We start from the raw sequence: 72,089 nt of genomic DNA on the forward strand, positions 1-72,089 counted from the left end.
CATCTGATGAAGACGATGAGAGAACTGTGAGACTGTGGTTGTGGAAACAGTGTTGACTTCTTCCATGACAACTTCAGAAAACTTGTTCATTGTTGGCAGAAATGTATCCAATTGGCTGGTGATTATGTGGAAAAGTGAATACTGGTAATTAAAGATCACAGTCAAAGGATTATTTCTGTGTTTGATTTATTAAAATATTTCCATCCAGACTCAATTAATGAAAGTGGAGGCATTACTTTTCATTCAACCCTCGTAAGTTGAAAAAGGTACTATACTTTTGAGAAGCATGAGTGACAGAATGAGCCAATATTCTCTTAGAACTAGGTGTAGAAGAAAGTTAGGAAGCCTGCACATAATAGGTATGCTGGTAACTGATTGGAATAATAACAATAAAATAAAAGTAGCCCACATTTGTATGTAACTTCACTCACTCTTAAATATTTCAGTTTAATATTGACATGGACTGAACTACAAATTAGCTAACAGAACTGTGTAATTAGAATTCCTCTGTGAAGAAGCAGCTCTTTTCTGTATAAAATCCTTTATGTCAGAAACTTATTAGTTACTGTACAGTATAATTTATAAGATTAAAATGTGAAAATATACTAAGTAAACCTACTTATATGGAAGCTTGCAGATAACTTAAAATAGATTACTTTTTGCACATAGTTAGATGTAATTCACTTGCAAATGAGAATATATAAAAGTAAAAAATAAATCACTTTAATATGCTGTTTTATACAGTGTACATGCTACAAATTTTGGAAAGAAGTTTGTATGTAGAAGGTAACATGCTGCAAAGAAGAAAAATTTGTTTTGTTTGCTAGTACTGCATGTGGGTTTTCCATCATTATGTTGCAGAATAGTTTTTCTTTCTTTGCTCAATGATAAGTAACAGAGATTACATTTCATCTCAAACTCATGAAGAAATGCTTTCAAAAATGTGATGGCTTATTTACAACAAAATTTCATCAGAGTATATGTTTGTTAATAGTTTAAGTTTCCTACAGCTAATATTCATGGTGATGTAAAACTGATTGCCAATAGAACTGTGTCATATCCCATTTTGTTGATATTTCCCTCAGGTATGTGATTCAGGAACTACTCACACATGAGAAAAATATAAGCTCACCAGACAAAACATTTATAATCTTCTTAACTCATTGACTGCTAGGAGACTGCTGGTAGAAACAGCAGAGCCTCAGACACACCATCAGGCTTGGTCAATACAGGCGAAATCAGGCTAGGACAGTTAGTTTTAACAAAAAAATTGGAAATGATACAAAATAAAGTTATTTTACTTTATACTTATTTTTGTCTCTTATATGCCAAAATACTGAAAGAAAACTAGGGTGCCTGCAGATACATTATGTTTTAGTGCAACATGTGGACTCAGTGTGCTGTGTAGATGTTGACTGCTGCAGGTTGTCTCACAGTGAGAGTTGGAAACAAAAACTAGTTGTAAACAACAGGTACACTATAAACAAGTGATACTAGAAGCCACCATCCTCTCGGCCTTCCATAAGAAAATGAATGTCACAGGAACTTAGTGGAAACTGAGTGTGGGCCTGAAGCACTATGTAGGCAGACCAAGGAGAAGTGACGAAGATATGGAGAGAATTCAACAGTTTTTCTAGCAGTGACCATAGCAGTCTGTCTGTACGGCATCAGAAGAACTGTGAATCCCTCGTACCACAGTGTGATGGGTACTCCGAAAGCATTTTCATCTCTTTCTGTACAGACTGCAATTGTTACCGATTTTCGATTTGAAAGCAAGAACAGCAGCAGCTATTTAGACAGCTAACGTTCACATGTTGGAACGGGTTTGGACCAAGCTGGAATATTGACTGGATACTGTATGTGTCGCAAGGGGAGTGCACGTAGAAATTTATTAAAGAACCATAAAAACTTCTTGAGTTGGTGCATCAGACAAACTTAACTTTTTTCTGTAAGTTAATTACAGGTTGAGTTATGACACTGAAGTCACAGTAACTTTTAGGACATCCTGTTTCACTATACAGTGGTCGATACAAGTATCCCGTTTTCACTAATTCACTTACTGTGGTGTTTACAGTTTCTGCAAAGATGGTACTCTATTTGTTGCCGAAGATCATAAGCATTTTCTGACACATCAAATTCCAGCAATGAGTCTTCCCACAGTTCATAATAAATTCTGTGAAAATGGTAGGTTGTCTCGAATGCACGTTTCATCTGACATAAGAGTTCAACAAAATGTGCAGTATGTAATGGTACTTGAATTACGTAACCATTACGGCACCTCACCTGAACCTCCCGATACCAGTAATGTTCTACTGTGTTTCTGTACAAGTAGTTAACATATTTCTGAGACAACATTCAGATTTGATTTCATTTGTGATACATCGATATGTTTATATTGCAATGATATTATTCTTATGTGTACTCTTTCTTTTGTCACTATGATCTTTGACGTACTTTTAACTCTGAATTTTGGGCGCGTAAGCGATTATTAGTTAGTTGTTAGTGTGTCGGACCTTGAGAAAGTCAAGTCTTGGACGTCATGTTGGAAAGACGCATAACGTAGTCAGCTTATAAAATGTGAACTATAACAGTGAGGAAAATGTTTTCAAGTATGTTTTGTATTATGAAGTGATGTTTTGTGTGTTACGTGCTATCGCAACAAAAGCAATAAAAAAGAAGTGTAACTTAAATTCGGAGTGCTGATTATTTATTTACATCACCATTGTGCTAACTTTGAAAGGTTTAATCTTCAAGAATGGTTTGTGAAGCACATCTACAAAACTTTTGAATATAGCAGAATAAAACCTAGGCCTCTTTGCATCCCAGCTTGGAATCACCACCACCTAGATTTTCGATGATTGAGCCATGATTTTACAACGAAACCAGCGTGGGAAACAAAAAGATGAGTACCTAGCTTATTCATTATTACGTGAAGTGACTTTATTAACTGTGCTCTAATGACACCTGCCACATGATAACTTCATCGCTGTCCGAAAATGCAGTATTTAGCAGTGTGAGCAATACCACAATCATTATTTAATTTTGACCTTTGTTGTGGTAGGGTTGTTAGAAGTAGGAGCAACGTAATATCATTGTTAAAATTATCGTGTGTGTGTGTGTGTGTGTGTGTGTGTGTGTGTGTGTGTGTGTGTGTGTGTTCATGAATAAATATCTACAGCTACATACCAAACTCATGTTGTACAGAGCAGTTGTCATTTCCAAGCTCCTGTGTGGCTGCGGAACTATGATACTACCACCGTGATATCAAAAAACTTGGGTGCTTCCACCAACAAAAAAAAAAATGAGATACATCTTGAATGTTAAGTGGGAGGACCATGTGACCAACACCGCAGTTCTTGAGAAAGTACATCTAAACAACACAGACAAGCATGACCACTCATCCATCGAGGTGATTACACAATGTTCATCACATGAGTGATTCCAGGCTTCCCCACCAAATCCTTTATGGTGAACTCTGTTCTGACAATAGACCACATGGAGTCACTCTGAAGCACTTTAAGGACCAACTAAAATGCGTAATGAAGACAACTTGTTTGAACAAACATGGGAAGATTGTGCTATGGACTATTCCTGTGGAGGAACACTATCCATCGCGGTCAACCTGTTTGAAGTAGACTGTGACAGACAAGAAGAAGCCAAGTGGCAACCAAGAAAGCTCCATCAGTTGCAACTCCACCTGCCTCTAACCATTCAGGGGGATTTGTGTGTACACATTTTATGCCCGGGTTGGTCTCTTTTTGGAAACACATCCAGAAGTAGAGTTGAAATGCTCAATCTATGCAGGAAGGAGTTACGCATACAGAGAACCAAGTTGCAGTCAGTGAATGATGTACTGGTCCTGGTATGTGGGTGGTTTGAAAAGAAACAATGTTGCTACGGCACTAGTGTGTGTGAGGGGACTTCAAATAATTATATATGGCCAAATAACTTTTATTGAAAGCTGCACTACACTTCAAAGTGAAATACATGACACCATTTTTTTGTCAGTCACAAAGTCTTGAAACAATAGAAGATTCAATTAATCATTCAATGTCTCAACTATAGAAATCTGCTTCTTGGTTATGGACATGTTCACTGTGCGAATGTTATCACTGGAAAATCTTCCCCCTCAGATGCTCCTTCAGATTGCTGAAAAGGTGGAAAAGTCAAGGGGGCAAGAATTTGATATCCCAATCAGAGTCACTAACGACTGTGCAGAACTGGTCAAATAGTTGGCACCGTTTCACTATGGCTGGACATTACGTTGCATTGGTCCATATACTGCCAGAATTTCAGTGTGAATCTGCATCCAATTTAGATGTTTTACTCAGAAGAATCTTACTGTCCTGGGTATTTCAACTTTGGAGTACATTTTCAGTTACCATGCAATTTCACTTACACACAGAGGCACCTATTATCCATCCTGCAACGTAACTGTCTCCGCAGCAGACCTGAGACGTGCTCTCTTCTGACAATGTGCCAGAAGTTGTGCAAAGGTCTTAATGTGGGACAATGTGTGTAACATTCTGAAATCCCTATCTATTACTTTCCAGTGTAGTTACTATGGTTGTCTAAGCATTTGTTCCATTGATAAACCAATCTGTCAAAACTAGTATGAGAGAAATCATGGTATAGGTCTTGCAGCCACGTAATGGCCTCCTCAACTTTGGAATCAGTTCTGACGTGGTGGGCAGCCAGGCGCTTCTTTAATGGCCGAAACAGATGAAAATAACTTTGTGTAATATCCTGGCTGTGCAGATGGTGTTCCTTTACAGTCCAGTGGAAACACCAGGCCAAATAATGTGTAACCAAGGCTAGATATGGTGTTGGAATGAACACACACTGTCTGATACCCCATTTAGTGATGGAGAGAGGAATCCATTTGCTTGGCTTTATTCTTAGCTAAGAGTTGCCGCAATACCCAATGACAACGTACCTTCCAGTACTCAAGTATATTCTCTTGCTCCACTACATTGCTGTGCAAAATGTCTTCATGGATGGGACAACCTGCTTCACTCAAGTCTCCTACATGAGCCATGCTATTATCTGAGGTAAACATACTTGGTCACCCTGACCTTTGCTAGTCTCACACCTGTTCTGTCCTTATCAAATTTCTGGGATCAATTTCGCACCCGTTTTCGTGACACTTGCTGTATAAATTTCACTAACTAATTTTTTTCTGTTAATGAAAAAAACCTTACTACACTCAGCAATTCAATCACTGAACACAAATCTGTCATCATTTAAAAGTGTATCTCAAACTGTGACAACAGTTACTTCCATATACCTGCAACATTTGAAATATTTGATCATCTATTTTACTGAAGAATGAAATTTAATTTGAACATCATATTTAACACCCACAACAGCTTGTTGCCATACTTCCTGAACCACTCTCATAATAGCAATGTCTGGCTGCTAGAATCTCCAGACTTAGGCTGTTAAGATTTTTGTTCATGGATAAAGTGAAAAATGAAACAGAGGGGCGGGAAACAGGTGGATATTGGATGAGATACATAGATAGAGAAAGATAGAGAAAGAGAGAGAGAACTTCTCCCCCACTTGCTTCACTAGGTCATCCTCAGTCCAGTCCAACGTGCTAGCTCCCTGGCCATTGGCCTTCACCTCTCTCATAGATCCATCCATACTTCTTTCCGTACCAAGTGCACTAACAATCAACAGCACCTGCATTTTGACAGCTGTCATACCTTTCCTGCCAAAATAATCACTCCCAAACGAGCTTAGGCACCAACTGATTGCTTATTTGCAGTGACGAGAAGTCCCTTCTAAGTAAGCTGACTGTGTAGCAAAGACCTTCACTGAGAGGCATTATCCCTCACAAGGAGATTTCACATGCCATAACCTCACACCCAACCCGCCAGGAACTAGCAGCATATCCCTGCAGGAGACCTGCCAGATTCACCCACCCAGCATATCAAACTCCAGTCCTGTCACAAGCTTACTCCATTACAGGCTGGGTCACCTGTGGAAGCAGCCGTGTCATATACCAGTTCTGCAGAGCATTTTATGAGGGCATGACCATCAACCAGCTGTCTACAAGAATGAACAGCCACCGCCATCCAATTGGCCAAGAGCAGAACTGACCACTCAGCAGCAGAACATGCTTATTGGCATGTCATGCAAGATTTCTTTGGTTAGTCACAACCTCTGCCATTTGAATTCTTCCCCCAGCAGCAAAATTACAACTCCCCTATTCTGCTACACATTAATTACTTAGGTTACATTACCCCATAAAAGAAGGTAGTGAGAGAGAACACAGACCCAGTAACAAAACCTCTGGAACTGGACAAGTACTCCATTGTTGCACTGGTGGGTGACAATCCACTGAAAATGATATAAGGAAGGAGACCGACTGGTAGGTAATAACATTTGTGTATTGTTAACAGTTATTTTTACACAGGATACTGGATAATACCATTTGAAAGCTACAATGGCATACACTGTGTATGTTACAAAAATATTCAACATACTAACACAGTAAAGATATATCTAAAAATGCATCTTTGTTGTAACAGTTTTTAATAAACTGTCATGGGAAGAATGCCTAAAAGGATTGTTGACTGCAAATGCGAAATTCATACTCTGACCTAACTTATCTGCCACCTTGTTAAATTTTGAATATTCCTACAGGGCACTGATATGTTTGCTTTGTTAAAGCTGCTCACAAATGAGGACCAGGAGCAGCAGTAAAGTAACTATCTTATAATTGTGTAATGTATGGAATATTTAACGCATTGACTGTCCCAAGGCTGCCACAGCTGTGCAGCTCACCTGATGGTGTGCATCAGTCAACACGTTACTTAATGGTGTATACAGACAAAAGGAAGGTAATTAAATGGAGGGAAATGTGAAACATTTTCACAACATACAGAAAACACAAAAAATGGATGTTTTGTTAATCCCCAAAAATCACTAATGAATGATAATCTATAAATTTCGAAAGCCCAGTTAAGCAATAGCACCGGCACAAAGCAGAAATGCAGGTGTGTATTCTGTGTTCTAAAGGCTTCGTCCAAAAGCTGTGTTATCTTTATATGCCTATTGATGACAGAACTACACAGTGAGCAGAGTACTTACCTTTACTCCCTATGTTATTTATACTTCAACAAGGTCTTTCCATTATCATATTTAATTCTTATTTTACTGAACAAAGTTTGTGCTGTCACTACCTTATATGTTTGCACATGTACTACACACAGCACATTTCGACACATGAATATCCTATCCCACCCACCGTGTGTCTTGTTGAAGCAACACTGCATGAAATAACCGCAAAAATCAATGTGGGATGTAAAGTGAACCTATCCATTAGGACAGTGCACTGAAATCTTGTGTTAATGAGCAGTAGATGACCAACATAAGTGTGTCTGCTATCAGTATGGTATTGCATCTCCTAGACTCGTGACCATATCTGCTGGAAAACTGTTGCCTGGTCAGATGAGACCCAATTTCAGTTGTAAGAGTTGATGATGGCTCCATAGTGATGTGGGCTGTGTTTACATGGGATGGACTAGGTCCTCTGGTCCAACTGAACCCAATAATTGACTGGAAATGGTTGTTTGGCTACTTGGAGACCATTTGCAGCCATTTTTTATGGATGGCAATGCACCATGATTGCAAGCCGCTATTGTTCTCAATTGATTTGAAGAACATTTTGGACAACTCGAGTATATGATTTGGCCATCCATATTGCCCAACATGAATCCCATTGAATGTTTACAGGACATACCTAAGGGGTCAATTTGTGCACAAAATCCTGCACAAGCAACATTTTAGCAATTATGGAGGGCTACAGACGCAGCATGGCTCAATATTTCCGCAGGGGACTCCAAACAACTTTTCGAGTCCATTCCATGTCCAGTTGCTGCACTATCCCTGGTAATACGAGATCTGACATATTACGAGGTATCCCATGACTTGTCACTCAGGGTACTCTCTCTTTTAATATATTAGAAAATGAAAGCTGACAAGATATGGTAATTAATTAATTAGTGTGTCTCAAATCAGGAAATTAAAGTTCATGAATTTTGTTGTATGTGTGGGTCCAGAAAGTAGTTTTTCCCACTGAAATTTTCATCACACTTTGACAGGAACAAGTACCTTTACTGTTTACCCACCTGACTGCAGAAATCTGCGAGAATTTTTGTCATTCCAGAAAAATGCAGTTTCAGAACTCTATTCGCTTAAACCAACTGCACCCAAACAATTCCTCTCTAGCAAAGAATGATTGTGCAATTCAAACTATACTGTTGGCCAATTCAAGCTTCAGTAAGCACATGTAGCACACTCCATCTGTTTATGACCACACGAAATGACAGTTTGTCTAAATTTATTTAAAAATTACAGCAATCACACATTCGAGAAAACAAACACACTTATCAAAATCAAAGGTCTTTCATATTGATCATATGTGGTACATGTATAATTAGTGACAGAATACCAACTGAAATGCATACTTCAACCACTTCCAAAACTTTGACACTACTCTCTGTTCTCCCAAGTATTATTTAAGCCTGTAAGAAACAAGAGTTCATTATTCCTTGAATTTGTGGTCTGCCTTATAGAGTGGATTGCCATGAACTATGTGTACAATTGTCAAATCTCAGGTTCAATTCCGGAAAGGAAATGGGGGGAGGGGGGGAGGTTAGTTCCTTTGAAAAGTGGACAGAAATGGATATTGGACATGAAAATGGCACTGTGCTGACACAGTATCGCTTGCCTTTACAGCAATGTGTGCTAGGTTTCGTCACATGTACAATATTTGCTAAAAATTCCTCTCAGTGGCACGTAAATACAGTGCCCATACATCATTTCTTATGAATATTTTCACCTCGGAATTGGCTCAGCATGCACAATACTTTTCACATGTCTCCGTAGATAGAAAAAAAAGTTTCAAGACTCACCTGTGTCATATCATAGAACTGCTCGAAGTATGTGAGCACCCATGCCTGTTCAAAAGTTACAGTTAAATTTTGCCAATGAGATTGACCATCCATTGCATGGGATTTTCTGTAGCTCATGCATGATATTTCTCAAAAAAATTTGTCTGCACATGGAGAAAACCTACCATAATGTGATGCATGATTTGGTGCAAGGGCTCACTCTTGTACTTGGAATCTGACCATTCCATCTAAAGTTGTGTTAGTTTTGACTGAATGCTGATTTGTGACAATGCCAAAATGGTTTGCTCGCATAAGCTGCCGCCAGCACACTAGTCGGCAAAGCTGTAGCAAGTGCGCCTATCAGGAGAGGCCAAAGACGGACTCGCAAGAAACACACCGCCAATGCCCTCTCAACCGCAAGTGTTTAGATCATTGCCGCTCACCAGAGGGCCACTGTCTCAGTCACTAGCTCAGCCGCTGGCACACAACTCGCACTCCAAGTTGGCATCTTCAGTACATTGAGACCAGATAAGTGTGCATAGTGGGACTTTACCCACAATGATACTGAAGTTTGTAACAACTAGAATACTGATCTTGTCTGCAAGAGGGCTATTACAAAAGAGCTTGTACCACAACATGTGGACACTCTTAAAGATAAGTAGCTTCCTGTTCATGTAAATAAAGAACCCTGTTAATACATGTGTGCAGTTGTGTTGTAGAAAGAGGATACCGGTCACCAAACATCATCTCCCTTGATTCCTAGGGTACAAGACTCAACATCTGGTAACAGATATAGCCAGAAAACAAGTACAATTAAGAACATCTTTTTTATGATCTAGTTGCACATTATGGATGAGGGAAGTAACTGTACATACAAGGTACCTCCAACCATGTAAAGAGTACCAACTCTAACAATATAGCCACGCAGGAGCAAAACTGTGCAGCTCTTTGCAGCACCTTTGTATGCTGAACAAATCTGGTTCAAATAGACATTTTTTGTTTTAACAACAGATAACGCTGCCAGCAAAATATGAAGTAACACAAATTCATAAGACCACATATTGCCAGATTCTTTTATATCCAGGAAACATCTGATTTTCACAATCTGACTAATCAAGTAAGAAATGTTACAAAATGTGCAACATGAAAACAAGAGATACTTTTAGAATTATCTGATTGTGTGTCAGATCTTTAATGACTTCTCAGCTATTTACATTCACCCGTGAGTGAATGTCTAGAGATTTTGAAATTTGTGGGAAATTTTGTTCACATTGGTCATGAACAACAATGATTTTTAAAAATACTTTATTAACTAAGTCACATATAAAACAAGTATATAACAAATACCATACTATACTTAAACCAACTCATAGTTAGACACTTATGGTAATATACTATAATCTACATATTTAATAATTACTACAGAGCAGTGTTGATATAAATACGCACTGTAAGGGCATTAAAGTATAACTTAATTCGGCACTAGAGCAAAATTCATGCCACTACATACAATACACAATACAAAATTATGTTGCATAAAATCATAACTGCTTATAAAGAAATAGAACATGCATTCTTCAAAAGAGAAGTATTAGCATACAAATGATTTTATTTGTAGGACATTCAAAAAGCCTTTACATAGACTTTTAAAAAAAAAACTCAGTGTAGAAAGGAATGCTAGTTTATAACAATGTTCACCCACAGATATGGAACTGTGGAATCAATAACAAATAAAAGACTTCTTTCACATGTAAAGAGATCAGGACTTAGTATACAACAAAAATGACAAATACCATACTAGATACTTTTTAGGTAACAGTTAGCACTTCTGCTGTGTGTAAAACTAAACCATAAATGAACATGTAATGAGTTTTACAATAAGCACTATTGGAACCTCAGCCTGTCTACCTCTATCAGCTCTGACAGTAATCCAACCTTTACGGAGTTCGTTATTTGAACCGCTGCCAGTTCACCTGAAACAGCCAAAAATCTGCATTTTACTGATATTCAGCAACTATTTTCTTATCATTATCTGATTTTTACAATTGTTTTATTTAGTTTCTGTTTACCAATATTTATCAGGTCACTTAGTAACTAACTGTTTATTGTGTGTTATTGATTTCTGTATATGAAGTGTTCTTGAATATGGAGCAAGCATCTGTCTTTCCTGATTCTTATTATGACTAATTTTTTTTATTGTGTTTGGACTAGGGAATTCCTGCCAACCACCTATCCTCAAAGCACGTTATGTATGCTGCATGTGGTCACTGTCTTATCTTGGCAAATCCTACATCATTGTGAGATGAATCTTGAATGAATAAGGTCTAACACAGTATCTTCTGACTTCTTGCTCAAGAATTTTGTGCAAATTTATCTGGATTTTTTTTTTCAAATCCTTAAAGTTTTATACTGCCTACAGATAAGTTCAACATCAGAGTGTTTATGTCATTGTCCTGATCTGGTCTAGCAGAAAATAAAGTCCTTACAAGAGTGTACTATCATATTAAAAATCTGAAGTATCATCACAAAAGGAAACACTGGGGAAAGAGGTATAAAAATACTGACACTTAACACCTGTAATATAACTGTGGTTAGTATACTATAGAGTCCAAGAAAGTCATCCCTTCAATGACTTACCAATAATCAAAATGTTCCAGATAAAGCAGGGCCGCAATTTTGAAAGCATCAAAAAAGGAAACAAAAATTGCACCAAATATGAATCATAGCACCTTCCTGCTGTAAGCTGTTCCTTGTATACATTAATGTTAAAATTTTCTCTACCCAAAATGAGGACCCACCAGCCGACAGACAATACCTCCTTTCACGCAGAAAACAATTTTTTCCTTAAGTTTTTTACATTAACGGTTTACAAGAGTTTGCCAAAGATTTTACTATCATCTCAAAAAAAATACAGCTGGGTAAGTAATTTTTTGTTATTTGCAGGTATATGCCTGCAGTTCTGGTAAACACCAAAATCTCAAATCTTATTATCACAGCACCAGAGTACGTGAGCGGAAACAAAATAGCTCAGCTCATTGGTAAAAATCTATTACTGTGCTGTATTTCATTTTCGGCAGCCACTGTGTTAGATTCCTGACAGAAAATGAATTATTGCACAAATTTTATCAACAGGCTGTGCCATTTTATTTCAGTTCCCTTAGTGATGAGCTACAGTATCATGGCACAGGAATTTCAATGTTTACCAGGACTATAGACTTGTACCTGTAAATAAACAAAAAATTAATTATGTAAATATTTTTATTGAAACTTTATAACTGTAACATATAAATACTGCTTGAAGCTGTTTCTTGCTTCAGTGGACTTCATAAAATACAATTAGTACAGCTAATTTCTATTTCTTTGCTGCTTAACTGCAAGTATTTTTCAAATTAGATTTATCTTCACATGAAAAAGAGCCAGAGGGAGGCCTAATGTACTTAGGATTATACTATCGTCTATGTGGACTAACAAATTCCACCTTTTGAAAAGCTTTCTCAGAAGGAAAAAAAAGTATCATGGCATAGGTTAATGTTATGTTTATATGTTTGTTACAAAATTTACTTTTAGAACAAAAGAAGAATTATGTAATCAGTCACTAAAATTTACATTTATTAGAGTTATAATTTGGGTTTCATTGTCCATAGTTGCTTTGTAATTATTGAAGGTCTTTTAATTCTGTCTTTACAACTACACAACTGTGTTTCATTTGATTGACATAAAAGATCAGTGGTCTTTAATGAGAGATATCTACAAATTGGCTGTCTTCCTAGATCGAGTAACAGTTTGTCGCTTTTACTTATGGTATTTCTGACAGCAGGAAGCACCGCCTGCTTGGCTGTTTTTAAGTTATTCTTTCTTTTGGCACTGTAGATTACTGCTTTGCAGAAGTATGCTCTCTCAATGTGGAACACAACCACAATGTATTACCACTCCTATCTCTCTTTCTGGCTACATACACCTCTTTGTGTTTTGCATAGCATTACCCACTTTACTGCTAGTTTTTTATATATATATATATATATATATATATATATATATATATATATATATATATATATGTACTCTTCCTACTATTCATCACATGTTTGCTATGATATTGAATTATGTTATGTAATTATTTAATGTGTAAGAGAAATGAAGACATAGTGATGGAGTTAATGGTTTAAATGGTGAGTAGGTGGAAGTCTGTTTAATGTGTAAATGACTGCTACTTGTTTGTTGTTCTGTGGGTTCTCTTACTCTACCAGTTCCCTTCTTTTGCTCCTCACCCATTTTCCTCCAACACACACTCCATTCCATGACTTTGCACTCACCATTCGATCCTCGCCTCTGGTGACTGAGCTATCTCTGGCAGTATTTTGTTGATAGATATGAAATTTGGCCAGCCCGTAAAACTGTATGTATTTTCTTCATAGACATTTTGGAGGTCTGGCCTCACATCTCTTACATTATTACAGTCACAGCTGCTCTATATTGTACTTCTGGTTCTTGGACCGTTCACTGTTTCTTTTTTGCTCTTTTTTTATTTCTCAGTCCAGTACACCTTCTTCCTGGTTCCATGCTTGATCTGTGTTCAGTTTTTGATGTGGTGTCCACTGGACCTTCTTACCACTAAATCTGATGGCAGTGCAATGGGGAGTTTACCTCGTTGGCAAAAATCAGGTCGAAAATACCTCATTTCCGACCTTTTTACAAAATCTTCCACTTTTGACTTAATTTATTCAGCATTGGAAAGTGGCACATAAATGAATCTTTATATTTGGGAACCTTATGTTGTTAGGTTACTACATTTTCATACTGCATCTTCATTAGTTTTATGAAATATTTTTTAAATCACCGAAAGTAGCCTACGGTTTATGTCCCTACATTAACAACAATCAGATTTTACCAGTACCGATTTCACTCTAAAGGACAATTTCTTTGTTATTCGTCACACAGTTACCATTCTGCATCAAGTAAAACAATGTAGAAAAACTTGACACGTTTGCCGAGGTAAAAATGCATTGCATAACCTTGGCATGTGGTTGATTTTAGCTTGCACATTACTGTGTATGAAATGTAGATAAGATACTGATATTGTATTTAAAATTGCAAGCAGAACAATATAATTTCATTCTCGAGTTATTAGTTTTTATATCTATTGGACCATTGTGAGAGTCGCACTCAATTCCATCCCTGTGCTTTTGGAATAATGCTCATAACAATCGCCATATTTCATGAACACTTCAAGATATCGAAATGAGATTTTTTTGCAAATGATAACACGTAAGAGGCACATGTTTTGTGATAAAAACTCAAAAGTTTTTTTATCATTCACTGGTATATGGAAACAACTAGTTTGCGGCAGTGAGAGGGTCAGCAGAATGCGACACTGTAGCGCGTCAATAGTGTACAAAGAAAATGTAGAGGCTGCATTTAAACGCTTTCTCAGCACCTGGGAGCAGTAGAGCATAACTAACTCGCCCACAGCAGTAAAATGTTCATGGAATATTTTCTAATTTTATCAGTTATTATAAAAAGCTCATGAGTCTAATTTTTCACAAATTCAGATTTCAGTATTTTTGCATTCTCCATCTGTAGATGCAGGTATTTGTGTTGAGAATGTCAGAAGTTTCTGCCTTTAAAGCCAAGAAAATCATTGCCAAAATATTTATTTGGTAATAAATGTCGTGAGTCCAGGACTCATGACATTTTCATACTGCATCTTCATTAGTTTTATGAAATATTTTTTAAATCACCGAAAGTAGCCTACGGTTTATGTCCCTACATTAACAACAATCAGATTTTACCAGTACCGATTTCATGATCTATTGATGGCACTACATTGTAAGACAAATCTTGTGTGATTGTTGTCTGATCTTTCATTACTAGTATCAATTTAACCATAAAAGAGCATGGACTCTAAGAAGGTAGCAGCCATAAAAAGTGGAAAGGCATACGGCATTATGATAAATACAAACCCATCATAATAAAGAAGGCTAGATTACGAGGAGAAACGTACATTAACTACAAGGGACAAAACATTCCTGCAACTGCAACGGGGAAAAATTCCAAGTAAGTATGAATTTAAAAACTAAATGTTGAATACTTGTTTTTTTTTATATGTATAGTAAAACATAAAACCTACGTTTCCCTTGTTTATTCTATACACTGCTTTCTTCTATTGCAGTTGTAAGCTTCGCTGTTTTGATGCCATTGATGAGATAAACAGAGCCCAGATCCTGGAAATATTCAGGGAATTCGGGAGCAAGGATGCACAAGATTGATATCTACAAGGTCTTATGGAAGATACGGAAATTACTCGCAGACGCCCAAGAAAGGATAATCCAAAAAGTAGGAAGAAGAACTTCAAATATAATGTTCAAGTTCACGGAAAGAGAATTCTGGTATGTAAAACTGCATTTATTCATATTCATGGCCTGAAGAGTGACGGGATGATTCGAAGATTAGGAGACCCGCTGGTTTTAGGAAAATCTCCTGTAGATAACAGGGTAAGAGCATGGGAAGCAGAGTCAGAGCTATAAAAGGTGATGTTATTGATAAAATAAAGTAACACACTGAATCGTTTGAGGTAAAAGTTACTCACTATGCAAACAGAGATATTAAGTATTTGAAGGCCGGTTTGAATGTAAAGATTATGCATTCACTATTTCTAGAAACATTCCCTGATTTGGATGTAAAATATGGATTTTATTTTAAGTTTTCCCACAAAAATTATAATTACAGGTTTGGTAGACCTCACAAAGATGCTTGTAGTTGCTGCAAGGAACTGTAAACTAAAAAACACTTACCTTTATGATTCATCTAAAAGAGTGATTGTTGCTGAGCAAATGGTTCATATCCGAAGGACCAAAAAGTTTTTATAAAAAGATAAAAGCTGTATGGGAAAAGTGCATTCAAAACGATGTCAAAGGAATATGTACGGATTTTATGCAGAACATACCATTTCCCTGCACTGCAGTACAGGAAGTGTTTTACCTACGTCAGCTCTGGGTCTTTACTTTCAATATTTACAACTTTAAGGGGATACAGAAACTGATTTTGGGTTAAAAAATCAGATTTTCGTTTTATTGACGTATTATATTCCATCAACTTTCCTCTTTAAAATGACATATCATACATAGCTCTACTAGAATTATAAATATTTTATTTTTATAGATTTGTGAGATCAGGTATTGCGCTTTATTTATACACGTCTCTCATGGCTGACCATAAACTTTTTCGCAGTACATTTCTGTGACATAAATTCAAATATCCCAGTTTCCAGCCACACTTTATACATTATTTGTCTGAAAATGTTTCCCTCTGGTTTCCTCAAGTTACTCTAACTTTGTGATACGATTGTTTGTAAACAGGGTGCTATATGAAAGTAGTAATTGTCGAGTTATTCCGTATTTGGTGCTTCATTTTTCACAGTGAAAATACCTCGAGCTAGAGCAAAAGTGTGAGAATTGGCAAAGGAATAGAAATAGTGATTCATTAGCAAAGCAAAGCAGTTCTTCATCATCAGTGTTGGAAAACCTGTGTCCACTTACTACTAATTTGCTGAACGAACTTACTCCAAATGAAAACAATGCTTCTCATAAAAAACTAAGTGATTTGGAAGAGAAATATAATTTACTTGATAAAGGGAAAGAAGTTAATGAACTCATTGATACGAGTATATTGTGCGAAGCTCTTGAAAACAGAGTGTGCTGCAAAAAAGTCAAGGAAACGTTTCTCTGAAAGTAGAATCCCATGTTGGCCTGGCAGCCCATTTTAATTTAATATGCAGTGTTTATAAGTACAGCTGTAAGTTCCCAAGTTGTTTCAGCAACTGTAAATAATGGATACAAGAAAACTGAACTTTACAGTGTAAATATTAGGTTAGTTTATGGATTGTGAGCAATTGGTAAGGGGAAAGCAGCTGGTGATATGCTATGTGGTGTTCTAAATCTTCCAAGTGTACCTTCAAAGTTTGGTGCTTACAACTATGTACTAGTATCTGCAGTTGAAGATGTAGCACAAAGTCAATGCAGGTAGCTGCGGAAGAAGCAGTGAAAGAAAATGATGGCAGTTGTGGCCTCACAGTAGCTTTTGACAGCAGTGGCAAAAAAGGGGTCACACCTGCAACAATAGTATTATAACAGCAACTAGTGTTGACACTGGCAAGGTTATTGGTGTTTCAATACTGTAGATGCAAAGACAGGCTGAAAAATGAACACAGTTATGATTGTGTTGCTAATTATTACGGTAGTAGTGGTGGCATGGAGGTTGCGGAGATGAAAAAATTTTTGATCGCTCTTCAGAGTGGTACAATGTTCGCTACGTCAAGTATCTGGGAGATGGTGACTAAAGCATTCGCAGAAGTTTTGGAAAACAAACCATATTGGAACAGTGTAAAATGAGCAAACTTGGATGCATAGGACATGTTCAGAAGAGAATGGGTGCCAGGCTGAGAAGGTTAAGATCAATTATGAAAAGGAAAAAACTAGATTATGGGAAAACCTTGCATGGCAAAGGAAGATAGACTGATTCCATAATAGACCACATTCAGAATTGCTATGGCCTTGCAATCAGGCAAAATACAGGCAATCTTGAAGAAATGAGGAAAGCTATATGGGCTTTGTATTTCCACACCACATCCACAGATGAGCATTCAGAACATGGTTTGTGCCCCAAAGGTGAAAAGAGCTGGTGTAAATACAATAGGGGACTAACAACTGGAGAGATTTACATTCACCACCACAGTCTACCATTAGCCATCATGGAAGAAATAAAGCCCATTTTCAGAGATCTGGCTGACAGAAGTCTTCTGATGAAATGTCTTCATGGTAAACTGCAGAACCCCAACAAGTGATTGAATAGTGTGATATGGTATCATCTCCCAAAAACAGGGTTTGTTAGAATTAATACACTATATTTTGGTGTGTATGATGCTGTGGCAACTTTCGATCTTGGGATTATAAATAAATGCCAGGTCCTTTAAAAGTTGGGTTTGCGTGTTGGTTCCCACACAGTACGTGCTATGTTGACTTTAGATCAGCACAGAATAAGGCATGCTGACAATATCAAGACATTAGTGAAAAAACCAAGATAGGTGCAGAGGGGTGCCAAAAGAAGACTTGATAAGTATGAAGACTGTGAATGGGGTATTAACTATGGATCAGGAACGTTTTAATCTTCTTTGTCCGTTTCCCATAAGTTTGCTTTTTTACTTCTTCTAGGAATGTTATCTCGGGTACTGGTAAACCTAGAAGAGCTATGATGTTCATTGTCCTTAGGTTACCTTCTGAAGAAGACAAATTTATGTTTGTTGAAACCTAGGTAAAGAATTTCTTTATCCATTGCAACTGGTCGGCTGTTTATAATTCTAAAACCTAGAAGGCTGACATTTTTATGACTTATTCACATGGGTTTTTTTCACAAACTGAAACAACGATTTTTTAATTACCTGACTTACTACAAAAGACTTAGGGGTGATAACCTAGTAAAAAGTGATGGAAAAAATTTACTTAAAAATAAATGTAAAATATCTCTGTTAAAAAATACTTTGACAATAAACTGTTGTTTTAGTATTGTTGTAACATATCAATTCACGTACAGTAAAAATTACACTAAAAATTTTGTCTCTCTGTCTCCAGTAGTTTGCGAGAAAATGTTTCCTATAGTAGGCATATTTTAACATTGGGGGGATAGGTGATTCCGTATCCCCCTTAAGACTGGCAAACCTCATTTCTTTGTATTCCATGAAGGAATAGCCAAAACGGGAGGTAATGAGATTTGTAGTTTCTTGCTTGCTTTCTTCGGAGAACATTACTTTGATAAAAATATTAAGGATATGCACAATTTCTCTGATGGTGGCCCAGGACAAAACCGTAACAATACAGTAGTCCGATTCCTAATGGTATGTTTGAAGAAAATTTTCAATACTTTCCTATCTGGGGTTACTCTTTCCTACCTTGTGATAGGGTGTTTGGGGGCATAAGAAGAAAGTTATGACAAACTGTGAAAGAATATATTGAACTTATTCTTCATCCTGCCAATAAAATGAACTCATTCATTGTCAACTACCTTGCGGATAACAGCATTGTTAAGAACTATAAGGACTGGTGGCCAGATCTTTCTAAATGCAATTCCCAGAGTTTAGAAACAATGGGAAAAAGACAGTTCAATGAAAGTCAACTTCAGTGTTTCACAGTTCAATGAAAGTCAACTTCAGTGTTTCACAGTACAATATGATTGAGTATGACAGCCACAACCCAGGGATATTAGGAACCCAATCATTCATTGATGGACTGACTTTTTCAGACTTTTAAAACACCTAGCAAACATCACACTCACAACAACCTTAGCACATGGAGAGAAATATCCTATAAACAAAGTTAAGATCAATGATATAAAAAAAAACTGGAACAGGACATCCCAGAGGAGCTCAAAAACTTTTATACTGATTTATTCACTTGGCCTACAACAGCTGAAGATGAAAGTGCATGAAACCTACAGAAAATGTTGCAACACTGCTTATCTGTAATGATGACTATGTTAAAATACTATTTGTGATTTGTGTTTATTAATAAATTCTCAAAATTCTACAGCTGTTCTGTTATTTTAATCTGGTCCAAAAAGGTAACGAGTCCACGAATTAAAAAAAAAAAAAAAAAAAAAAATAATAATAATTTGAAGAATATGAAAATAAAAATTGATGTTTCCAGGTACACCAGAGTATAAAAATCCAAGTACTTCACAACTTCTACCATTGAAGCATAAAACAGTTTTCTTTGAATATCTCAAAATCATGTTTTATGGACTTATGACCTTTTTATAATCACAGATTCGATTGTAGCTGCAGTCTTGAAAAGTGTTGAAACTCCAGTGTCAATAAAAGGGTTGTACACTGTGTGTGTGTGTGTGTGTGTGTGTGTGTGTGTGTGTGTGTGGAGGGGGGGGGGGGGGGCATGTTACAGGCAGCTTCCACTCCCCCCTCCAAAGTGTACCCACCCAAACACAAAGCAGAAGAAATTGTGCTTTAATTATCGTAAGTAGAAACTTGAACTTAAATTACTAATAAATAACTCCTCTTTTAGAGTTAGAAGCATGTCACCATATGTACCTTATTATCATCTGCCTTTGTCCCACATCAACACAAGTCAACATGGTTATTAATAGATTTGGCATTGTTAATTATAAGGAGTGGCCTGATGTCCTCCTTGTCACAGTCACATTTCATTACAACCTGGGATGAAATGTGAGTACCTCAACTGTTTGCGTTTAGTGAAATTCACATGAAACTGAGCTATCATTTTCTAAATGTTTGGGAATTGTTTAACTGAAACAGGACTTTGGTACCAGGCCGATATTCACCTATAGGGCAGGCCGATATTCACCTATAGGGAAGTAGGAAACCACCCAAAAACCACATCCAGGCTGGGTGGTACTCCAACCCTCATCAACCTGCCAGGCAAATCTGATCCAAGACCACTGCATTTCCCCGCCCCAGAACCGGTACTTTTAATACGCACAGCTATCCAAGCAGGCAGGGTTAATCTCGCTCCACTTTGTGATATCTGCGAAATAGTAACAGCAATCTTCATGACCACTCAGATGAAAAACTCTGAATGACACTTGTCTTGTTGAGACTGTCACAGAAATAACCAAGTTTTACAAGCAGCAGACTTTTTATCACCACTTAGTAGACTGCTAGTAAATACAGTACCCATTTCTTAAGCTATACATACTAATTTAAAACTACTAAGTTCTTCAAAAAGTGTTTAAGAACACAGCTATGGAGTACAAATGCACTGATAAAGATGCAATTTAATTGATAGTGATGGATATATCATTGCCTGCTCAGCTATTTCACAAAGTATGAATGTATAGCAGTGACAGCCACGCTGCAGAATACAATACATCTGTAAATATTACTCGAAATCTGAGATTTCCACACTCCACTGTTTGATGGACAAATTCCAAACCAAAATTATTTGGAAGAAGGATATTTGACCGATTACTCATGAAAGAGAGAAAGAAGTCTAGAAAATAATTTCTGAATTACAAAAAACACAACAAAATTCAAGAAACTTTCAGTACTGATGTTTGGTGGGTTGGTTGGATGATTAAAGTGTCCAAACTACGAAGTTCATCAGTCCCTCCTACCTCAAACAGAAGAGTCAATGAAACAATACACCAAAAAGGGCCTAGTGCATGAAACCCAAGGACAGAAAACCCCAAGGTCTACCAAGGGTCAACAAAGCCTAGAGAAAGAAACAAGAAAGAAAAGAGGAGGGGGTGGGGGATTACAAAAGGCAGGCAAGGTGTCCCGCACAGGGAGCAGCTGGAGATCCCCAAAGACAGAATGTGCATTGGGGAACATACCCCCCCCCCCCCACCACCACCAGTGGCACCCCACCGTACAATACCCAGAAAGACTAGCGACATGCAGTGTGACAGAAGCACAGGAAGACAGAGGAAGAACACCAAGTCAAACAGAATGTGTGTTAAGGCCGAAGAAGAGCAAAAGAGTGGGTAGGGCAAGGGCTATGGTGGATCACCAAGCCGAAACAACCACTGCCTATTTCAGGCCGACAAAGCTTAGGCACCCTCCCACAGAAAGAATGGTGACTCCCCTCTCACAAAGAAACAGTAAAACCAGATCAGTTGCTGAGGCATCATCCGCTAAGACCCAAGGTAGTGAGTTAGGGAGAGGAAAAGTGCGCCACAAGGTGGCTATGTTAGGACAATCGAGCAAAATGTGGACCACTGTCAAACGGGCGCTACTACAATGGGGCAAATCCTCGTGACAGAAGAGATGACCATTGGTCAGCCAAGTATGGCCGATGGGGAGTAGGCAAACAACAAAGTGAGTCTTTCCGAGGGGGCCTGCATGGAGGACCTCCACAAATTCGTGGTCTCCTTTATCATCTGTAGTTTGTTCGGAAAAGTCAGAGAATACCATTCTGCATTCCATATCATTAGAACTTGATGACTTAATACTGCTCAACGGTAGCCAATCTGGTCAGCAAGTTCATTCACCAGGGTTTCAACGTGACCTGGTGTTCAAACACTGAGTGTCCACATTGAGGGCAAAAAGGGAATCCTAGATGATCAAATCCAAAGAATTGCAAGGGTAACACTGGTCAAGAGCTTTTAAACTGCTCGAAGAGTCACTACAGATGAGGAAGAACTCACCAGTGCAAGAACGGATATGCTCAAGAGCACAAGAGAGAGCTACCAACTCATCAGTGGAAACACTCCACCCCGAAAGGAGTGGAGTTCACTGAATCTCGCATGAAAGTAAGCAAAGGCATTGTGACCGGCAGACATCAAGCTATCAGTATAAACTACCTCTGAACCCTCACACGTAATGAGAACATGGAAGAAATGGTTGCTGTAAGCCGATTATTTCGGACCTTGTGAAGGTCAAGACAGAATTGTGGACGAAGGCTGCACCATCATGGAGGTATATGTGAGTGGCATGGACAAGACATGGTAGAGGGGAACGCTGGAGTTCAGAGAGAGAGAGAGAGAGAGAGAGAGAGAGAGAGAGAGAGAGAGAGAGAGACCAGATGTGGATGGCAATCTTAACCCCACACCTGGGATACCACTACGGGACGTGCATTTCTGTATCTGGAAAAAGGAGACACATTCAGGTGCTCCAGGGAGCAGTGGATATGTAATGCATCAGTGATCAAATGGTGCAGAAGCCACAATGGTGGAACTCCTGCCTCTGCTAGGAGGCCGATCACAGGGCTAGTTTGAAAAACACCAGTTGCCAGTCACCCCACAATGGTGTATTGGGTCCAGCATCTGTAACGTCAAATGTGCCATCGAGCCACATGCGAGACTGCCATAATTGAGACAAGACTGCTGTGTAGAGCTGCATCAGAGTAGAGTGATCTGCAGCCCTGTTGGTGTAGCTGAGGATCGAAGAGCACTGAGGTGTGACCAACATATCTGTCTTAGATCACAAAGATAGGGGAGCCATGTCAACCGGGTATCAAAGACCAGGTCTTAGATCACAAAGATAGGGGAGCCATGTCAACCGGGTATCAAAGACCAGTCCTAAAAAACAATGGAGAGTCCACCACAACAAGGAACTGGCCATCAAGGTCAGATGGGAATGGGAATGGACTGTATGACAACAGAAACACGTAACACAGGTCTTGGCAACTGAAAAGTGGAAGCCAGGAGGGAGAGGTCCCATGCCTGCACTCTGTATATTGCATCCTGCAGTCTGTGTTCAGCAACAATGCCCATCACGGCCAAATAAAAATAAATGCAAAAATCATCAGTGGTGGGGGACACACACTAGGCTCTGCAGCCACCACCAGACCATTGACAGCCATTAAAAGAGAGGGACACTCAAAACAGAACCCTGTAGAACACCATTCTCCTGCAGATAGAAGGTGCTACGGGAGATGCCAACTTGCACATGAAAAATGCAACATGAAAGAAAATTCTAGATAAAAATTGGGAGCACACCACAGAGGCTCCACTCATGTATATGGTGGTGCCATGTGGTACCATAAACTTTATGCAAATCAAATAAGACAGCAACAAGGTGTTGATGCTGTGCAAAAGCCATTTAGATGGACTAAATTATCTGCAGTAGAGCAGCAGTGGCAGAAAGCACCTTGGATTGAAGCCAAGGATTCAAGGACACAATACAGCCTTCGACACCCCCATACATTTAAGTAAGTTGCCATACATTTAAGTAAGTTACAGAGGACCACTGGTTAAACTGACTGGATGATACCTGTCTATCTGAAGAAGCTGTTTACCTGACTTCCAAACTGGAATAATTGCACTCTCTCACCATGTGGAAGGAATTCCCCTTGCTCCAGACATGGTTAAAAAGGCCACGTATAAGCCACCATTAAGTCTTGAAGCATTCGGTTGTGTACCTGGTATGTTCCAGGAGACGTGTCAAAGCAGAGAGCAAGGGCACTGACTAACTCCCATTCACTTAATGGAGCGTTTTAAGATTCCACATGGTGAGGAATGAGAGATAAAGGGAGTCATTCCAGATTGTGTTTGAGGAGACAACACGGGCAGGTGGTTGACCAACACTGAGGGTTGGACAAAATGCTTAGCGACAGAGTCCAGGCTTGTGATGATAACAGCATTCAGAGAAATTTCTGAGACACTTGTTGGAAGACAGCAGTTAAAAATGCCCCAGATCTTTGACCATACCCACAAAGGAGGAGTATGCAGCCCTACAACGACAACTACATATCGTTCCCAACAATTCCATCTGGCATTTAACACAATAACAGGCTTGGGCGTGAAGCCGTCTGAAGGCCAGGAGGTGGTCAAGAGAGAGTCCTCTGTCAGGAAGAACCTGAGGAAGAAGGAATCACCGAAGCAGCTGCCAAAAGGATGGCATTGGTCGAACTCCATATGGATTCATCACTGCTGTTGTGTCGTGGAGCAGTTGGATTGGCAGTCGAGGAAAAGGCATACCAATCCGTATTAGTGAAGGCTCACCTGGGAGAAAAGATAAGATGATCAGAAAATTATTTCTGTTGCACAAATCATTGTGAACTTCCCACTGAATTGATAGGATGAATCCAGGGCTACAGATGGACAGATCAACGTCTGAGAAAGTGTGTGTGCCACACTGAAATGTGTAGGGTTCCAGTGTTGAGGAGGCAGAGATCAAAACCTCCCAGCAGCTCTTCAACAATCCTGCCCTGGTCAATGGTCGCAGTACCATCCTACAGAGGATTATGGGCATTAAAATCCCCAATAGGGAGGGAGGGAAAGAAGAGCAGGAAGTTTAGGTGGCTGGTCTGGGAGGGGGGGCGGGGGGGGCGGGGGAGAAAGACTGCATATTGTTAGCGGAGAGTCTAAATGGATCCGAATGGCCACCACTTCAAGCACAGTATGAAGAGGAACGAAATGCCCATGTGGATCAACAGAAAAACACTACTGAAAGCTCACAAAGGGCTGACCCAGTTCCAGCAGAAGCCTTGGAAACCACAAAGAGCTGACATGAGTATCCACAAAATGAGATTGCTACAATGCAAGTTATGGAGTAGAGAGAAAGAAGAGACTGCCAGTCCAGAAAGTGACAATAATAACTATTAGAGTTCCACTGGATGATAGTATATGAAGCTGCTGGACATTGAATGGGGCAGACTGTGTCACTGTGCCAAGTCAGTGTGTCACCGGTAAGGATGACATCCATGAATGTAATATTGGGCCCTAATTGAAAGGGAGGGGCTACAGTCCCTTGGGATGTTGGAAGAAGGGAGACTTGTGCTGCTCCTCCTCCTACTCCTCATTCTTCAGATGGCAAGAGGTAGTGTGGTCAGAAAGAGACTAAGTCGTAGCAGTATCAGGATTTGAAAGAACGAATGGCCTTGAGGTCCACAGAGCACGAGTCCCGCAGCTGACTAACAAGCTTCTTGTCCTGGAGACACCAAGGAAGGGGGCTGCTAGAGGGAGCCCCCATCAGTTTCTTCTCCAGTAAAAGGATAGTCGGTAGGAGAATTCCTGGATTTTCCTTTCCTTTTGATAGATCAGACAATAGGGTGACCAAGGCGAATGTAGATTGGAACAGCTCACGAACTTGGGAAATGGTCTTCAAGGACTCCCCACATGGAGGAGGCACCCATAGTCACCGCAAACAGGATCCTCCTCACATTGTGAAGACAAGTGACCAAACCGGTGGCACCAGAAATAGGGCATGGGAGGTGGGATATAGGGTTTTAAGTTGCAACATTAAACCACAACTGTGACTAAAATGGTAATCCCCCCTCCCAAAAGCCAGGATGAAAGCACCAGTATCAATTCAATTGTCCTTAAGACCTCTGTGGACTCTATGGACGAAATTAAAGTCATGCTATGACAGATTAGTCCGGATTTTCTCATCAGACTGAAATAGGAGTCCCTGTGGAATGGACCTAAGTCATATTTAAGGACTTGTGAGGAGTGATGCTTACTGGGTTGTCTCTTAAGCATGAAGGGAAACCAAATGACTGGCAGAAGAGATTTTCATCAGTAGGGAACCAGATCACATCTTACTTAGTCAACTTCACCGAACTATTCTTCGATGTGTTTTACAGGAAAGAGCAATGTGTATTAGTCAAAGTCTCCTAAGTTGGAACAAACTAAAGAATCATCAGGGAATGGGTTTCACCCCAAGCTGGGGTGCCTGACCCTCCTCCCAGGGAGGGGAAGGCCAAGGAAGCAAATGTAGGAGCAGAGAGAGAACCGTTACAGACTTAAGAGTAGCCGGAAGTACTGAGCCTAACACTTCATTTGCAGAGCATCCACCTTAGTAAAACCCATTCCCATTAGGGACTCACCCCCATAGGCACCACCCAGCCGTGGCAAGGGCAGCCTAGCATGGCAGTCATTGCCAGGAGTTTTGATGCCCCAAAAGGACGAGCAACAACTCTTAGGCAAGATGTGCTGACAGCTCAGGTTCCAGACGTTTTAGCCAGATGGGTATATAACAGCCCTGACACATGAACTGGCTACACATGCTGGTGACCTAGATGGGGGGGGGGATGGATTTGGGGGGGGGGGAGGAGGGAGAGACACACACTGGAGACACTAGGGAGGTAGAATTTCCCCAATTGGCTCACACCACGGAAATAATTTATAAAGGGAGGTGTGGAGAGAACACAAGAGCGGGGAGAAACGGGTGGAGCGGAGAGGGGGGGGGGGTGGAGTGGGGAGGGCACAGGAGCTAGGATGGGAAGGAGTGGATATCAGGAAGAGAAGGCAGCCTGGGAGAGAAGGAAGTCTGCAATAGTTCAAGGGTTCATGCACGCCACACACGTACCAATGGAGGGAGGTATAGGCCACATGGTGGGAGTAATTATGTTTGGACACACTATATTAACTTCATTTACAATCATTAGTAACACAATTAAATGACTAACCGATTTTAGAAAAGCTGTTCTATTTTGCCAACTTAATAGTCACACTGTAGTTATGCAAGCATTTAAGAAGGGGAAGGAGAAAGATGCAACCCTAATTACTGTGTAATTAAACTTCCTCATAAATTTAGTAGTGCGGTCTATATTCAAGATTTACTTTTTACTGTGATCGCTTGTCAAAAGTTTATTTAGGTGCACCCTACTTCTACATGTAGCCTATACAGGTGCAAAAAAGTTATTTTCTGAGGCTGAGTGGAATGTAAAAAGTACAGACATTGCACTAAGTGCAGCAACACAGTTAAAAAGCTGCTTTTACATATTTGTCCATATTATTCCATATTTTTCTCCAAACATCAACTACCTGTAAATTGATTAACTTACTGTTAAAAGTGCGTTTTGTAATTCTTGTTCCCAAATGCAAAATTAGTTACAAAAATGTGTGTATTCACAAAGTTAACATATTTTCTGTGCAGCCGTGTAGATTAGTAAATAAAACCTCATGCCAACTTACTAGCTGTATCTCCAACCACACCAATGACTGAATATGGAGTGTGCTAATTCAATCACAAAGACAGCTTTGAAGTTACTTTTCTACCTCCAGACATCTTAGGCAATGTAACAACAAAGCAGTATAGACTTGGTTGTAAGAGCTAACATTTAAATAAAATACTGGTTAGTTAAAATATACTAAATTATATCTACACCTTTGTATATTATTTTCCTACATAACACAGAGTTAAGTATAATTTCTCAACTAATTGACAAATTCCCATCAAATAAAATTATGTTTTTGAGATTGCAGGATGTGACATTACCTAAGAAATTTTTGGAGTTTAAGTGTTGGGACATAAACCATTTTACTTGAATGAATTTTAAATTTATTGAGTATCAAACCCAAGAACTTTGGTATTGGTATGAGCATAAATTTTTGAACCTTAACTCTTCTCAAAGTGATTTCCATCTTTTCATGAACATGAAAATATGGTTTAGTTCTCATTGTGTTGATTACGATAATGGCTCAGGACATCAGAAACTCATAATGCATGGCGACAGTTGCATAAATAAAGTAACATGAAGGTGTAATTTTAGGACTTTCTAGTAATTTTTCTTTAAGCACTGTTGTATATTTCTAACCCACCAGAGGTAATTTTCTGAATACTGCCTTGCCACAACTATACATATTCTATCAGTGACTAACCTCCTGTCCCTGGAAAGTGATCGCGATCGCCTAGGTGAACGACTTCGAGATCTTGACCGACTGTAAGAACGCCTTCGAGGAGACCTAGACCTGCAAGACAAAACAAGATTAACACTCAAAATATTTTAACAACATCAATCATTCTATTCCATAAAACACTAATTACAATAAGGGTATAATTACTGAAGCATGAAAATTTGCAGTCTGACTGGCAAACTAATCGCAATTACCATACTGTTTTATCTTCACAAACAGATCAAATAAAAAAGTCTCCTAGGTGAAAAACTAATTATTAGACTCAGTCATGTTAATTTTTTAATCATTATTTGTACTGTAAAAATTTTAACTGCTTATTCATGCAGAAAACCTAACTTTTTAGATCACAGCTAACATAGTTCAAACATACAAATTTAAATTTCAAAAATCTATATGAAGTTTATCAAGTGAAAGTAATCATCTACTAGCATTATAATTTAATAACATATGAAGTTTAATTTATGATTATATACCAGACTGCATTTAACTGGGCAAGCAAGTAAGCTTACATGACAACAGAAGATAAGTTGGGCAGATGAGAAGCTGCAATTGTTGTGCCGGTGACAATTGATGACAGAATGTTGTGTTGAAGGTTGGACAAAACCCAGCCAGCGTTGGTTGGGCAGGTTTTCCATGGAATGGTGGTAGTGGAAGGCTGTCGGTTTTGATTATCGGTGTTAACTGCCACACATAATTTTATGCCTAACCGGTTGAGAAGGGTAGCACACGTGCACGTTGCGTCGTGACGAGCTGAGCGAAGCATTCATATGGGGAAGTTGTTTGGTTGACCCGTCATGTTGGTAGCAAAAACATGAAGATCAGGGTGTCTGGAGCACGAGGTGGTAGATCAGAAGGAGAAGAGTGAGCCCTGGAAATTGTGCCACATCATCATAAATATGTCACCACCTCTTGTCCAGAACATCCCGCATCAGTTCACTTCTGTTAAAACTTACCCAAAATTTGCTAACTTTCTATGGTACAAAATTTAACATTTAAAAACCAATGAGAAGATAATGTAACAAATGAAAATATGCACACAATGTAATCAAACATTTCAATCATGTAATATTTGTATTTTTAATAGGTACGTCTCAAATAAAAAAATTAGTGGCAACAGGCTTTACCTTGACCGACCCCTCCAACTACCGCCTCGTCGACTACGTCCAGTCGACATCTCAACTCTCACGCGTGTTCCACACAGCCTCCTGCAACAGCAATATTACTTAAATATTTGATTCAATTTTAGTAACTAGTTAATAAATGCAATATTAACTTACATGCCATCGAGGCCTCTCACTGCATCTTCAGCATCTCTTGGATCTTCAAATTCAACAAATGCAAAGCCAGGTGGATTCCTAGCAACCCAGACATCTCTCAGAGGACCATATTTGCTGAAGGCAGCCTCAATTTCATATTTTGAAGCACTGCTGCCTAAATTACCTACATAAACTTTGCAAGAAAGGTCCCATTCGCGGTATCTTGACATGGTCGACCTGAAAATTGCAATTTAAGATATGTACATTAAGTGAGCTAAAATTACTGTAACAAAACTGTTTGCATAAAATCAAATATTACTGAGGTTTTCAACAGTGACATTATATCAGTATTTCAGATATTCAATTTCTCCTGCTTGCAAGTAGCTGTCAAGAATTATGTAAGCTAACATCTGAAGTTAACTCCTAGTGCACGCCTGGAAAATGTTTCCATCTGAACTTAAGGGGACACAGTCGCGAGGGAACTCCCATAAGGAAACAATGCTAAAACGAGCAAACGTCAGGTACACTTTCTGAAGTAACTAATGGAGATAAAGACCTGAATCTTTTACAGTGTACAGCTGAAACATCATTCTCAAATCACATAAAAAATGGTTAATGTATTTTTCTATATTTCATGAGTAATCATTTTTTGTTATATAAGACAAAAAATTAAAACTTTTCTAAACACCTTGGAGCTTGTAAAGCTGTTTTTTTTATCACTACTGGTCTATTTTTTTTATGTAATTAATCATCGTTGTATTAACAAGAGATACTGTAGTCTGATGTCTGTAGCAGTCATAGTTTTTGAGAAAAGTGTACCAGAAGGTCAAAAAATGTAGTTTTGTGAAAAATGGTATTAAAGTTTTACATGCAAGAAAGTAATGTACAATGTCATACAGACACACTTTTAAAACATTCCAGGGCTATACTGTGGCTCAGCTTCTTGATCTTTATCTTCTGGCTATCCTGGCCTCCTTGGTAGCATTTCCTGCAGAAATATCAGCATAACGGATACGGTCCATGTCAATCTTTTTCAGTCCCCATTCAGTATTGATACCATCCTTTGTTCCCGAGAGTCTTAATACATCAGTCTTCTTTGAGACACCGGCATTGAAGCACATCACTGCATCATGAACACAAAATTTTAGTGTTTCTTTTCTAACGAAAACAGTTTTTGGTAACCTTGTCCAAATGACAGAATTCAAACTTTCATTTGGGGTTTGAATTTTTCCATGGAGACACTTTTTCAAGAGCTCTTGTTGGCTAAGATCTCTGAAAATGGGTTTCACAGCTAGCAAGATTTTTTCTGGAATTGAATGTTTGTGCTTATAGCTGGAAGATGTAGCTGGGTTGTTGAATTTGCACCAGCTGTCAGGCCCCCATGGGCAAAGGTTATGTTGTGGTTCCTCATCTGTTGGAATTTTATGAAAGAATATAGCCCAAATGGCTCTCCTCATTGCTTCTACATTGTTGCAGTTATTTCTAATGGCCATACCATAATAAGTCTGGATCCTGTCTAGTTCAGCCTTTGTCAGGCCCCCTTTACCACCTAACTTTTTTTCTTTACATGTCTTTAGAAGTCGTGATCCCATTCTTTTCTGTACATGTCCCATACATTCCACTTTATTAATTTTCACTCTAGGCCCAGAAGGTTTATCTTCTACCACTTTCTGATAAGCCTTACTGTCCCCGTCCCCAAGATAGTCTGTACAGAGGATACCTCTTGACTGCACAGACCTTTTGAAAATGTTAGCAACACCAGCCACTTCCATGCCTCCACTAGAACCATCATAGTCCTTTTTGCACACATGTTGTATAGTGGGATTTTTTTTCTGCAGATGTCACAGAACTTAGTAATAATTTCAATATCCAGAACCTTCCCAGCATCAAAAGAAGTTGCTGACACAATGCCATTTAGGGATGTATGCCCACATTTCTGCCAACTGCCATCAAAACTAGCAGAAATTTGCCTTGGGTCAGATTTCATATCATTCAACTGAACTGCTTCTTTGGCTGCTTTCAATATTGTAGATTCACTTAGCTCAGCTACAACTGCACCAATAGTCTTGTTGTAAACATCAAACTTTCTTGGAGGTGGAGGGATGTTCATCACTGCACAAAGAACAACACCTGCACTTCGCCCTTTTCCAATAGATTTAAGTGCATACACTAATCTTATACTGTTTTCATACAAACTGCTTCTTGTTACGTGGGATGACATTGTATTGGCAGTACAGCTACATTCCAAACATGTCAAAACTAAATTACAAACAATTCCCTTGGTTTTCAACACATCTTCGTGCAAAGTAATGTTTCCACCACAGTTTTTACAATTTGTGTGTTTTTTGATAAGTTCATGTAATAACGTCATGGAGATCAGAACGTTTGTGGCAGTAACAACAGAAACACTGTTCACACCACACATTGCATTGTCACGCATTTGAGAGGCACTTGGAAAACCGGCAGCACCTAGAAGCTTCTTGCTTGAAGCACTGACACTTGCACTGACTTCACTTTCAATATTATTTTCTGCCCTCTGTTCAAAACTAGCAGTTTCGCAGTTTATTTTTACATATTTATTTCCACGAAACTTAGGCTTATATCCAAACTTCCTTATTCTACCCATTGTGTTATAACATTTCACAAAATCATTACATTTGTATCACCAAAACGTGAACAACTAGGATGAAGAAACTGACAAACAATAGTCGACAATGCAGACTGGCTGGCAAACATCAGAATAACAATTCTCTCTTGCAACCCAAATAGAGTATTTATATCCGTGGAACATAAATGATTGTTGTACTATAGTCAATGCTGACTCCTGCGCAAGACAAAGCAAAAATGGACGTGGCGCTAGTTACCATGCTTCACGAACAAATTAATAACTCCGAATCTAATAATCAGATTTGTATGAAACAAATGGCATTTTGTAGGCAAATAACTGGAGCATAAATTAAAACTAGAAAAAAAATCAATTTTTTTGAGCCTGTTTGCAACTGTGTCCCCTTAAAGCTACAAGATTCAAACATCTCTCAAGGAAGCAATTAATTACAAACACTAAATAAAACAGAGTCCTATGTAACATATCTTTCACTTTGCAGTAGAATGAGTGTTTAAAAACTTAACACACTAAAATTCTGTGCTACACCTAGTTTCAAACCCTGACTTTTGTGGGCCTGTGTCTACAAGGGAATGTTGGCAACTGTGTATCACTGATATTGGATGAAATACTACAGTGACTAACCAGTTAGTGAGCGACTCTATGGAGACATGATTAATACATTGGCTACAGATTTGCTGGCTTACTTTCAAACCTACCTTCAAATTTTTAATACTCTTCTTTATATAAATTAAATGAGTACTTTTTCCACAAAATACTATTTAAATGTTTTAGGAAGTAGCACAAATCATTATCCACCCTCACACCTTCAATTCTGCTACAAACATTAATTTTTGAACTTCGACATCAAAATGAGAATATGAAAATGGAATAGATCACTATGCCTCTAACCGTATAACTACTATGCCATAGAAACCCAAAAACATGCATACTCTTAGTCCTGCTGGATAATTTGAAACAATTATGCAACAATGAATGATGAGATAAAAGAAATTATTCAGATAGTGAAGGGAGGCGAAAATTTAATAGTCATGGGTGACTGGAATTCGGTAGTAGGAAAAGGGAGACAAGGAAACGTAGTAGGTGAATATTGATTGGGGCTAAGAAATAAAAGAGGAATTTTGCACAGAGCACAACTTAATCACAGCTAACACTTGGTTCAAGAATCATAAAAGAAGGTTGTATACATGGAAGAAGCCTGGAGATACTGACAGGTTTCAGATAGATTATATAATGGTAAGACAGAGATTTAGGAACCAGGTTTTAAATTGTAAGACATTTCCAGGGGCAGATGTGGACTCTGACTACAATCTATTGGTTATGAACTGTAGATTAAAACTGAAGAAACTGTAAAAAGGTGGGAATTTAAGGAGACGGGACCTGGATAAACTGACTAAATCAGAGGTTGTACAGAGTTACAGGGAGAGCATAAGGGAACAACTGACAGGAATGGGGGAAAGAAATACGGTAGGGGAAGAATGGGCAGCTCTGAGGGATGAAGTAGTGAAGGCAGCAGAGGATCAAGTAGGTAAAAAGACGAGGGCTAGTAGAAATCCTTGGGTAACAGAAGAAATATTGAATTTAACTGATGAAAGGAGAAAATATAAAAATGCAGTAAAAGAAGCAGCCAAAAAGGAATACAAACATCTCAAAAATGAGATCGATAGGAACTGCAAAATGGCTAAGCAGGGATGGCTAGAGGACAAATGTAAGGATGTAGAGGCTTATCTCACCAGGGGTAAGATAGATACTGCCTACAGGAAAATTAAAGAGACCTTTGGAGAAAAGAGAACCACTTGTATGAATATGAAGAGCTCAGATGGAAACCCAGTTCTAAGCAAAGAAGGGAAAGCAGAAAGGTGGAAGGAGTATATAGAGGGTCTACACAAGGGCAATGTACTTGAGGACAATATTATGGAAATGGAAGAGGATGTAGATGAAGATGAAATGGGAGATACGATACTGCGTGAAGTGTTTGATAGAGCACTGAAAGACCTCAGTCGAACCAAGGCCCCGGGATTCCATTAGAACTACTGACGGCCTTGGGAGAGCCAGTCCTGACAAAACTCTACCATCTGGTGAGCAAGATGTACGAGACAGGCGAAATACCCTCAGACTTCAAGAAGAATATAATAATTCCAATCCCAAAGAAAGCAGGTGCTGACAGATGCGAAAATTACCCAACAATCAGTTCAATATGTCACGGATGCAAAATACTAATGCGAATTCTTTACAGACGAATGGAAAAACTGGTAGAAGCCGACCTCGGGGAAGATCAGTTTGGATTCCATAGAAATATTGGAACATGTGAGGCAATACTGACCCTACGACTTGTCTTAGAAGCTAGATTAAGGAAAGGCAAACCTACGTTTCTAGGATTTGTAGACTTAGATAAAGCTTTTGACAATGTTGACTGGAATACTCTCTTTCAAACTTTGAAGGTGGTGGAGGTAAAATACAGGGAGTGAAAGGCTATTTACAATTTGTACAGACACCAGATGGGAGTTATAAGAGTTGAGGGACATGAAAGGGAAGCAGTGGTTGGGAAGGGAGTGAGACAGGGTTGTAGCCTCTCCCCGATGTTATTCAAACTGTATATTGAGCAAGCAGTGAACGAAACAAAAGAAAAATTCGGAGTAGGAACTAAAATCCATGGAGAAGAAATAAAAACTTCAAGCTTCGCCGATGACATTGTAAATCTGTCAGAGACAGCAAAGAACTTGGGAGAGCAGTTGAACGGAATGGACAGTGTCTTGAAAGGAAGATATAAGATGAACATCAACAAAAGCAAAACGAGGATAATGGAATGTAGTCGAGTTAACTCGGGTGACGCTGAGGGGATTAGATTAGGGAATGAGACACTTAATGTAGTAAAGGAGTTCTGCTATTTGGGGAGCAAAATAACTGATGATGGTTGAAGTAGAGAGGACATAAAATGTAGACTGGCAATGGCAAGGAAAGCGTTTCTGAAGAAGAGAAGTTTGTTAACATTGAGTATGGATTTACGTGCCAGGAAGTTGTTTCTGAAAATATTTGTATGGAGGGTAGCCATGTATGGAAGTGAAACATGGATGATAACTACTTTGGACAAGAAGAGAATAGAAGCTTTCGAAATGTGGTGCTACAGAAGAATGCTGAAGATTAGATGGGTAGATCATACAATAACTGAAGATTGGGGAGAAGAGAAGTTTGTGTCACAACTTGACTAGAAGAAGGGATCGGTTGGTAGGACATGTTCCGAGTCATCAAGGGATCACCAATTTAGTACTGGAGGGCAGCGTGGAGGGTTAAAATCGTAGAGGATGAGCAAGAGATGAATACACTAAGCAGATTCAGAAGGATGGAGGTTGCAGTAAGTATTGGGAGATGATGAAGCTTGCACAGGATAGAGTAGCATGGAGAGCTGCATCAAACCAGTCTCAGGACTGAAGACCACAACAACAACAACAACAACAACAACAACATGAAAACAAATAGCAAGGTTATTATGCATGGCACAGGAGGACACACTTGCCCCGTTCACAAGGCAAAACATTAATAGCTGATTTCAAGGCGGCAGCAGACTCCCATGGGCTCACTTGTCGATCAGCTGATGTTCACAGCAAGCAATCTGGTGTATTTATTGATGAGCACCCTTTACTAAGAAGTTTACTTCTGGGTTTTTATTTGGACTTAGTGATTCCATTTTCCTGGCACGCAGATTTGCCTGCCTGCCTAATGCAGGACTGCCTTTGCTCACCCTTCAACTGACCATTGCGTTTTCAGTGAATGAACTGACAGTAAATGGGTGCACTGAAAGGGTTGACTGTACCCGAGAATTTCTCGGATGAACTACAGTGACCTCAATGATGTGTGAGTTATTCAACAAACTTTCAAAGTACTGTACTGACCTCAAGGTCTTGGACCTCCTGACATCTTTTGTTGTGTTTCTAGAAGTGTCATGAACTACTACTTTCCATAATTTAACTGTAATTAAGTTGTGCTTAATAAAATCTGTGCTGTTGAGGAAGCAGACTTACAACACCCAGGAAGGATACATAGAAAACCAATTACGACAATGCTCACACACCTATCACTTTTCAAATGCAAAACTGAAAACAAGAGAATGAACAGAAGCAGCAAAGAAAATTCTGCTCTAAGATATAACACAAAAACAAATTACGAGGAGTGTAAAGCAAAGACAATAAGCCAGAGAATGATTAATACGAACCGTACACACGACTGACCTGAAATTCAGTTAAACAGCAAATGTAATGACTATATTGATTCAACACTGACAGAAGTTGCTTATCAATATAATACAATGGATTATTAAAAGATCACTTATGACAGCATGCATGCCCTTTTCTCACACTTTTATTAAACTGTGAGGGGGTGTTCAAAACGAAAGATACGAAACCACACTGTGGGTATAACTGAAGTCTCTACTCAAAAGTAATCACCAGACGCATGAGCAAAACTAGCCTATTGTTTCATGAGCTGAAGGATTCCCTGTTCTCAGAATTCCTGTAACTATGACAGGAGCCAGTCCTTCACTGCATCCTTCAGTTCTTCGTCCAAGTTGAAGCACTTACCTTTGAGATTTTCTTTTTGCAGACCAAACAAATGGAAGACACAAGGTGACATGTCCGGGCAGTGGGGCGGATGCTCAAGCCACTCCCATTTGAACTTTGCCATCAGACTGTGCGTGACCTTACAGGTGTGTCTCACCAGGCTGTTCATCTTTTTGATGAGTTCAGCTGTGATTACCATGTTCACCTGGCATGGTCTCAGGTCTTCATCCAAACACTACCAGCTTTATGAAAATGGGCATTTCACTTTCGTGCTGACCCTTACACAGCATCTTCCCCGTATATGGCCACCACCTGGTGATTAATATTGCCTGGGTTAACCCCTTCCACTGTCACATTCTAATATAAGCCAACCAGCAATTTGAACATGACCCCCGACAAAAGAAAATTGTTCCACACGCTTCTCACTGTTTTACAACAGCCGAGAAATGCACATCAAGAAAAAACTGCTGCCCTCGTGCAATATAAAATGCAATCAAGTAAAACGTGAAGCACTGACACCAATATAAAAAAAAAAAAAGGCATTGCACACTGGATGGTCCTCCCACTGGCACCTCTGGCAAAGAAGTGTTAAAACCTTTTTTCTATCTTTGTGACAAACTATGTCCAACATGCCCAAACTGGACTTCACTAGTCTTGATTTGCTACTTGGTACCTCCAGGCATACATTTTCCCACTGACTAACACTGCTTCTAAACAAGGCAACAGAATCTTACTGAGGCAGCACTGGGCAATTAATTATTTTTGTTGTCGGTGTTCCTTGCTGTCATGTCAGCTTGCTCATTTCCTTGACTCATATAGCCTGGTACCCAGCAGAATAATACTTCTTCCATTGAAATTTTAATATGTCAAGCGTGTCCTGAATGTTTTGGACCAGTTTGTTGGGTGCATATGCTAAATCATCTGTAGACACTAAGGGAATCAGAGTAGACTGGAAAATTATTTTGTGGATTGCACCTCATCTGCTCCAGTATCATCAGGAGCTTTGCATCATGCTGTAAATTCACCGAAGCTGAATCCTAACTCCACTGTCAAGAGAACCTACTGATTTCACGATCCTCCTTGGGCTCGTATAACTTAAATCTTTGTGCTCAATTTAAAATTCATAAATGAGCTTGTGTTTAATTTTAAAACCTGGGGTAAAAGCTTTATTGTGAAATGAAAAATTTTGAAATAGCCTAAGCCTCTTTGCTACTCACGGAGAATAATTACTTCGATCATGTGTTTCATTGAGGTCCATGTTAAATTAGTAACATTCTGCTTCATTTCTCAACTGACTTTCCTCCAACTCCTATTAGTTCAGATCTGACCCCTTCCGTGTTGAATTACAAGCAACTTATGGACTTTCTCTGTGCTCTAACAGGTTTATGCCTTTATTGCCTTTTAAGGAAACCATCCACGCTGATCATTTCAAAATCTCTGCTTGTAACTTGGCTAGTGGTAAGAAATGTGATGGCAGCAATTCCTCATTTCCATTGCCTTCCTTCATATTCCTGGCCATAGCTATGTTGCCTCTGGGCACCCAGGCAGAAACACACTGCAGGTCAATGCGAACACAAGAAAAAAAAAACAGTCTTTGTAGGGCTTTGCTGATGTTAAAACATACAAATTTTGCAACTTATTTGGTCAAGAATCAGTTTCCAGTACCACCCAATGATACTAGTTTGGAAGTGGGCAAGACCAGAGTATGTAATTTCATCCATAGGTGGTTTGGAATTCTTGATACAAAACATAGGTTCAAATTCTGTTATTTCTGAGAACGCAATCTAGTTCTCTCCCTAGTAAGTAATGGGTAATAGACAAGGATGACGCTTCTGGGTGTACTGGAATTCCACCTTTATGCAGTTTAGGAAGAAATATGATTTATACACTTACGAGAATCTTGGTTGTTGGTTTCTGATATAACTATTTTACGTAATTGTGAAAAAACTGCAATCAGATCTTTACGCAGAGACTATAAGAAATACTGAGAAACTGATGAACTTTAGCACCAATCATGTGTTTAATTTTGTTGAACTGTAATTTGTAAGCTTTGGTCACACAAATGGTTTTCTTCTTGAACTTTCATAACACATTTATTTTACTACACAAAACTGCAACACTACCAGACAACATTTTTAAATTGTAGGCTACCTAGTGCCTCTCAGAAGCACCATCCTTTACCATAAAATCAATGTCTCCTTTTAGTACTTATGTTAGTCACAGATTGTGGAAAAGTAGAGCAAATTTGTTTTCTCTGGCACTTTCAAGTTAGTCTTATTAGTCATATTTAGTGAGTTCAGGATTCAGTCTGAACGGTTACTGGCAAATTCTAGTTTATATACAATTTATGGATAGTTGAAAACATATTTCATTTCTGATACCGAAGTAGGAATTATTTTGCCTCACCTGCATTTGCATTAAAATGAAAGTGCTGAACACAAATCTCAAGAGCTTTATGTAAACAAATGAATGAAACCAAAATAATGCTGCACCCCCCCCCCCCCACCCACACACACACACACACCACAAACCAATATGTTCCCACAACATTTGTTTCATATTCACATTTGAACTCTCTCACCAAGACTGTCACTTTAAAGCCTCACCCAGTTCTCAAACGTTACACTTATTACGTCCTAAACAAATAAAATACATGAAACGTGTTAACTGTGAAGGTAACTAATATTACCTATACTCTGACATTTCCAATTTAGGGATATCACTATACAAGTGGAAATGAACAAGATTTACCATTCTCTCCCCCCCCCCCCCCTATTTAATCTGTAACCCAACCATATCTTGCACTTACGATAAGCTTCCATTTTCTCATTTAAAATTTCCTATCTTAACAGACTACTACTTACCATCGTAAGTAAGCACCTGCTGAAATTCTCTGTTAAGGTATTTTATTTTGACTTCCTTTCAGGTTCATCCACTATCATCACAAACTATTTACGAATGTGACATTTACTAACGGAATCCCAGGTAAGAAACTTCCTGGCAGATTAAAATTGTGCACTGGGCCGAGACTCGAACTCGGGACCTTTGCCTTTCGCGGGCAGGTGCTCTACCAACTGAGATACCCAAGCACGACTCACGCCCCGTCCTCACAGCTTTACTTCTGCCAGTATCTTGTATCCTACCTACCAAACTTTACAGAAGCTCTAGTTCTGCAAGGTTCGCAGGAGAGCTTCTGTAAAGTTTGGAAGGTAGGAGACAAGATACTGGCAGAAGTAAAGCTGCGAGGATGGGGCGTGAGTCGTGCTTAGGTAGCTCAGTTGGTAGAGCACATGCCCGTGAAAGGCAAAGGTCCCGAGTTCGAGTCTCGGCCCGGCACACAGTTTTAATCTGCCAGGAAGTTTCATATCAGTGCACATTCCGCTGCAGAGTGAAAATCTCATTCTGGAATTCTAGGTAAATTGGTAAGGAATTACATAAATTTTTTACAGTGAAATAGATAATTTGGAGAAATATGTTACTGACGACAAACAGAATACATACATTACCCCAAACATATGCCACGAAACAAATGCGTAATTAACTTTTACTCAAAAAGCACCACAAAAAGTCATTAGAAGCAGACAACAATGGGACATTCTGGATTCATTTTACGCAAACTTCTAACTGGCGAATCAAGTCACTAATAGAGCAATAATGGAAAGTTTAGCTCAAAAGGACAAAGTAGTATGCCTATACCTCAAAATATGACATTTATATTTCAGACTGCATGGCATTTGTTGAAAACCTGCACCAATAAATTCGTCTATAGGTATGTGGGACAGACTGAAACACTTAACTTCATAATGTTCAAGGAACTCAAACACTTAAGTCTAGTCTCTTTTTTACATATCCTACCGTCACTCATCTCACACACCTACAGTCTGCTCTTACTCTGTTATTACAGGTTTAAATATTTCATTTTCAAACAGGAACAACATACAAGTGGCATTAGTATTTCATTTATTTATATGTCAAGTTCCATAAGACCAAATTAAGGAGCAAATCTCGAAGGTCATGGAACATGTCAATATGTAAAATTACAAAGTAAAAGTAATAACAGATAAAAATAAAATGTTTATGAACCCAAAAAAGTAAAGCCATAAGTTTAAGTAAACTAAATCAACAATACAACAAGAACAAGCTTAATTTTTCAAGGGGCTAATCAATAGAATAGAAACAGTTACCCATGAGGAAACTCCAGTTTCGATTTTCGAGCATGTGGATTACAGCTAAGATTTGTGAATTTGAGTGGTAGCTTATTGAAAACGGATGTAGTAGTATACTGCACACCTTTCCACGCAAGAGTTAAGGAAATCAGAGTCAAATGCAGGTTTGATTTCTGCTGAGTATTAACTGAGTGGAAGTTGTTTATTCTTGGGAATAAGCTAATATTGTTAACAAGAAATGACAGTAAGGTATATACACATTGAGAGGTCAATGTCATTCACTTCAGATACCATTTGAATAGTAAAAACTGCAGCACAAGATCCTGAATGTGGGTTTTCCACAACAATTTACTACCTATCCGATTCACTAATCATATGCCCATTCTGTGAAATTAAAACATTGGATTTTGTTGAATTGTGTGTCAGAAACTGTAAAAACTGAGTCTTACTGTGATTTAGCATTAGTTTATTTTCGACACGCCATGAACTTAAGTCATGAACTGCACTATTTGAAACAGCCAACGTTGCACACAACATCCTTCACTACCAAGCTAGTGTCATCAGCAAACAGAAATATTTTACAGTTACCTGTGACACTAGAGGGCATATCATTTATATAAACAAGGAACAGGAGCAGTCCTGAAACGGATACCTTGGGCACCCCCATTTGACTGTGCCCCACGCAGACTCCACATCACAGTCATTCTCAACACTGTGAATAAGGACCTTTTGCTGTCTGTTCCTAAATTAAGAGGTGAACCAATTGTGAACTATTCCCCGTATTCCATAATGATCCAACTTCTGGAGCATTATTTTGTGATCAACACAAACACCGTAGTTAAATATAAAATTATGCCTAGCATTTGAAGCCTTTTTTCTAACCCAGCCAGTAAATTACAGAGAAAGGAGAATATAGCATTCTCAGCTGATAAACGACTTCTAAAACCGAACCGTACATTTGATAGCAAATCATGGCCAATAACTTTAGCAAAACACTGAGGGCATAGAAATAGGTCTAAAATGTCTCCATTATCCCTTTCTCCCTTTTTATAAAGCTGCTTTACTACTGAGTAATCGTTCAGGAAACTATTCCTAAAGGAAAAATTACAAATATAGCTAAATACAGGGCTAACATGAGCAGCACAGCACTTTAATATTCTGCTAGGCACTCCCATCATATCCATGAGAGTCCTTAGTCTTCAGTGATTTAATTATTGACTCAATCTCCCCCTTGTCTGTATCACAGAGGAGTATTTCAGACATCAGTCTTAGAAAGGCATTTGCCAAGAGAGTTATATGGTTCCCTGCAGAGACTAAATTTTTATTTAATTCACCAGCAATTCTCAGGAAATGATTGTTAAATACTGTAGATATATCTGATTTATCAGTAACAGAAATATTTTACTAGGAACTGACTTTATATCGTCGACCTTGTGCTGCTGACCAGACACTTCCTTCACAACTGACCATATGGTTTTAATTTGAACCAACTATTCTGTTTGTGTACCACATACTCTTTGCCTTCCTAATAACATTGTTAAGCACCTTACAGTACTGTTTGTAATGGGAAACTGTAGCTTTATCATGACAACTTCTTACATTTGATATAGTTCCTGCTTTGTTCTACACGATATCCTTATCCCACTAGTCAGCTACCCAGGCTACCTTTTACCGCTAGTACCCCATTTAGAATGTTCTAGTGGAAAGCAACTCTCAAACAGCATGACAACTGTATTGTGGAAAGCATTATATTTGTCATTTATGTTATTTGCACAATAAACATCCAGCCACTCTTGTTCCTTGATGAGGATTGAAAAACTCGCCATTGACATTGGATTATCTTAACTACATAGTTTGCAATCATATGACATTTGTTTGAGTACAAAAGCCTTTCAGTGTTAAAACCTGTGCATCATTGTCTGAAAGGTCATTCACCTGTTTACTAACAGAATGCCCATCTAGTAATGAAGAATGAATAAAAATATTGTCTATGGCTGTGCTACTGTTACCCTGCACCCTAGCTGGGAAAAAAACACAATCTGCATCAGATCATATGAATTTAGGAGATCTACCAACAACCTTTTTCTTGTACCATCATGTAGAAAATTTATATTGGAGTCACCACATGTAACCAATTTCTGGTACTTCCTATAAAGTGAATCAAGAACCCTCTCTAGCTTAAGCAGAAATGCCCTGAAGTCAGAGTTGGGTGACCTATAAACAAAATTAGAAATTAAGTTTCCCTAAATTCAACTGCCCCTGCACAACATTCAAATATCTGTTCAGTGCAGTGCCATGATACGTCTATGGACTCAAATGGGATACTGTTTTTTTTTTATGTACATAGCCACTCCCCCACCCCACAAGGAACTCAACAGCCAGCTAATGTGTGTCCTGGTAAAGGGAGACTCTGAATTGTCAAATAATTTAAGTGATGCTACAATATACCAATAACTTCAGAGGAACATCTATAAGCAGTTCACTAACTTTATCTCTAATACCTCTTATATTTTGATGAAATACGCTAATTCTTTCTCTACTTAGAAAGACGACATTTTCTGAAGGTGATCCCTTAGAGGGACTTCCTTTAAGCACGTATACCTATCAGCTGACTTCAATCAAAAAAGGGTGCAGCTCTAACACCAACTATTAACTATTACAGGAATTTTTCCATGAGTGATTCCAACACTACCCACTACACTGTGAACTAAAAGCTTCACCAGCCTCCCCTTCCCATACCTATTGAGGTGCAGGTCATGTCTAGTGAAACCCGATTTACTGATAGACTCAACTGCCACCACTGAGATGTGGCCCCTGGGTCAATCCATACCAAGTGGTCCAGCACCGGTTGCTTGACCATCTCAGAAAATTTTTGTATTTGCTGGGTGAATTCCCCTATGTTAATTAGTCACAAGAATGTTTTTTAAAATTTATTGTTTATTATTTTGAAATGGCGGCCATATTTGTTCCAGGCCGCATGCGTTTTTTTGTATTTGCAAGCATATACATCTTTTACAATTATTCAGTAGTGGATTGTCCTAAGCCTTTCAGATAAAATAAATTTAGTTCAACACACTCTGGGCTACAAATTAACATAATTATCACTTAGCTAAATGTATTCTTCAATATATTTTTAAAAGTTCTAAGTTATCAGCCACAAATTTAAAAAACTCAACTTTTGAACAGTAGTTTTCCAAACAAAGATTAATTTCTCAGTTTTAATATTTTTTCTGCTATTACACTGTATAGTACAGTTACTTTTTGTAGAGTATCAATGGTGAGTGGCTGACACTTAAAAGATATACTATTTTAAAAAATGGATTTTTTTTAATTTTCTCATTTCATGGCCAGCAATATCTTTGTTGGGGGACCAGATAAAAATCTGAAAATTTCACGGTTAACAGCCCTTTATATCAAACTTCATTATAAATTTCAAATTTGAGATTCAATTGGAAGTTATGGAAAAAAAAAATACAAACAAGTCAATAATATGTTTAACATCTGCAATATCTAGGCTTCTGGAATAAAATATTATCAGTTACAGTATATCATCTATGATTATTTACTTTTTTAATTGAAAATAAGCCTACTAATTACATTATATTGCTCTCGTTATTTGTTTTTAGTACATCACTCATTGAACATTTGAGAAATTTGTCCACTCAGTTTGGGTGTAAGATTATAAGTCCGCCCAGTCACAGTTGTAAATTCCATGAGACACACGTTCCTTAGTACTACTAAAAATATATTAAAGAATACATTCAGCTAAGTGATAATGATGTTAATTTGTAGCCCAGAGTGTGTTAACTAAATGCATTTCATCTGAAAGGCTTAGGACAATCCACTACTGAATAATTGTAAAAATGTAGATCCTTGCAAATAAGAAAAAAACGCATGTGGCCTGGAACAAATATGGCCACTATTATAAAATAATAAACAAATTTTTTAAAAATATTTTTGTGAGTACTAAACTTTGGGGAATTCACCCAGCAAATATAAAATTTTTCTGAGATGGTCAAGCAACCAATTATTTTTTTCTTGGACCACTTAGTATGGATTGACCCCCATGCCCTCCGAGCCCTCTTCAGTCCCACGTTAACTCGCCTAACAGTCGGATTATGAGGCTGACCATGACGTTGAAAGAGTTGCACAAAATGCACATTAGTGCCACCAGTTTGAGTATCTATCTTTACCAGGTCACTACCTACATCATATTCCTTGTCCCTATCAAGACTATTCCCTGCTCCACACACTATCACTACCTGATCCTCCTCCGTAACTCGCTTATCCTGTCACTCACCTGAGCCGACCCTGCACTAGACTTCACAATGCTGGTGACATGGTACGCACTCCCCAACACTTCCAGGAACTGCTGGCCCACACCTCTACTGTGCGAACTATCTAGCAGCAGAACCAACACCTTTCTGTTAGACTTCGCAACAGACCTAGGCCTCCTAACCACTAAGGACTTCTGCATGTTCCAGACATCTACAGCTTCAAGAGGCTCCTATCCACTCAACTCTGACATTTGGTGAAATTTATTTCATGTACTCAAAGTACAACTGTCTGAACACCACCTCCTCCTCCTAGCTGCCTTCTTGCCAACTGCCAGTTCCCATTCCCCAGCACCCTTCACCCTCCTCCACCTATCTAGTTCCTCCTCTGCATATTGAAACTGCACCTAAAGGGCATAGATCTTATGCTCCTGCACCTCTATCAACCTATTTCTACTACAGATTCTGCATTCCCAGGAGAGGATCTCGTTAGAATGTCCACTGGCTTTCCCACTGCATTCCACCCAATGAAAATACATTGAATAAATCCCACACTGTAACCCACTACTCGCAACGCCACAACGTAGCCCATGCACTTTTCACTCACGGTAAAATTTTACAGCTACTGAAGAAAACTAAACTTCTATGTTACCTAAGTTCTGTTACACCAGTTGCACTATTTACACAACTAAAAATAGCGGTCTTGATATTCTCTGTCTTAATGAGAAAGCAACTACTTTTATTAATAGTACTAAACCACAACTTATACCAATTCCAACAAAACTTCACAAACATTAATGAAAACCAGAAAATCCAAGCGGCCACTGGAACCCTAAATGAAGTTAAAACAGTGAATGAAAATTTTACTGAAGGGTCAGGCCGTGATATTGTATGCCACAAGTGCTGAAATTCAAAAACCTTTTAATCGCAATAAAACTTTGTGCTATTTTGTTCAGAAAACAATGTAGTTTCATGTGCTATAGTCACTTTCCTTCTCAAAAAATTATTAGTGTGATTTTTTCTCACACATTTAGGAAAAATAAAATATTTCCTGTTATGGAAGGACATTTCATTTTTATTATTTGTATCACACACATTGATGATCCTGTGACAAAATCTATGTGGGCACTTAAGTTAGCCTAACAGGAATACATTGGTATTAAAAGCTGGAATTTGGTATGTTTATCAAAGACATAAAATTTCCCCCAAAATTGTAAATGTCCATCCATAACAAATTGGTGACATAATTTCAATATAAAATATAATGAACAGTTAATATAAAATTTTCTTTTTTCCATAACTTCCTAATATAAGAGTATTATGATGTCTTCAGTACCATAAATCCACATGAAACACGACTATTTAATAAATATTTATTTTGTAAAATTTGTTACGGAAGGACATTTGTTATAAATGTCTATTTGAGTTTCCCTTCTAAAAATGAAACCAGCCACTCACAGCATGTCTTTACCTAGCTAGCCAATGAAACAATTCTGTCAGATGTTTTCCCTCTAGTTTTCTCTTCTCTCTCTACATTGTTGTATAGGTTTCAAGTGGCTGTTCATGCTGGAAGTGTAATATAATGGTTACAAACAATTTGAAAGTAAGTATTACTTTAATGTAAACAAAGTTAGTTTGTTTATGCATAAGTCAAACATTTTTTCAAATAAGCCTGATTACTTCAAAAGCCGGTGTGTATCAAATATTTACATGCTGAGACATCTTGTTAATATTGTTAGTATTTATCTGACAACTTCCAAATATTTTTATAATTATTAACAGTGAAGGAATATCATAGCCTACTCTGCAAAGACTAGGTGACATTGTTATGCACAACACTTTTAAAACCATGTAAAAAGAATCTCATTTTTTGGCTTTGTAATTTTTAATTTATACTCTAAACAAACATGGCATATCTCCTTTGAGCTGAGCATATGTTCACTCTTTGAGCTTACTAATAAAATGTAATGTACATCAATGGCTTACTATGACATTTTTGGAAATTTAATAAAAATTCAATTGCTTCTTTGGTTCAGTTATAGACTTAACAAGTTTCTTGAATATAGGTGCGTGTGTGATGGCCAAAACAGGTGCTGAGCTTTCTAAGGAATGCAGAAAACTAAAAATGAATGATCCAGGAACAGCAGAAGTGTATCGTCAAAAAGATTGTGGGAGAAAAAAAGCAAAATAACAGAAGTTAATAGCTGAGGAAAAGATAGGTCATTAACGAAAATATTAAAAAGAAAAAGATGCAACGTGCCCTTGCTCGTCAAACCAGTGCAAATTCAACATTAAAAATGTCACCTAGCACATCAGGTAAAGCTACCGCTAGGATCAAGTGATGTCTCCCAAAATCACCTTCCGAGCATCCCGAAGTTCTTGGAAAACTCGTCAAATCCTTTTCACCTCAAAAACTTAATAATTTTTTTTTGAAGTTGCTGGCTTTACTGCTAGGAATGTAAAACCAAAACAATCAGTATTTGAAAAAGGGATTCTGTGCCAAATCAAACAATACAGAAGCTGATACAATTTTATGAAAGTGATGACATAAGCTGGCAGTGCCCTGGCAGAAAGGAATTAATTTCTATTAAAAGTGGTAAAGAGTACATGCAAAAGATATTTTCGCTATACAATAATAAAGAAATTTATGAACTTTTCTGCAAAGAGTATGGGGAGTTACCCATTGGACTGTCAAAATTTAAACACTTACGACCAAAGCATGTTGTACCTATAACACTAAGAGATCGAGAAGTTAGTGTCTTTATTTACAATTATAGACTTTGACTAGGCATGTTCACAATGCACGTAGGCAGTTGCCCATGTTAAAACATGTCCTTCCCGAAACAGACATTGTTGCACTAGAGGACTTCTCAGAAAACTTTGCGATAAAACATCAATCTGAGATCATGTAGGCTCACTGGTGGTCACCCAGTGTGTGTATTTTTACAGTCATTGTGTATTACAAGTGTCGTGAACTGAAGCATATAAACTACTGTGATTCTTTAGAACATAGTAAGGACAGTGTCCATACTTTCAATCAGGCAATTTTAGCACATCTGCAAACAAAAGTTGGGTTTCCAATTTCACAAGTCATTACTTCAGTGATGGAGCTGCAAGTCAGTTCAAAAGCCGGTTCTCTGTTTGTGATCTTTTTCATGAAGAAGATTTTGGTGTAACAGATGATCAAAGTTACTTCGTAAAAGCTCATGGAAAGGGTCCACATGATGGCATCAGATGGGAACTGAAGAGTGTCATTTTTCGTTCCATACTCCAGAAAAAAACAGTAGTAAATAATGCAGAAGAATTTGCAACAGCTGCAAAAGATCTTGCCAAAAGTAGTATTGTGATTTCCGTTCCAGAGTCAAGAATTGAAGCAGTAAAGAAAATGGAAAGCTGATGGAATAACTGTTTGCCTATAAGTGGCCTTCAAAAATATTTTGCACAACGCTCTTCTGAAAAAACCACGTCACATTTTTGGAAAATTCTGTTTTTTCTGGGCAGCATAGTAGTGGAAGGATCTAAAAACTTATTCAGAGTGCAAATGTTTTCAAGCAGCAGCAGAACCAAGTAGTTCAAAGCAAGTTAACAAATTATTCAGTCTTGTCTAATGGGTCATTTTTACTTTGCAAAGTGTTTAGTGATACAGCTGTTGTATACAGGTATGCACGCATTATGCTGATAAAGACGCGATAAGTGATTGGAATGAAGTCAACAGACAATACTAAAAACACATTTAAAATTGTCCAGAATGATGTCTTTAATGTTTCTCCTGGTGACATCATTTCTGTGTTATGTGAACCACATATCAATGGTAGTTCCGAAAGACTTATAAATTTTCAGACCCTGTTGTTGTTTGTGAACAATAACTAAATGGAAGTTTTTTATTCCTGGTACTTTCTTAAAAAAATCTCAGCAACATTACTCATGCTTTCTTAAGCAAGTAGTTATGCCTAAGTACATAGTTTTTCAATTATTTTGAAATTTATAGATCATTTTCCAGTGTCACTTGATTAAATGTTTTAAATCGTGTATGTACAAAGTCTACATTTTACTAACAATAATTTCACTTTCCTATGCTACATATTTGTAATTTCAGTAATTAATTAATATGTAACTTGTATGATAGCATTTATTGTTATAAAATTCAATGAAATGGAAATGAAGTCCCATGCGTCTTTACAGAGCGTAGGGGAACGATGCGGGAGAACCGCACTGCTTTACTAAGCTAGGTCCTCGTGGAGGTGGTTTGCCATTGCCTTCCTCCGATAGTATGAGGATGAATGATGATGATGAAGACAACACAACACCCAATCATCTCGAGGCAGGAAAAATCCCTGACCCCACCAGGAATCGAACCCGGTACCCCGTGCTCGGGAAGCGAGAATGCTGCCGCGAGACCACGAGCAGCAGACTATAAAATTCAATAAGTAACAATATATTTTGTGTTAAAAGTAAAATTTGTATAGCTGGGTAAAAAATGTCCTTCCCTAACACTGCAGCTACTCACTTTCTTGGATGCAGCATTTAGTCTAAGAGGTAAAAAAATCTATTATGCCCTAAATTATATACTAAACACATGCAGTTAACCAATTAAAAAAATTGCTAAGTGAAACAAACATCAAAGCACAAATTCATCTCTATACTCAAGTATCAAAAACGCTGTACTTTTTCTTGTCCTTCCATAACGCTCAGTAATCATAATAAATATTGAAAATATAGAAACTATTACTATTTAAATACATAAAAAATTTCATGTTGCTTTTAACAGTTTGCAGAATATATGTTGTGCCTAGTTTTGCATTTCTAATTAAAGTTTTTTACCCAGATTTCTCAGAAAAGTGTCCTTCCGTAACAAAAAAAAAAAAAAACAAAAAAAAAAAAAAAAAAAAAAATAAATTAGCGCTGACTGACCCATACATACTTCACTACAAAAGCCAGCTGTAAACTAAAGCACGAAATTTACTAACCCACTTCAACGCACAGAAAAATCTGAAACACACAGAGTGAACGTTTCCAAAACTTTATTAAATCGTTATTTCGCCAGAAACAGAACGAAACACCCTTGAAAACTATGAATTTAATAACACTATAACAGAGCGCAAATAACTTTGTCAGATCTTAGCTTTGTAACCGTTACAGCTGCAACCGCACGCCGCGAAATGTAAACACATTACGTTCTCGAAAGAGCGTCAGAAAATAAGCACCACATTTATTATTGCGTATTTCCGTATCTCCACTGCGGGAATCGCGTGTGTGGCTGATTCCACGACAAACGCACAAATACGGAACAATTTTCCAAAGTGAAATAAACAAAGAACATAAAACTATTAAATTTTCCCGTAAAAAATAAACCATAACAAAAAACACCCTTACAGAGCAATAGCACCTAACGTATGCAAAAAAAAAAATAAATAAATAAATAAAAAATTAACAAACCAAAAACATGACACAAAAAGTTTACAATTTTACTATTGTGACAATCGAAACTAACATTAGCGGCGTGCCGACGAGTAGAATTCTTTTACGCTTGCGCAGTCACTAATATTTTACGGCAGGAAACAAATTATAAGGAAACATCCGGATCAGTCACTTTCAATCGTCCCAAAAATTGCTGTTAAGTTCAAGATGGCGAACCGAGGAGAAAACGCAAAACTTTAACGTTTATCACTTTAAACTACATACAAGTGTATGACTGATATTACATTCACACTAAATTTAAGGAAGTACAATAATGCAATACGTACAATTTTCAGTAAATGCCGCTTCCCCACAAAAAAAAGAAAAAAAATTAGGATGCACACCAGTACCACCTCACACCACTACCAACTCGACACAACCAACGATTATCTGCCAAGTGGTCATTGGTCAGTATTTCGACCTATATTCGCAGAACACAGTGACCTGTAGGTTCACAGCATCTGTGATTTTAGCGGCATTTTTGATTCTTCTTCGGCTGTTCTCCTATGGTATTTAAGGTCAATAAACACTTTTTTACTTTTTCGTTCTGTGGATCATTGTACTTTTTGATGACAAACTTTTTGAAGGAGAATTTTTTTCTATGTCTCACCAGGGCCGAGGCACTGTTGCGCGAAAAGAAACTGAGTCGAAAGTGCCTAAAAAAAAATTGAAATGAAACTATTGAACCCATAATACGTGACAAGAGCGGGTATTAAGAGCAGTTAAATAAAATTATCTACGGGCAATGCCATCTGTGACAAACCTGCAATCAGAAAGCGAATGTTACTACTTAAGGCCAATTCACACCTACCATCATGTGCTGGAACCTCAAAACATTCCACAATGCATTTCAAATGGTGACATTCACACTTGGCGTCAGTGCCTTGGGACATCAGCTCACATCACGTTACCATTAAGATTTATCGGGAAGAAAGTTGTGATGGTGACGTTGGTGGTGGTTCCTGAGGGGGAGGAGAGAACTGTCTCTCGTCGTCTGCTAATGTTAGAAGTTAACCTGTTTCCGCCGCGTTCACTCATGATATTATGGAGGTAAGAATAGAGGGAGACGCCGTGAGGTCACAGCTGTGAAGCTATATGAAGCCGAGGGTAGCCATCTCAATCCGACCAAAACATTGCTGCTGTAAGCTTCTGTACATAGGCTTGTCGCTCGCTTTTGGAAGGATTTTGCGGTATTATGGTGACTTGTGTGGTGTTCGGATGTACGAATCGTTCTGATTGTGATGCGAAATCGAAGGGAATAACATTTCATGTGTAAGTTGTCTCGTTAAGTGTGATTTTACAACTTCATTGTGAATGAACATGTGCTACATCGGTCCTTGTACTATAGCGTGTTTTTCTCCTGTATGATTTTAGATTTCCTAAAAATGAAAGTCGGTAAGCTCTGTGGGAGAATGCTGTGAGGAGGAAGAATTGGCGTGCGTCTAAATGGAGCACTATATGTTCTCAGCATTTCCGAGAAGAGGACATAGACCGAACTTCACTTTCAACAGTAAGGCTCCGAGAAAATGCTGTACCATCAGTTTTCCCTGAACACCCAAAACATTTGCAAAAGGTATGTTAATTCAAAGAATTAGATTCTTAGTTTTCAAGTTCACGTTTCAGTATAATATGTACGTATCGTCGATAATCGAAGAGTTGAGAAACTCACTTTGTCTTCATCATGTACCAAATTAAAAGCTAACACTACATTAACTGGCGTAAAGTATAGGCCTAAACAGGACACTGTGTAGATTTGCCATTCTATGTACCGTATTTCAGTAAATATTGGTGGTAATGAACAGTGTTTCCCAGTAGTGTAACGTAACTGAAATGTCCCAGTACGTATTACAAACATGATGTATTTATGGGGCTTTGGAGGGAGGGTATAGCTAACTTAGTTTTCAGTTTCTATTATTTAGTTTGTGATTCACGTTAATTACTGAATTACCAAAATTGTATCGTTTACATTGAAGTCTAGCTATTCGTAATATTACATTAAAAAGTATTTTTAATCATAAGAAACGCGGAATTTCGCCTTTACGAGATTTTATTTTAAACAAAAACTTTGAAACAACCAATCTGATGACGTTACATGCGTATATGGTCCAATTAGCGACTGTAATACACGCAGCGCTATAACACACTGGCATTGTTTTGGTCAGAGTGTCATGGCAGCGAGCCACGCCCCCATGGCTTCAAAACATAGTACGGCTGGGATACGTAGCGCCATCTCCCCTTATTCTTACCTCCACGCATGATATAGTAGTGGATTTTAGTCTTTGGTATCTTCTTAATCTTTAATTTTATTATTTTACTTTATTTTCATGACAACTTGCGAATGTTCTATAACGACTTGGATATATTTTCCATTTGGTGTTCTTCTACTAGCGTAAACGAAAAATGATTTATGTTTTACATTAACAGAACAAAGCTGAGACCTACTCTGTATATCAGTAAGAGCCTAAGTTGATGAGGCAATTTTCATTAAATAACATTTTCCATGTGAAGAAGTCAGCTCTAATGAAGGAGAAAAATAAAGTCGTTCATGGCGTTATTTCCTGCACAAGAAAAAAATGAATAAGATAAACAGACTGTATTTATCCTCTTATAAATATTCTACGACGTATTTATATGCGTATATTTTCTCTAGCAAATAAATGTCGATGTATGGAAATGTTTTTTCCCTGCTCAGCAGATTGCCACATAAAATTGTTCAGGACTGTGCATTATGAACTTTGCTTTTTCCAATAATAAACTTTATCGTTGTTAGTTCCTCAATCCCATCACCATACTCCGACCTTTTGTATCACAAATTGTAGATCATAAACATACTTAGATCATTCGGTACTGCGCTAAGCAAACTGATTAGATGTGACATCGAGTGCGAATACACCCTGATGTGATACGACATTATGTCATGAGAGGAAGTTAGAAAGGCACATTTTGATTGACATTGCTTACCTCGATCGACACAATCAAAGAGCGACTTTCGCGTGTCCAGCTGCCAGGACTTCAATCTGTAAGAAACTTACAAGCTAAAAGAGTGTCCAGAGACACAGAATTCGGTTTAATTCTCAAGGAAACTCAGGGCCAATGAAACTCCGAGTAACAAAGTTCAGTGGTAGTATAATCCTGTCACTACTGCATGGAGTTACTCTAAGCCAGTGTACACTATTACTGTATATTGCTTATTCAGCTTTACTAGTAACCTGGTTTTGTTCTCGTGAACCCGAGTCTATCTTCTCAGTAATGCTACCCTCTTGACATTGTCCAATTAATCTAAGTCAGCAACCTGGTGATGACCGACAGCGGGGTAGCATCCCAGACGATTATCGAATTGTTTCTTCATCTTCAGGGTGGGTTCACTCTTTATACCGCTCAACAAGTTTCCAGATGATTCCCTCTGACGTACATAGTCTTCACTGTGTGAACATTACCATATTTGGGCAGATAACGAGAAGAATACAACGCTCTTACGTGTTCGTAATGGGACCGAATTCACGTACTCGCTGGATGCTGCCTTTCTATAAATAGCTTGTGTTCGGTATGGCGCCGAGCTGATGCTGTTCGGGTCAAAGATATTGCAAACGATTCCCCTGCCTTTCGAAGGCAGATCTTAGCTGTAACGTGAATTTAATGCCATATTTCGTCTCTTAATGTCGGATTTCACGATACCAACCATACCCTGTGTAAAATTTTTAGTCCAATCAAATGAAAGTTCGAAGTGGAATGTTATGGCATATTTTTAGTGGTTTATTTTACGTTTTTTGGTGTTCTGAACATGAATCTGGAGTCGTTCAACACAAAGTTTCTCTCTAAATATGAGAAATCATCAAAACATCTCTAAAATAATCTTTTTTAGTGGTTTTCACCTTATAACTTGCAAAGCAAGCTATTTACACGAAAAGTAGTCCAGCAGTAAAACAAAGAGAAGAAAACTACCTACAATTTATGTATGTGATAGTTTTTTGTATGCCATATGGTTTTAACACAAAAGGGAGTTGAAGTATCAGGGAAATCAGTAATTTTTGGAAAATAGCAAAAGACAGCATTAATAGATTTTTAATTCATGTAGGAAAACATTACTATAAATGGTAATAAAAGAGGTGAATTTATGTACAACTTATATATATTTAAGTACTAATACGTGTGCTCTTAGACACATGTTCCACAGTTTCTTCAGGACAGCCTTCCAGTTCTTCTATGCATGAAACAAATAATAAATGACTTAATTCTAAGTACTTGACAGTTTATTGAATACATATGAAAGCAGTACCCATTAAGAAACATATTTTGGACATAAAAATAAATAGTGAGTGAAGAAATAAAGGCGAGAGAGAACTATTTATGCGTAGTTACCTTCAAATAATCCAGGGAGCTCCAGGTCATCTGCTATTTTCACTCTCCTCATTAGGGACTGCTCAGTGGTCATGTCGGTCCATGTTCCACACCAGAATTTGCTGGTCCTTCGTGCTATGAACCTGCCAGTCGTGAGCATTTCGTATTCCTGAGCGCTCGTTTTATCTCACAAGCTGTGCATGTCTTGTAGGTGGAGGTGGCATACAAAAAAGTCAGTAGTGCCTCTCGATCAGTATTCCTGTGTATTTAATTCATTTCACATTTTTACATCTGACCACAATTCACCAAGTTATGACTGGCATCTTTCATCATCCTAAACAGAATTATACAACATTGCATTACTTTTTTACATCTGACCACACCTCACAAAATTACAACTGGTATCATTCTTCATTTTCAATGGAGCTATGCAAATATTTACAAAATAAGCCAATATTGTGACACTACATTGTATCATTTTTCAGTTCTTGGTGGAATGTATTGTTTATTAATGTGTAATGGTGGGGAATGTGGTACTGGAAAGAGGGATTCAGTGTTCCTAGTTCTCCTTCTTAGAGCAGTGGTAGCCCTCTGTAGCCTCTGGTTAGCTGAATGGCAATGATTTTCTGACCTTAATTCATAAGAGGTCAGCTCTCCCTCACCATAGTCCATATCAGTTCAACGAGCTCAGGTATATTCCACAAATATGCTTGGAGCACATTCATTCATGACATTAATTGTCACACAAATTTTTACACAACGGTCTGTACTCGCTATCTGACAAATTTTCGTAGCACAATTTCGACAACGTTTACGATAAATACATAGGCAACAAAAGATAATTAATAGACATAAAACATCAGATCGAGAGTATCCTCATGTGAAATATTCGCCCATAGACCACCCTTTGAAGGTCTTTCTTTGTTGATAATCTGTTTCCTCTTGCAGTTCATTCGTCTTACACCCGTCAATCTTTAAGTCGTCCAAGTGATGAACTATGTGCTCTAAAGGTAACATTAAGTATATTTCTGAGATTTTCTGCCTCCAATCTTCTGTAATACAATAGTCCATTTTTGAATTTAAACCAGGTACTATATCTACATTACTTATACTGGTATGTATCATATGTACCGATTGTAAACCGATCTGAGCTCTGTACCTCTTGCATTTTCCCAGAAATGTCAATGGTACTGAAAAATACGACATTAGCAAGCAGTAACTCCTTATGTAGAACCGTTAATCCCTCGTCCTTGCGAGCTACAAATAACAATTTATTGTCTCATATCTGTGTCCATACACGTCCATTCAACACAATATACCTCAGACTACTGTCTTTACATACCTCTCTAACTGGCTGCAACATTCGTGCTTTGTGTCTCTCATGATCGTAGATAGACAATAGCACAAAATCCTGTTTACATCTGTTACTTAATGTTAATACTTTTACACTTGAACTATTCAAGGAACAGTTCCACATATGGCCTCTTGGCTTCATCGATTAGTAAGAATTTGGTTTTGGGAGTAATATACAGGTAGGTAAACATTCACTTAGTTGTATGAACTTCTGCTGGTAATAGCCATATCTTATGTGTGTTATACTCATTGCTGTCCATTAGTGGTGCAGTCAGAATGTACCTTAAAGTACTGATGGCTAAGGATACATCTAACCCTGGCCCTCAGTGAATTCGGTCAGAAACTGTTTATCTTTCAAAAATGGTTCAAATGGCTCTAAGTACTATGGGATTTAACATCTGAGGTCCTCAATCCCCTAGACTTAGAACTACTTAAACCTAACTAACCTAAGGACATCACACACATCCACACCCGAGGCAGGATTCGAACCTGCAACTGTAGCAGCAGCGGGGTTCCAGAGTGAAGTGCCTAGAACCACTTGGCCACAGCAACTGGCCATATCATCTTTAATTGGCTCTAAGTACTATACCGCCTGCACTAGATTTATTAAGTGAGGCTACAGAAATCTGTTCTGTGCATTCACTATGACCATAACTAACAAATCATATCTAACTGATTAAACAGTTTCATTAATTGCATCAGCTGTTCGGTTACTGCTATCAGAACCGGTGTGCTGTAAGTTCCAATTCATATTGCTTTTATACTCTTTCATGTGCCCATTTAATTTCTGAATGCTGTCGGCAGTTGTCTTTTTCTTCTTCATAACCACATTGATTGTCTGATTAACACCCATTAAAGAAGCCTTCACAATCGTCACTTGGTCCTTGAATAGCCCAAATAATTCTCACTGCTGTTCCTCCAGTTCATCTGTCTTAGCTTTGAAAAATGATGCATCATTCTCATCTAGTGTGCCAAATAAAATATTACTCATTTCTCCAATAAAATTCAGAATTCCTCTTTTCTATCTGACACATTCATGTCTCGCTAGCTGCCCTATCAGTTATTTACCTCTACTTACCTTTCTTATGTGGCATGTTACGGCTTCACTGTATGTAACCTCATTACACAATGCGAGAAAGCTTTGCTTGTGGCTTGGCCAGTTTTGTCAGACTTACCATGCATTGCCTTTGAACTGAAATAGCGTACTATACGCCAAGTGGTATTTTATACACTAAGTGTTCCTTGTTTGTCGCAATAACTCTGGTGCAGACTGGAGTCATTGTAACCATACATCTCTCGGTGTCTCTGTTTGTTCCATTATGCTGGTCATAACACTACTGATGATTGGAAATCCCCATAAGACTCGTACCCTTGCCATCTGAAATTAAAAGAATTCTTTCAGCTCTATACATTTCTGTCCATTAATCGAAACTGCTACATTTGGTCCATCCACAGTGATTACGTTGTAGGGCTCTTTCCAATGACTGTCTAGTTTCCTCTATCAATCCATTCTTACACTCACTTTGTATAATAACACTCTGTCATTCACCATAAATGTCTTGGGATTCTGCGTTTTGTCATACTAAACCTTATTGTCTTCCTCGTTCTCCTGCGTGGCATCTCTGGCTTCTTGGTGTTGGAAATGCATCCTCTGGCATATCTCAAGGACATAGGCAGTTATAAATAACATTTGCCGGCTTCCTTTGCAAAAGTTCCAGTTGGTAGCATTTTCTGCCAAAAAATAATTTATCTACAGGTGGTCATATTGTACATGAAGGACCCAAGAGGCATCCACATGTCCCAAACTCTTTGACATTTGTCTACATAATGTCTCAGCAGTTCTATTAATGCTCCGTGAGTTTGCTCCAGTGCATTGTTTGTTTCAGGGTGATAACTGGTAGTTTGCAGCTTCTCGATCCTTAACAGTTTGCTTACACATTTCATTGAGTAACTTGCACAGTTACTATACATACCGCTCAGCTGTAATGTCAATATACTGAATTTCAGTGTAATCTTCTTTACCAACTTCTGTATCTTGCTTGTCCATTGGGTTCGCCACTACACGTTTCATCTACAAATCTTGGAAAGTCAAAAGGTATTTGCTACCAGTGTGCATTTGCAATAATGGACCTAAGATGTCTACATCACATTTCTTGAATATGAATTCTGGGACAGGCGTTATCTCTATTGACTGCTTAGTTTTAGCCTGGGTAACCTTATTCTATTGGCAACTCTCGCATTTGCAAATAAACTTCTCTATGTCTTCCTTCATTCCAAGCCAGCTGCAATACTGCTTTACTCTATTGTACACTCTACCCATACCCTGATATCCTCCAACTGGAGACAAGTACATTTGCTTCAGAACTGCTAACTTCTCTTTGTTACTTAAAACAATGTCTTTCATTTCCTGTTGTGGCCTCCCAGTGGCCCTTCTGATGTTCGGAGTGTCTTGCTGTCTCTTTGTGTTATCTGCATTTCGTTGCATGTGGTCTCAGCTACTGAATCAATGTGCTGCCTGTGTCTACAGCGTTATCTCCCACACCCACTGTTTCCTCTTGCACTTGTTTCTGGATCACTTGTTACTTCATGTGCATTCTGAATGAGAGACAATTTATCTACCGCATTATTGTGCTTTCCACCTTTTAAAAATATGATAATTGTATTCCTCTAGTTTTAACCTGAATTTCATCAGATGGGAAGATGGGCATGACATACTTGCTAACCATGTGAGCGGCTTGTGATCTGTCAGTATCTTGAAGTCTCTTCTGAACAGATAAGGTCTGAAGTACTTCATGACCCACATTATTGCGAGCAGTTCCCGCTCTTATGTGGTGTAATTTTGTTCCACTTTGTCGACAATTTTGATTATAAAAGCTACTGGCTGATGTTTGCCCACTGATCCTTGGCTGAGAACCGTACCTAGAGCTGATTGACTAGCATCTGTAGTTCCTATGAACTCTTGTTCAAAGTGTGGTTATTGTAACATTGATGAACCGATAATCTTCTCTTTCAATTGTTGGAAAGCCTCTTCCTGTTGAGTCCTCCAGCTCTATGGAATATTTCATACAAGGGTTTGGAAATCTTACTGAAGTTGTTCATAAATTCGCAAGTAGTTTCCTACAAGGCCTAAATACGCTTTTAGTTATGTTGTTGTTTGCATCTGAGGATATTTCATGATGACTTCTTCTTTGGAGATATCCAGGTGAAGTTCCTGGGCCGTCAACACATGACCAAGTAAGATGACTTATTTTCTGAATGATTTGCACTTGTCTATCTGAAGCTTCAGAATGTTTTGTCTCAACTGTTCGGACACTGGTTCTAGTCAGGCACTATACTTCTTGAGCTAAGTTCCCACTACTATTACATCATTCAAATATGTAAAAACTTGGTTACTCTGGATTCTAGTCAAGACTGTTCATCGATCTTTGGAATGTGGATGGCGCTGCCTTCAACCCTATGGCCATCTTATTGTATTCAAAACGCCCCATGGGCGTGCTAACTGCCGTTTTCTCTCGAACTCTTTTATCTGTCATAGCTTTGTGGAATGGCTTAGCTGGGTCCAACGTTGAAAAATATGTTGCTTTCCCTAGTCTGTCTAGTATTTTGTCTATGCAGGGAAGAGGGTACACCTTGTTGAGAGAGATTTCATTTAGCTTTATGTAGCCTGCTACCACTGTTCAACTGACGCTGTATCGATAGCTTCAGACAATGTTAGGTGTTCCCCTTGAGCTCTAATGATCATATTTTGTCCTCACATGGTTCCTGAATATAAACCGCTTGCCTGAATTTTCTGGTCAGCGCATTTCTTCCTGAAAGGAATTGCTCCCCTGAAATGGAACGGCATTGTATCTATTCTCACTCCCCACTGACCCATACTTTCACCATATGCTTGCCTGCTGCCCAATAATTCATAAGTGTAAAAGCCCAATGCTCATTTATTCTCATAGCTCTAAATCAAAATTTCATGTGCTGTGGACCAGGTTTCTGTATGGTCAAAGACTAACAGTTTGTTGAGTCCTGATCCTGTGATTTGTCCTATTACTAATTTTAAAAATACTTTCTTAGAGCTAGTATCTACCAGTTCATAAGCATTGTCCCAGTTGTTTACAAATTAAGATAAACGATCACTGTCAAACTTTCATGGCACTAATATAGCTGCCTCACTGTAGCTTAAATATCATCGATCCCTACTGTCTGGGCTGGCACTATTGAACTCAGTATGTGGACTCATGGTCACTAATTTTCCATTGCTGTTGTCATGTTGATGGCTGCTTGTTCTCCAATTGTCCACTTCCACATCAGGTGAGCCTCTCTCCCATGAGTGTGGTGTCAGTGGCCACAGTAGTGTTGTCTGTGGAAGCTATCCTCCAGTTAGTTGAGCTACTCGCTCACAGTTTGCATGGCAGTGGTGGCGGCATCATTGGTGGTGGCCCTCTGGTCAAGTAGGCCTCTCGCTCATGGTTGCACAGCGTCGTTGTCGTCAGTGACTGCCCTCTGGTATGATGAGCCTCTCGCTCATGGTTGCATGGCTGTGATGACATCAGTGGCTGTCTTCTTGTATGGTGAGCCTCTCGCTGGCATGGCTGTGGCGGCACAAGTAGTGGCCCTGGGGTCAGGTGAGAATCTTGCTCATGGTTGCAATGTTGTTGCAGTATTGGTGACTGCGTTCTGTTATGGTGAGCCTCCTGCTCATGGTCGCATGGCAACGTCAGCGTTGGTAGTGGCCCTCTGTATCGAAATTTTTACCTGGACATATCCCTCACTGATGTTTAATAAAAATATGAGCTTCCCTACACCTATCCCAGTGCCCTAATTTTCATTAGCATTCTTCTCGATCCACCTACTGAAGTAGTATATGTACGGCAATTGTGGACCAAAGAATACATTTTTTAAAAATTTCCCGATATAAAATTATGATCTTAGTTTTATTGGATCCCCCATTTAAAAAAATTATCTGTACGAACAAACGAAATTTTGATTTATTTAAAAAATAAAAAGCTAATAAATTTTTTCTTTATGAAACATTCTAAAAGGCCTCATCAATCTATAGCAACAAAAAATTTTGTTTTATTAAACAAAATAAAAAATCTAATAAACTTTTTCTTTATAAATACGTTCTACCAAACATCGTCTATCTACAACAACAAACGAAATTTTTTTTAATAAAAAAATTTAGTACATTTTTCCTTTATGAATAAGTTCTACAATATCTATACCAATGATAGATATTTTTTCATTCAAAATCTCAAAGATACATTTCAACCATAAATGTTTTAAAAATTAAAAATCTATTTTTTTATATAAATAAAAAGAAAAATGTGTTTTAAGGTTGAGTTATTTAAAGATGTAGAAAAATATTGTAAAGAAAAAACGTGGATTGAGTTATACTAATTTTTAAAATTGTTGTAAAGAAAAAGGTTATTCAGATGTAATTAGATAAGATCTATTAAAATTTATTGATTATTTTAATAATAAAGAAATGAATAAGAGAAAAATAAGATATAAAACTATAAAAGAAATTCGAAAAATTTGTAAAACGAGAAATGTAAAAAATTATTCTGAACTAAAAAAATTAATATTTTAAGGAATCAGCCTCAGTTGCACAAATTTTCTGCTGTTACCAGGATTTGGCTAAATTAATCTAGCCTTCTTCAGAAGCATAACATAATTATAACTTGCCAGAATAAGGCACAGTCAACATCAATATTAAAACCTATAGTACCATGGTAACATGTCAAATAAAACTACTTAGCTGAAGTCCAGCCCAGCCACCTCTTCACCACACGGTCGGTTGGCAGCGGCAACTGACGTTGGCATTGAAAGTTGCATGCAGAATAAAAAAATTAATTGAACTTGTTGAAAATGCTGTTGACAGTATTGTTAGTAATGATAACGAATTGAATAAAAAACTTTTAAAAGGTCATCATGAAATCTGCAAGACAAAAAAATTAGAAATTATTCTAAACTTAATAAAAGGAATTAATCCATCTTAGGACAATATTAGTAATAACGATAACGATTTGAACAAAAATCATTAAAAGATCTTCATAAAATCTGTAAAACGAGATATTAAAAATTTTGTAAACTCAATAAACAACAATTAATTGATCTTATCAAAAGATTTGGGGGTAATAATAATATCGATGATGAAACGATTAAAAATTGTTTTCAAATGCTTCTACTTTATAAAAATCAACAAATTAAAGAAATATTGTCAGAAAAATTTTCGCGTTATAGCTTTCTAGATGATGATGGTTTTTTAAAAAAATGACTAAGCGAATGAACAGAAAAGCTTCTGTTGACAATTTTGTTGAATGCCAAGAATTTTTTATTCAAATTAAAGAAGAACTTATCACTAAATGTAAGAACCTTTTAATACAAAGAAGATTAATTAAAGTTAACATGAAATTTTGTTGTAGTTTTAAGAGACAAGATGAAATACAAGAATTCAGTTTTAATATAAGTAGAGTAAGTTTGTTAAGAACAACTGATATAGAAGATTATCATCAAAAATCAACAAATAAACTATTAACTGAATTGGAAGAAATACAAAGAAAAAAAACGGTTTCTTTGAGAGTTAATAGATAATTTAGAATTAACTGTTGATGGACACAGTTCATTTTTTCTGTTCTTATATCGATTTACCAAAAGAAATTAAAAACAAAAAAGCCGTAATAAATGTTAGAAATACTGATGAAACATGTTTTATTTATTCAGTGAAATCAGCATTATATTCGGTATGATCATGTGGAAATGGTTCATAATTATAAAAATATTGGATTAGAAGTAGATGAAATTTTTGAAGAAGGAAAGATCAGTTTTCCTTTTCAGTTAACAAATATTTCAAAACCTGAAAAGAAGTTAAATAATTCTAATAATGTGTACACGCATGGCGAAAAATGTATTGTGTATCATCTTTATTACACAAAAATAAACAAGAAAAACAAATTAATCTTATTTTAATTTAAAGAGATAATAATTCACATTATTGCATGATAAAAAGTTATCTTGATTAGTTAGTTGACAATGAATTAAAAATTGATATAAAATTTATCCTTGTGTTGATGATTAACATTAGACAATGTTTAAGATTAGACCAAGGGCGGGCAAGCGTTGCATGCAGCTCATGAGCGCACAGCGCTGCACGTGTGCTGCTTGCGTGCAATCGTCGATCGGGGCAATGGCGACAGCTGACAGGTCGCGGGATGTAGTACCAGGCTAAGCTGTGGTCGCTGATGCGAAGCGACCACTAGGTAGTGAATTTTGTATTTCAAGAACCGGAATTTGCAGGGTGAATCAAGGAAATGGAGAAATGGAGATTTGCTATCTTTTAAAAAGGGATGTGATAATGATTTTTTCTTTGTGCAGAAACGTGAAAATTCGAAAAGTTTAATGAGTGGCAACATCCTCGCTGGTCAGCGGAAGTTTAGTATTGAACACCATTATAATAAATTTCACAAGGACGAGTACAATTTATTGTCGGATTCTGAGTGCATGGGGAAATTGTCTGAGCTTAAGAAGAGCGATCTGACAATACTAGATGAATCTGACATATGTTGCTGTTGTCACGTGAGATCTGCGACTTTCTTCCGTCATGTCTCTCGTCTAACTGATTTAAAGTTTTATGGAGCACAGTTTTTAATTTTTGAGGATGACAACAATGATAGTCTAGCGGTTCGTACAAGTTATAAGATTGCAGTTAATATAGTGAGAGCTGGAAAACCATTTGCTGGAGGTGAGCTTATAAAGGAGTGCATCAATGACGCTGCTGATTTACTTTGCCCACTGAATGCAAACCAGTTTCGAGCTATCACTCTTTCTCGGTGAACTGTAAGTCGTCGTATAAGTGGCATGGCAGGTGACGTTTACCATCAATTAAGGAGTGCAGTGCAGGAGTTTATTGTATTTTCCATCGCACTTGATGAGTCCACAGATATTTCAGACACCGCACAATTAGTGATTATGTCCACAATGTGGACACTGCTGTGTACATAACAGAGGATTTTTTAGATATGATATCTTTAAAAAGCATGACCACCGGCGCGGATTTCCTAAAAGTCATTGAAGAAGCTGTCAGTTCAACTGGCTTAAACTGGGAATGTTTGGTGTCACTGACAACAGATGGAGCAGCAGCAATGAAAGGGGAAGAAATGGGATTTGTTGGATTACTGAGAAAAAAGCTACAGCATACGCAAGAATCATTGTACAGCAACCACTTCATTTTGCACTAAGAAGTACTCTGTGCAAAAGCAGCAAAACTGGAGGACGTCGTGCAAGTGGTTATGCAGGCAGTTAATTATTTGAGATCCCACGGGTTTACAAATAGATAGTTTCACACATATTTAGCTGAACTTGGGGAAGAGTACAGTGACATACCATACCACAGTGAAGTCCGCTGGCTTAGCCACGGTAATGTACTCAAAAGATTTTTTGAGCTAAGAATACCAATAAATCAATTTTTAAAGGACAAAGGAAGGTACAACCCCAGGTAATAAGATCCAGGGTGGGTTGCCGACCATGCATTTTTAGTGGGCATTACCAGACACATGAATGCATTGAACACTAGTTTGAAAAGAGAAAATCAGCTAATTTGTGAAATGGATGAAAAGGTGCAAGCTTTCACTAGCAAGCTTGAGCTGTGGGAACGACAGCTCTCGTCAGGGAACGCAGTGCAGTTCCCTGCTCTGTCTACTGTGTGAGAACAGAATTGCAAAGAATATGTTTCCGTACTTAGTGCAATAAAAGATGAATTTCTCAAGCGATTTGGGTAGATATATTTATCCAAAGCTTTTGAATGGTTCTCGAGAACATTTGCTGTTTCTGTAGACGATATTCATCCCAATATGCAAATGGAATTAATAGATCTACAGTGTAATTCTCGTCTGAGAGACTAGTTCCTTTTGGCACAACATGTAATGGACTTTTATCACGACTTCCCACCGCAAGAGTTTCCTCGTCTCCATCGTGAAGCCGCGAAAATAATGTCAATGTTTGGCTTGACATATGTTTGTGAGAGATTTTTTTCTGTTATGAAAATTAATAAGTCTCGGTTAAGAGCAAACATCAGTGATGAAAGTTTATGTTAACTGTTTGCATTTGTCTGTATGTAGAAATTTTTTTCCAGGCATTAAACGTATTGTAAACTCCATCTGTGATAATTAAATAAACGGTATCATAGGTAATAGGTACTCTTTCAAACCATGATTTCTTTCAAGCGCTCCTACTAACCTTATTCCTTCATTCAATAAAGCAAGCTAGTAAACAAAATGGATTACAGAGGAAGGGGCAGGGAGACGGTATGGTGGGGAGGGGAGAGAGGTGGGTGGCCAGCTTGCCCCTGTGTGCACGCCCAACACCTGTTAACTGCACAAGTACAAGTGCCCGCACATGTGCAGGATCCTTGCCAGCCCCTGGATTAGACAATCACTTCAACATTTGGAAAGAAAATAAAGAAGTAAAAATGCCTGAAAAAGGAGAACAAATTAAATTTAAAATTATACTCATTCATTACAGGCACCCTTTGTAATTCAAGTTTGAATGTCTTTAAAAGATGTTAAGACATGTCAACCAAATCCTGAAAAATTTTATATCTAAAATATCAGGAACACATATCGTTTTCATTTACTTATTATGTCGATATTCTAATAGTGATTATAAATGCACTGTAATGTGTACTGGTAAAGATGCAGCAGAAAAATTCATTGTAATGTTAAAACAAGAATGTAGAGAAGTTAAGGAAATGTAAGATCGAAATGTAAACATCTTAATAACTAAAAAAGATAGAATAAACATTAAAAATTAAAAAACTTGTTTTATTTGTGAAGATGAATTTACTGTTGACGAAAAAGGAGATCATTGTCTTTTAACAGGGAAATATCGAGAAGCTGTATATAAGAACAGCAATCTTAATTAACAAAATCCTGCATTTCTTCCAGTTTTTATTCATAACTTAACAAATTATGATGTTAATTTGTTTATCAAAGAATTCCCAATAGATAATCAAAATATTGAAACGATTCCAAATTATGAACAAATATATATATTTCATTTAGTAAAACAGTTAAAAATGGATTGAGGTTAAGATTTTTAGATACTTTTAAATTTACCTGTATCTGCATCCATATCTATATCTATAAATTATTTTCTGATGTTAACAGTGACATATTTAAAGAAACTTCAAAATATTTCAAATGTGAACAACTGGATTGAATAATTAAAAAGGTGTTTACATTATGAATAGATTTTAAGGAAAAATTGAAAGAAACAAAATTATGTAAAAAGGATGATTTTATTCGAGACATAATAAATCCAGTATTTCGGGAAAAAAATAATAATCACGCAAAACTAGTTTGGAAAATTTCAATACTAAAAATTTACAGAAATATACAAGATTATATATTAAATTTGATGTTTTAATATTTGCAGATAGTTTTCAAAATCGTACAGATTAATATATTGAATCTTATAAACCTTATCCAGCTTGGTGTTTTACTGCAACAGGTTTATCTCGGGATTCTATGTTAAAAATGACGGATTTTGAATTAGATTTATTAAATGATTATGGCGATTTTATTTTTTAAAAAGGAATACAGGGAACAATTTCACAAAGTATCAAAAGATATGCTAAATCAAATAATTAATGTATTAAATACTCTGAACGAGAAAAACTAACAAATTACATTACATGTTTGGACACAAATATATTATGCAGTTGGGTAATATGTCAATTTTTATGATTTGCAGATTTTGAGTGGTTAAATCTGAAAAAATGTAATACTGAAAAAATGTTTGAAGCACCATATGATTATAAATATCGTTATTTAATTAAAGTCGTTTTAAAATACACAAAAAATAATAATTGACTCAAGTATTTTTCATTAGCACCTGAAGGAGGAAATAAACTATTGACAACATTAACTAATAAAGAAATTATGTTTTACATTATAGAAATCTTAAACAGTGTCTACATCTTGGATTAAAATTAACGATAGTTGATAGGATCTTGTAATTTGAACAATCAGATTCGTTAAAAATACATTAACACAGAAATAAGAAAAAATCCAAATAAAAAATTTGAAATGATTTTTACAAACGAATGAGCAACTGTTTTTTTGCAAAAACGATGGAAAATATTATCAACTGACAGAATATAACTATACTAACAAATTGAAAACAATATATGTGTTATATTTCATGACTAAATGATGATCATACTATTGTTTTTCAGAACATCTGTAGCAGTTCATATGAAAAAACTTAGTAATTTCACTGGCTGAGTGTTTTAGATATATCGAAAATGAGTGTACGATTTTCATTATACTGTAATGAAACCAAAATACAGTGAAAATATATGTTTATGTTATACAGATATAGATTCTTAGCTTTATGAGATAAAAATGAAAGTTTTATTTACCACAATGAAATCTATCATAAATAAATTTTACATAAGTGATTATTTAAAAAGCTAATATTTATGAAATTTCACAAGAAACAAGAAAGTCTTAGGAAAAATGGAAGAAGAAAATTCTGCAAAAATTATGTTAAAGCATGTTAATTTACTATCGGAATTGTGTGCTTATAGAGTGAAGCTCAAGGATATAAAAAATTTAAGGCAGTTAAAAATCTATTGTAAAAAATGAAATTACTTTTGTTTATTATAAAAATTGTTTAGATAACAATATATAACTATATAGAAAAAATTCGTTTAGTTCCTTATATACTATCGAATTAACAAAATCGTTTTAAGTTCTGACAATGATAAACGGATTATGTTGGATGATGGAATTAATACATTAACGTACGGTCATTATAAAATAAATAAAACATCATGAGCGATAATTGCGGTAATTTCCTGTGTGAATTAAAAAGTTGTTGAGAAGTTATACCAAAATTAATTACAAAATAAAAAATTAACCAGTTTTTAATATATTACCTTGATGGGCATTTCTGATGCGTTTAGAAATATATTTTACAAACAATTTCTCCACAGGAACATTCAAGTTCTTGTAATATCTATCTTTATGTGTTTCACCTCCGATGCTGAGGGAAAGAAGAGGTTCATAACTTCCTGTACAGCAAGGTGGCGAGCTGGTAAGACATGGGCGTACAAAAACTGTCACAGCATCTACAAAAATGCATCGACAGAAATGGTTATTATGTTGATAAATAGCTAAATGTTCAAGCTGTACACCGATGTAAAAAATGGCTCAGATGGCTCTGAGCGCTATGGGACTTAACATTTCAGGTCATCAGTCCCCTAGAACTTAGAACTACTTAAACCTAACTAACCTAAGGACATCACACACATCCATGCCCGAGGCAGGATTCGAACCTGCGACCGTAGCGGTCGCGCGGTTCCAGACTGAAGCACCTAGAACCGCTCGGTCACCAGCGGCCGGCTCGATGTAAAGACTTGTAGAAATGAACAGGTCTATGTACCTACAAAAAAATAGGTCTTACTTTTGGGATTACCATTGTATATAAAAAAATAATCAATTAAATTGTAACCATCAGTTGCACCCTTGAAATATGGAGCCACATACTGTATTTATTAATGAACAACATTGTTTAATATTAAAATCCAAAATGAAACAAGATAAAAAATTTGAGTAATGGGTGTTTGATGGAGTTTTACAATCAATTTGAAAACATGTTGAACATAAAATAAAAGATAATGTAAAACAACTCTGTGAAAGACAAATAAATCATTTAAGAGATCTAAATTAAATTGAGGATAATTAAAAAATAAGATGATAATTTGATTGATCTATAGAAATTTGACATGAAAGAAATGACACTTATCAAAACGAAATGAATAACAACATTATTACCACATATTGTGTCTCAAGTAACAGATGAAAATTGGATACCCACTTTTTTATTTTAAAATATACTGGCAGACGGGGTAGCCATATGGTCTACGGCGTCTTATAATGGTTCGCACATGTCCTCCCGTTGGAGGTACACATCCTCCCCGGGACTGCGTGTGTGTAAGTTAGTTTAAAAGTTAGATTTAGTAAAGCGTAAGTCTACGGACCAAAGACCTCAGCAGTTAGGTCACATAGTCCCTACCACAAATGATATTGATTATTATTACTACATTACACAAACACAATGTATAAAATCGTCAAAAACAAATAAATGTGAACAGAAATTTTTGTGAATTACTTACATACTTAATTGAATAAATTTACTCCAAGGAATGAAAAATTGATTGGATATGTTTTATAAGGAAATTATATCAATATTTGGAATTATTATTCACAAAATGAATTACATGATAATGTAATGAATCTTGCAAGTCTTTGTTAGAAAATGAAACTGAATTTTAAGTACTTCTTAATAATTAAAGTTTACGCAAAATACATAAAAGTTTTTATATTCATCTAATAAACGAAAGTTATTAAAACCACCTGATTCAATTAATCCAAATGTAAAATTCTGAAATAAGTTTGATATAACGTGATACATATATATATATATATATATATATATATATATATATATATATATATATATATATATATAAGATCTTATATTTTAATATCAAAATATTACCTGTCATCTCTAATAAAACAATAAGCATAATGACTATAATATTCAAAATAAAACATGTTTTAATTTCTTGTAACAAGTTCCATTTATATAAAATAATATAAAAAAACAATTTTGTTATAGTCAATCAAACTGTTGTGTGAATTATGAAATCCTAATCATTTAGCATACAATTTATTTAATTTTAATTCTTTTTCCTTTATTATTTTTTCAAAATGTTCACAATAAGATATTCATTTGGAAAATTCATAATTTATAATTCTTGTTAAAAAAATTTCTTTTCCTTCTTCTTCATTAAAATCAGTTAATTTGTAAGTAACTGGATTAGTTTGAATAACATCTTCATTTTCAAAAATTTCAGTTATTCAATTGGCAGTGTATGCCTTCGCAAATGTTCCTTTTAATTTACTTATTCTTAGTTTATTACCAACTGTCTACTTCGGTTTAGAATCTAAAAATTAGTTCCACAAACAGTTTTCAATAAGATTTTTTCATTTTCTTCGTTTACATCTTTAAGTTTCATTTTTATTGTTAAATGTAGTGTATTATTACATCATCAACTTGATTTTTACCTAAATAGACCTGTTTATAATTTCCTTTTTGGTCAAATTTTTCCAGATCTTTTCTTTCAATGTTCTATTCAATCTTTCAACAAGAGATGCTTTTAATTCTGTAAAAAATGAATAATGATGAGTGGTGCATTTTTCATCAATGATTGAATTACTATATTATAAAATTCTTCACTACTATCTGGTGATAAATTTTTTAGTTGTTTTATCATGAATATTTTCCCAAAAGGATCAGTTTTTTCTTACCTGTTTTAATTTTAAGTGTAACAGTCAAAACATATTTTGAAAAATCTTTGATAGCTGTCAATGAAAAATTTTTTTCCTTTATTTATTTTTTAGATTCCTTACAAATTACCAGAAACAGCTTCATCTAAACAATTGACATAAACCATCAATACTGAAAGAAATTATATATTTTCTTTAAAAATATTTGTATCGATTTATGTGAGTCATTAATAATTTCTTGATAAATATCTAGACCAGTACCTGAGAATTTTCTTTAATGAACTTACTTTTTTAGTTTTAAAAACTCAATAGAGACCTGCATTTCCTTGTCTTCAATTTTTAGTTGTTACTTTTTGATGATTAATTGTTACAGAAAGTTTTTCACACTTCAAACAGTAAATATGATATTCGTGCAGGGTCTAATAATTGTCCATTTATATAAAAAATGAAGTAATTATAATATCGCTATTCTATAACCATATTTTTATTTTAATAACAATTTACCAAATCAAATTACTTTTGGAACTGCAGATATAGTTTTCACTGAATTTTTTAAACTCGCACTTAGAAATCTCGGTTTATGACAAATTTTTTCTTTTATTAGTTACAGTTGATAAAGTTTATAGGAAAAATTTCTAGAAAAAATAATTTTATGTTTGAATTTTCACCCATGAACAAATCATTTTTTAGAATATATTCACATTTGTTGAAATTATGCATATTGTTTTCATTTCCATTGATGAACGAAAATTCTATTATTTCTTTGTTATAGATTTCATTTTGTAGATCACTTATTTGATTTTTGTACGGTGCTAAATCTGCCTTTTAAAAAATCTAATAAATTTTTCAATTCCATTTTTCATAAAGCAATAAGATAAGTAATTTTATTATGTTGATTATGTCAGTAAATTGTTTAGTAGTGACATAATTATTCAACTGTTATAGAATATTTATATACTCTGGTTTTGTAACTAGAATTTTTAATTCTTTTCCTGAATTCGATTTATTAACAACATGTTTTATTGTTTGGTTCTTTTACATTTACTATTCATCTACTACAAAAAGTAATGTAACTTTCACTTGAATTAAATATCTTGCTTAATTCTTCAGGAAAATGTTTAACCAAATTTTCTATTTTTAGATCGAACTATGATTGAAAACTTTTTATATCTTAGATTTATGATTCCAATGAGTGTACCGATTATTTAATTTTTTTTCGGTTTGGAATTTAATTCTTTCTTAATCTTCGAATCTAATGATTATCAAATACCTTGGGTTTTGATTCAAATGACTCTAATGACAGTTTAATTTTAATTTTTGTAGTTGATGACAATTAAATTCCATATGTCATATTTTTATTTTCTGACTGAAAATCTTCAAATTTTCCAGTTAATTTTTTAATTTTTGGTTCCCATCACTCAACATTTTTGATTCTACCATTTTTATCATCTTACTACGTTTAGATAATAATTCATTTATTTGAGGACCCAATGGTCATCATTAATTTTCAGTTCTAATGATTGGAAATTTTTGATTTTTTCTAATTTTCCATTGTCTTTAAGATTTATGTTATTCACAAAAGTGTCGATTTATTGTAATCAGAATATCTTGAAATTTGTAATCATCTGACAACAGTTTTAAGACAAATAAACATAAATGATTGGAAATAAATGTGTTAAAAGACTATATTCTTTTGATATTATAATAACGTTTA

The 72,089-nt window shown here is 36.9% G+C and overlaps 1 protein-coding gene across 5 annotated transcripts; it reads right to left on the reverse strand.

Annotated features, from left to right (window-relative positions):
• Positions 1-10,225: 10,225 nt before the first annotated feature.
• LOC124722890 (RNA-binding protein 1-like) lies at positions 10,226-50,723 on the reverse strand. Of its 5 annotated transcripts, none has more exons than XM_047248027.1 (6): positions 50,624-50,697; positions 46,338-46,445; positions 29,285-29,500; positions 29,132-29,212; positions 27,972-28,061; positions 10,226-10,876 (listed from the first exon to the last, which is right to left on the reverse strand). In XM_047248027.1, the coding sequence occupies exons 2-6, from the start codon at positions 46,340-46,342 to the stop codon at positions 10,873-10,875; spliced, it is 396 nt and encodes a 131-aa protein (XP_047103983.1). In that variant the 5' UTR covers positions 46,343-46,445; positions 50,624-50,697; the 3' UTR covers positions 10,226-10,872. The 5 variants fall into 5 exon arrangements, with proteins under 5 accessions (XP_047103983.1, XP_047103986.1, XP_047103985.1 ...); XM_047248030.1 differs by having other exon boundaries at positions 46,351-46,445; positions 50,624-50,695; XM_047248029.1 differs by lacking the exon at positions 46,338-46,445 and having other exon boundaries at positions 50,624-50,723.
• Positions 50,724-72,089: the final 21,366 nt, after the last annotated feature.

The sequence above is a fragment of the Schistocerca piceifrons genome, chromosome X (assembly GCF_021461385.2).
Source record: "Schistocerca piceifrons isolate TAMUIC-IGC-003096 chromosome X, iqSchPice1.1, whole genome shotgun sequence".
NCBI lineage: Eukaryota > Metazoa > Arthropoda > Insecta > Orthoptera > Acrididae > Schistocerca > Schistocerca piceifrons.

What these genes read in the sequence shown, in the direction of transcription:
- LOC124722890 (XM_047248027.1), bottom strand. An exon ending in GTGAGAGGCCTCGATGGCAT is followed by an intron (nt 29,213 to 29,284) that starts GTAAGTTAATAT and finishes TTGCTGTTGCAG; the next exon opens with GAGGCTGTGTGGAACACGCG. An exon ending in AGTTGGAGGGGTCGGTCAAG is followed by an intron (nt 28,062 to 29,131) that starts GTAAAGCCTGTT and finishes TTTGTCTTGCAG; the next exon opens with GTCTAGGTCTCCTCGAAGGC.